Raw genomic sequence first — 56,057 nt, 5'->3', positions numbered from 1 at the left:
CACCAAGGTCTTCTGGCTTAACTTGATGATTTATTGGTTGAAAACTGAATGCTTCTTGTTACCAATGCAACCTTTAATCTAAAAAGAGTTTTATCAACAATTTTTAAAAATGCTAACTTTATTAACAAGCTGAGCTGCTGGGGCGCCTGTGACTCAGGAGGTAGAGCAGGTCATCTACTAATTGAAAGGTTGGTGGTTTCTCCTGGCTGCTCCAGTCTGCATGCTGAAGTATCTTTGGGCAAGATGCTGATACTTCTACACGACATCATCTCAGCCTGGCTATGTGCTAAAATCTCAGTTTCTGCAAGAAATTACATAATTATGGATAACTGATGTAAATATGCCCTGGGATAGCAACTGGTTTTGTTTTGTTTTGTTTTGTTTTGTTTTGTTTTGTTTTGTTTTGTTTTGTTTTGTTTTGTTAATCTTGATTATTCCATACATTATTTGTAACATTAAGTGCAGAAAGATGTAAAGCTTTATTGACATTTCAAAAGACAGCCACTCCTGGACATTTCTGAAGAACTCAACTTGTCACCTTTCACTACAAATGCAGGTTCATCAGGAAAACAGATTAAGGTAGCTTGAGTCACTGAATAGATGATTAGCTATGACAGAACTAGAAATACTGGAGTGTTACTGTTTAGCGCTAATACACTATTCAAACTGTAGGATATGCAATCAGCAGGATTAGGACTGCAAGTCCAGTCCGAATGACCACAAGGTCTCTAAGGAATCCAAGAAAGTAAGGTTTACACCTACAAGGGAAGAAATGTAAGGAAACCTGCAGCTTTAGCGCTTGAAGAAGTAAAAGTTGTTTTACAAAGAAGCAATGGACGCTAACACACTCATCACAGGTAAGGAAAAAAACAGTGATCTCTGAAGCATGTAGACAATACATTCCTGACATGCCATATTAATGAACGAATGAATGAATCACCATTCCTGATAATGTTCTATTTTTGCTTCTTTTAAGTAGACATCCTTACACAATGGTCCTTAATGCAAGTTTTTCAAACACCTCGTTATCACGAACTGTGCCGATTGATTCCTGAGTTTCTGCTAATTCGGGGATAAGTACAGAAAACTAGACGTCATTTTAGAGTAATGCGTGGTTATAAACGGATCCCTGTTTAAAAAAGTTTAGTCTGGATTTAAATGAGTTCGTTTTTCCATATATATAGATTAACAAATTGATTTTTTTAAAGCCTGCATGCTTCAGTGATCGGTGAAGGCCTGATTCTTCATTCAGAACCAGAAGTGCCGTGAAAACTGTTGAAGCTGAATTAGAGAAGGCACGGCCCCACCTTACCCAAATGCATAACTAAAGAGAAAAGCCATTATTATTATTCACACTGTGGTCAAAGTCTACAAACTCTTGAGTCCGGCTGACGCTGGCAGGTGGGTTGGGATCAGACCAAGTTCATCCATCTTTCTCAGTGATGAAGTAGTGAACACCTGCGTCCCACACCAGGACGGGGTTAACAGAGCAGGCAACGGGGGAGGTGTTAGAGGAGGTGCGGCAGCCGCCTCTCCAGTATTCAGTAGTTAAATACAGAGGGGGAGTGAACTGGAGAGCGCAGTCCGTCTGGATTTAATGTAGAAGCGGTAGAAGCATCACTTCGATCGGGAAATTACAAACGTTCTCTTTCATTTTTCAGCGCAGCCGTGTGCGGGAGCGAGGACGAAACTTGAACCATGTGCGGTAAGACTTATCTTCGTAAATTTGCCGTTTTCAGAAAGATGTTGGAAAGGTTGCGGCAATTACGCACGGGAGTTGCTTTGATGAACAGTGGCCAGTAAAACTACCGATGATTTAAATGCAAGTTACAAAGCAAGATACTGGCAGACGTGTCATTTTGTCAAAGTTTTATGTAGTCACTTTGAACTTTGTGTAGTTTGAGCTCTGTTTTCGACTCTGTGTGGATTCCTGAAAAGTTTCAGACTCTGCTACGTGTCAGTGTTTTTACTCACGGGTGTGAGGGACAGGACAGAGTAGTTAGACCAGTCATCCAACTGTCAAAAGATCGGTCTGTTTCATTCACAGCGACCCGCTTTGCGTCCCGGGAAGGTTGAGGTGATAGTGCGTCTCACTTTTTTTCTTTTTTTATTACTCTTAAAGAAGAGCGTTTACAGTCTGAAGTAAATGTTTAACAGTTCTCCGGCCTCACCCCGAGCCTGCAAGGAAGAGGCCGATATTGCAGGAGTTTTACTTTACCCTCTCTACCTGGCTGCTATAACACTGCGTGCAATGTTTGTCCGTCAATGGCCAGCTGTGTGCCTGCGGGAGCAGAGCTGCCCGGAACATTCCTGCAAACACACACACGCCGTCGTGTTTCCACCACTTCAGAGGACATATGCTCTAAACCTTACCTTACAACAAGTCCTTATACTACATTTTACTTACAGACTCGTTGTCGCAAAAATAATAATCCTCGGATGATTATTCTTCCTGCACTTGCTCATACCAAGTAGAGGAGCATAAGTTTGGTGAAGGTCATAGTGAATCTTTATTGCAGCTTTATCTTCTTTATTAATGACCTATTAATGAAACACACCAAGTAATGTTTTCTATCCACCATGTGTTTCTTGATGCTGTTTGCAAGAAGTATTCCTAATAAACTGTCTAAACTAAATGAACTTTGACAGCAGTTTCAACTCTGACTGCAGCATTGAGCCTCTCAGAGGATTCAGGTTCTGTTTCTGTTTCTCTAAAAGGGATCTTTGCCTACCTGAATTACCGAGTGCCTCGCACCAGAAAGGAGATATTTGAGACGCTGGTGAAGGGACTGCAGAGACTGGAGTACAGAGGGTACGATTCAGCAGGTAAGACACTCAACTTCACAGTTACCACACACTCCCGCACCCACACACGTATACACACGCACCACAGATGCTTTTAGTTCTCCCTGGCCGCACCTGTATGTCATGCTCCTGCAAATGAAATCAAGGAAACGTTTCACAGAATTCAATACATAAACACTAAATAAATATATCATGATTTGCTCTTGAACCTTTGTTTGTAATATTTGCAGGCACGCAGTGAATACTGTGATCTCTATAAAGGCACAGTCTTATCCACTGAACTGCTTCCAGCACATGTAGGCTAACTTAGAAATGAAATACTCTCAATTATAGAAGAACCAGTGTAGCATTCGATACCTATAACTCTTAGCAAAGTGAGATAGGTGACGTGTCAGCACAGCTTTCCTTCTAAAAGCATATTTGATATTTCTAGCTGGTAGTGGTGTCATTCATTTTTCTATCATTCCTATACCAGGTAAATACAGCGCCAGTATGGCTGATACCAGTACCGATCCTCTCAACCTCTAAAGGCAGCTGTAGGAGAGAGCAGTGCATCATGGTTTTAAAGATAGATCATCATCAATTTGCAAATTCTGAACACATTTTAATAACCACTGTGGTTTTAACTTTCCACAATAATGAGTTAACACAACAGAAACACATCTCTGAACACTCTGGGTCAACTTCTGTGTTAAAAATACTTTATTAACAAAGCTCACTGGACCACATTCTGAATTTAGAAGATAGAAACAAAGTATGGACCCTCCAACACTAATATCTTTCCGATATTACCTTTATAGCCCCAGAGGAAACCTATTTAGACAATAACAACTTAAGCCTCAGGTTCCACAGGATAATAGTATCTGACACGACTTCACCTACTTACAGGCTGCACAAAGATGAGGAAAAGTGGTATTTGTGCAGTTTACCACTGGATTCTTTTAAACTGTCTTAAAGCACTTTGAATGCTCTGGGAGAGCAGAAAGTACTATAAAAGAATCAGTCCATTTAGCATTTACCAAGATCAAACTGGCCTCTGAGACACAGCCCTTATCTGCTAAGTAAGCCTCATACTTAGCAGAAAGATCCTCTTCCACATCTTCCAACCTACTTGCTTGTGCTTTACTTGAAGGTCCTATTAGTTGTTTTGAAGATTGATATGACTGCAGATTTTTTTGGACTCTTTGAATGACACAGCAAGTTTAATCACTTTTGTAAGGTCCTAGAATACAACATTCGCCTGCATATGAGGAGTCTTGGTATAATTTCTGATTCGACTCTGAAATTACTACTGCACTAATCTCCTACAGACTTTATTACTACAGCTCACCGCCCCCAACTTATTGCCCAGTCAACACTTATAGCTGCTTGTGGAAGGGCGAGCTCTGAGTATGTGGACTAGCTCTCCTATCGCAATCAAATGTTCTTCTATAAGCACACAGATGCATATTATATTTTACTTAATAACATCATGAAATGTTTTCATTTACATAAGCATGAAGCCTTTAAGTACAAAAAGTATTGCGCCTGCAGTGACAGTGATGAAGATTAACTTTTCCTAACTTCTAAAAACCAAAATGAAAGTATCACCATTTACTCAGACACTGCTTAAATAAAATCTTTTGCCTTTTAAGCGTTCAAATTTATTTCAACCTTCCAAATTCCTAAGAAAGATTTTCCAAGTTTGGCATCGGGAACGATCCACTCTTTCCGGTGTCTCGATACATGCTCAATCACCCAGATAAAGAAATCCCAGAAAGTTGATTCTGTTCATCTGAAAATGCTACATCCAGATGAACAGAATCAACTTTCTGAGACTCTTTTCAGTGATTTCCATCAAAACAATTTCCCCCTCACCTGGCATATCATAGCAGCCTTCACAGGAATACCACCAGTTTCCAAAGGTGTGTTTTTCTTTCTGCCTTTCTGCCCCAACACTTTACTACACTTTGATTGAGCTCCTCCTCCACCTCCTGCTACACATCAAACCACTAAGTCAACAGGGAATTTCGTCATTAAATTTTATTGTCGTCTGTAAGCATGATCAGAAGCCGCAGTACCTTCATTAAAGAGAAACATGGCATGTTTGGGATAGTTGGGCTGGAAAACAATATGATCCTTTGATAGTGACATCTAACTCAGAGCCTTTCTATAGTATCCCAAACAAAAAACACACCCATACAAACACATGCTCATATTTGTTCATCCTGTTTGAGCAGGATGAAGCAACAGAATGAGAAGGTCATTGTAAAACACACACACACACACAAAATCAGAAATAGTACCTCCTATAATAACGTATTGTATCTCAAGCCGCTTTGATTGTCCTAACTTATCTTGCTGCAACTCATGTTCAAACTCTTTCATGTCTTTTTGTGGTGAGCATTATTGTTATAGTGAGCACCTCTCACCTAAACACAGCATTACTTTACTGTTTGCTGCCTTTTTGTTTGAAAAAATGAGTTAACACCTCACCTCCACCCTCTCTCCCTGTCACCAGGTATTGCTGTGGATGGCCCTAGCAAGACAACAAGTGACCAAAACAATAACAGCATCTGTTTAATCAAGAAGACAGGGAAGGTCAAGGCTCTGGACGAGGAGCTTTACAGTGGGTTTCTTGTTGTTTTTTTTTTCTGTGTCTGTTCACTTCGTTCTGATTAGCTCAAAAACCTCCTCACCATCCTCTTTAAAAGTACAAAACAATTGAAGGAATTCTGAAAAAACTTTGGCATTTGTCAAGCTTAAAAATCATCTGAATTCTTTTCATGTCAGTAACAGGGCTGGTTTTGTGTTTTTGCTTGTCCAGAGAAAGACTCGCTGAACCTTGATGAAGAACTATGCACACACTTTGGCATCGCTCACACCCGATGGGCCACCCACGGAGAGCCGAGCGCTCTCAACAGCCATCCTCAGCGCTCTGATAAGGATAATGGTAAGATATACTCACAAAGTATACATTTATGGGATCCTCATAGAGTGAAAAACAAATCCATAATAACTGCATGTTAATAATTAGCATCATGCTCCTCTTTGGGGCTGGTTTTTACTTTTACATGATCTTTTCAGACCAAATTAGCTAAATAGAATAAAGAGCAAGAAGGTCTACACAGATGCATGAATAAAATAATGTTGCAGAGCAAGGATATCAGACATAAGGAAGATATAGACTCCAATCTGGACTGCTGGAAGGCTTTGGAAAATGTGAAGGAGTAAACTTTTAACTGTATTTTCATAACTTTTGCATCTTTTCCTACCAATAAAGAGCTCCCTAATGCCATTCACACAACACAAAATAATTAAGTTCCTGTTTTTCACTACCTACTATGGAGAAAATAATCCGGTGATTTAACTAAAACTGTGTGTTTTACAAATACAGGCCAGTCTGGGCAATGATCAACTTTTTCTCTAATTTTACATCTCTATAATTAAAAAAAATGAGATTACTGTCTTTTTTATGTTAAAGTATGTCGGGGATTAAATGTTTCAACATGTGATGTTTAAACATCACATTTTGGGATGTCTAGACCAAAAAAACAAATTTTTCTCTACAAGGGCTTGATATCCACTTACGAGGACAGTATACTGCCACTGTTCTATCACAATTTAAAACGAATGTCCTCATATGTTGATCTCATTTTTCTCAGAAACCAAAATTAGGTAAAAAAAAAAAAAAAAAAAAAAAGGTAATTCTTTGTTTTTACATTCATCAGGTCCCAATCAACCCAAATAGCAAAGAAAAATTAAAAATGCATGCCATGAAAGAGTTCGGATCTTAGGAGGTTAAATATCTTTGACTCGGTCGGCCTGCTCTAAAGCAAAGTGGGCTGTACATATGTAAAATGAGTTTGGCATCTCTGTTGTAGAGGGTTAACGAGAGATTTTCACATGGAAGAAGTTGGGTTCACGTCCAGGGTGACGTCAGAACTCTGCGCTGGCTCACTTTTTTCTCCTTTCCATGTGAAGCACATGCAAATACCCCCTTTGCTTATTTTGTCAGAGTTGCTTAGAACAATGAGTTGAGGGCTATCTGTTTTCAAATTCCCTCAGAATTCTTCCAACTACTGCTTTAACATCCATGCCCAACAAATTAAATAAATGGTTTAAAATGAAAAACATATTACATTTTGATTCCCTGAAAAAAACATTGACTCCATAGTTCTCGTGCTTTAAATCATTTCACTCTAAGCTTAATACTAAAGCATTAAAAAGAAAGCATTAAAATAGCATGCTGCCTACCTTTTTAGTGCACAGGCACACACGCCTTCTATTCATGAACTGAAACCAAAACGTTTGTCCTAAGTGTGCCACGTTTATAGGTGTGTCAGTTAAGTACCTTGGCTTTAGAACATGCTCATCAGAATTAAAGTGCGACAGAAAATTACAAAACTCACTCAAAATTAGCTTGGAAAATATAGCAGTCTTATTATGTTGTTATCATTATGATAATGTATGTTTTTGCACTTGTTCGTACTCTTTTAAATTGTCTTTCTCTACCTTGTATTGATAGTAGTGTTGAGTAGCTGTTAAATCCAGTGCTTTGTGTAAATTATCATTCTTTGAATAACAGGAGCCTGCTAAACTTGCCTAAGCGCACACTTAACATTGTCGTCATCAAGCCTTAAAGGTGCGGCGGGTACATAGGTTCTATAATCTTTTCACTCTTGTTGTCTTTCTCAGAGTTTGTCGTCATCCATAACGGCATCATTACCAACTACAAAGAGCTGAAGAAGTACCTGGTACGTCATCATCTCATTAGAAAAAGTCCTCTTGACGTAAACGCACTTCCTATGCTAAAGGCCTTATTGTCATTGCCATTTGTTCCATTGATTATGACACTGTTATTGTGGATGTAGATGGGTTTGGTAGTCAGTTTGTCACATCGCTTAAGCAAATAAAAGAAAAAAAAAATATATATATATATCTATATATATATATATATATATATATATATATATATATATATATATATATATATATATATATATATATATATATATATATGTATGTATTAAGATACTAGATGTTGCAAATCTGATTGGATTTTTCTTCTAATTTATGTCTACATAAAGAAAATATGGACTTCAGTCTTAAGTCAAAACTTTAATCTGTTCCACATTAATTCTGTTGAGGTTTCTGAGCTACTGAGCATGCGTGTGTTGCTGGAAGATTCATTAAATGCTTTTAATACAGAAACAGTTCAGTGGATGAAAAGCAAGTCAGGATGAGAGATCAACAGTGTGGATTAAATTATTATATTAATATTATCTTCTCCTTTTTTTGCCTTCCTCAGATCAACAAAGGTTACGAGTTTGAGTCAGAGACAGACACAGAGGTGATCCCGAAGCTGCTCAAATATGTTTATGACAACAGAGAGAATGACAGCATCACTTTCTCCAAGCTAGTAGAGAGGGTGATTAAACAGTTGGTGAGTTGCTCTCATAGCAGCAATGCACAATGACCTACTTCATGGCTTCACAGATGCACTCTTTTGCTTTCTTCTCCAGTTTTTGCTTCAGTTTAAGCAGTGGAAAAGTTTTACAGCCAGTTTGCTGGTAACCATGAAGGCTAAAAGACTGTCACTGAATGTCATAAAGTGTATCCGTGACAGTCATACACTCATTTACTTATTTTACTTGGTGTGAAACTGCTTAAATTTCCTGTCCATTAAAAAACACGCTCCATTACAAACACACATGCTATGGCAACCGCCTGAACAGCATCATCAGTGACATCATTAGTCACAGAAAAAAGGGAAAAAAGAAAATGGTTTAGATGAAAAAAAGCGTCAGTTTTTAATCATGTGAGTAACGCTTTAATAATGTCACAATCTCAGAGTAGAAGAACAGAGGAAGTTTAGGCGGCCATTCTGAGTAATGGGAACCAGACAGTTGAGATACCCACTAAAAAAATCCCGGATCATGACACCATCCCTTCGCCCTCTACTGAATGCTTGCTTACCCACTATCCACCCACCCATCCTTCAACCCCCACCCCGTATTTCACCACCACAGCCACACACTCAGGCAGTTTGGCTTCAATAACCACCACAGGCAGCCTTGAAGTCAGTCCTTTCGAAACACAGCTGATCTTGTACAATAGGGGTCTTATTTCTTTTAACCCCCCCCCAGTTTCCACACACACACGCACACCCACCACCTTGCACCTTAACATCCCCCCTCCAACACACAAACAAACACACATGTGCACACACATGTTTAAAACCCCACAGGGCCAGGAGAAACATTTGTTTGTGCTCAGTGTCTCTCAAAGGTCCCACACTTTCCTGGAATGGTTAATTGCCTTTACGTTAACTTTTCGAGATGTTTTATTTCAATTTTATTTTGATATAGTTATTATTATCCTTCTTCCTCACCCTTCGTTTCTTCATCATTTATTGGACTGAATTCTTTCATCAAGCTTAACTGAATTCTCTTTTCCCTCTGCTTTTTTTCTGTGTTATAGGAGGGGGCCTTTGCCCTCGTGTTTAAAAGCCGTCATTTCCCCGGAGAGGCCGTGGCAACCAGGTTAGTATGCACGCTCTGACGCACACTCAGTCACACACTGTCTTTCACACATACCGCCCAGGAATATATAAATGAACCAGACTCAACTGGGAGTGACTCATTCCTGTTGTTACCACAATAAAGCAATACAATATGATTTTAGGAGGCTCCTTAGATTTATGTGTTGTGGCTTATCTGAGCTTACATTTACTATGACAGGACTCTGGAACTTCCTTTGTTTATAATAGTGGATATATGCGCTGAGGAAATTCCTGTTCGGCTATATGTGTCAGTACAATCTGCATCTTAGGACCAGAGACTGAATTGAGAGCCTCCCCTCCCTTCTGGGCCCCTGGCCCTAGGCCACCTTCTCTGTAACTTATTAACAATGAGGGGTTCGCGTTTCAGCTCCAGGAAATTTGGCTGGGTCGCATGAAACTCCAGGTTAATTGCTTCTCATCAGTTTATTCATACCTTTCCTGGTTCAGTGACCCTGCCAGAGATCAGGGAAAAGGCAGCGCACTGGAGTAAGTTAAGAAGGAAGAGAGAAATGAGGAGGGCGGCAAAATGAGAAGTGGGCGTAAAATCTCACCGTGTTTTTAAGATGAATTCTTGGCGCTCGCGAATCTCTGCTGTCTCAGCTGTCGTCTGCGTTCTGAAAGCCGATATCAGTATAACCCATGTCATTGGCTGTACTTGATGTATTTTTGTGGTTTACATGTTTAACAATCAGCATTGTCTGCCAAGACAGAGGGAAAAGGGGAATGTTTTCAATTATCTAGTGATGCTAGACACCACCCACCCTTTGCCATCATGGATGACCTTCACAGCGAAACTTTTACTCTCACCACCTCGGCTTTGCTTTCTGGGACTTTGTTCTGCCATTTCCACTCATGTCTTTTATTTAATACAAGTCCCTGTCATACCCTGTTGAAGGTGTAGCATTGCGCCATTTTTCTGCCTCACCGGTCTCTGTAACAGGCACTTTATTGTTGTGCCTTTCAGCCTGGAGAGGAAGTTGTAACACAACTGAATCTAACCAAATCCGAAAGTAGATCCAGCACCATTCCATGCAGATGCTGTTGTGTTAGACATCACACCCCTGATTCTGCTATGCTTGCATGCCATACACACTAGAGTGTGCTTGGTGTGGTTTAGTGTAAACAAGCCAAAGTGTCACAAAGAGTGGTCCTTTAAACATCGTTATCGTGATAAGGCTCTCCGTTGACTTCACTTCTTCCCATCTCTCCCTCCTTTGGCGAAACTACAATATTGTACTGGATGGCCACCACATGTTTCTGTTTGCAATCCTCCATTTTCAAGCCCCACGCCTCTTAAAACAACCATCGGGCTTACGTCAACACAGCCCCAGAGACATGCGAAGCAGAGAGAAAAGATGCAGACAAGAGAAGGAGGAGAAGTAAGGAGAGGCCTTTAGAATACACCTTCTTAACTCACAATGAAGTGGTTTTGTTTTGACACACTGTTTGCACTGCGATCACTAAAGTGCGTGTAAAGGTGTCTCCTGTTTTAAGATTGGTGTCCTCACACCTTCCTCCCCCACCTGTGATACATGTTTACACTTTCTCTGCCTCCTGAGCCAATAAGAGACCTCCACATGGCATCAACGGCCAATACGGATCCAGTGACTTGTTCCAGGAACTGTCAAGCAGTCTTGGAATATATATGCAAATTATGGAGGACTAATGTTGAACATACTGAATTTGCAGTAGTATAAGCAAGAACAAACTAATAGATTTCTTTAATGTTTTGCTTTGTTTAGAAGTATTATAGTAAAGAATGTCAGGCCATCTCCTACAAAGCATCACGAGATTGGATCTGACAATGCATGTGAAACCTAATCCTTCTCCCATCTCACCCTAACCCCCCCCCCCCCCCCCACTCTGTCTCTTCTCCTTCACCTGCTTTATTCTTATCTTGGCAGGAGAGGAAGTCCTATGGTCATCGGTGTGCGAAGTGAGCATGAGCTGCTGACTGAGCACATCCCCGTGCAGTACAACAGTGGTGAGCTCTATTCCTCTTTCAGTGACATATTCACTTACACTGCACCCTAAACCTGCCCGTCTAGAGTCTAACTGTAGATATGAAGATTTACTGCACGATAGAAAAGTGGGACACGATAAAATATTTGGAATGTCAAGATAAACGCTCTGTTAAATTATCCAACATGATATCACTCCTGCTGGTTATCATATGGATATCTGACCCCTATAAGGAAGCAGTTATAGTTTTATTGTTCAAGGAAGTTTCAACTGAATGGGACAGTCCCCTTGAAGCAATTTGCTTTTTTATAACAGAGCTGAGAAGTTTAAAATATAAATATCCCCCCCCCCCCCCCTTTTTTTTTAAGCAACGCTATTTCATCACTGCTTAAGAAGCATCTTAAGAACTGTGTGGTAAAATTCTAACCAATTTAAAGATTGAAAATGTTTTTTCTTCATGTTTCTAGTACCAAGTTTAAACGCTCATTTAAGGATGAAGTGAAAACCCAAACCATTAGCAGCATTTTCTTACTTATGTGTGTTTCTCAGTCCCAAGGTTAGTCAGTCCAGTTTAATTTTGCTAAACCTGGATAAATATTCTGAGATCATACGTTTTTATTGCTTGGCACTGTCATTCTGAGCAAACTCATACTGGAGCAAATATTTGTTAGGCCTTGCTCTTAGCCACTAATAAGATGCACTAGTTAGTATTTATAGCAGCAGGATGGCGTATTTGGGACAGAGTCAAATTAAGGTACAACGCCTATGTTTATGTTTAAAGAAGGTATAGAGATTGGTTCATGTATAGCCTACAGAAACAACCCCACACTCTCAAAATAATTTTCACAGCTACTGTCAAAGTAATACCAGCTTTCCACTTTTTACTGTAAAATAATAATAAAATAAAAGTGTAATAGGGGAACTTTGTGTCAAGTTTTAAAGGCAGTGGTGTTTTGGAAATTGAATGACATCCTGAGAAACATTTAGTTTAACAAAATTCGAGACTTCCCCAGTTTGGGTCCAAACTTTTTGAAACCACCCACCCTGGTGCATTCACTGATTCAAGTGGCGTATTCACATGATAGAGTGTCCACTGTTAAAAAACCCCAGTCCAGTGAGAGCAGCGGGAAGGCTGACCGCTAGTCCCTATGCTCCATGAGTAAGAATAACACCGATGTTTAAACTGAGCGTGAGTTCTGCCAGGCTGTGGAGTGAAGCTCAGCCGGCCATATCAGGTCAGCTAATCCACATCAGATCAGCTGATGTGGATTTTTCCCATTTGCAGTTCTAATATGTGCTGTGCTATTTAATATAGTTTGGGGCTATATACAGTTGCAGCCTCTACAAGCTGCTTTGCAGACGCACCTCCACCCCAACTCCTCAGTTTCATGGTATTCTCACTATTTCTGGCTTCATTAATGTGACTGATGCCTCTGTTCTGTGAGGGGGTCCCGCTGCTGCTGCTGCTGCTGTTCCTGCTCTCCCCACCATGTGCTTTCGACTGCAGCACACGGAAGAGCAGGGAGATCCTGGATACAGAGCTAAATATAAATGACTGTAGTTTGAATAATAATACCATTTTGAATAAAGTGATTGTGATAGAGCTTTTGTCAGGCGTTGTCAAACCACAACAGGGATTTGTTAAAAACCACTGCTGATCTCATTTTGACACTCCCAGTCATTGCTGCTGAATGAGAGATGGAGAAGTGTGCTGAACTGGTATTACTTGCCTGGCTATAGCAAACTGCATTTTGGTGTAGCCAGGCATGAATTTGAATTTAAATTGGCATGATGATTCAGGTGGCTACATTGGTTTATAGTGATTGCTTGGCACAAATTCACACAGCCTTTCACCCACAGAACCTGCAGATAGTGGAGGAAACGAAAAGGAAAATGTAGGGAGGTGTTACAAACTGATTACAGTTTGAATGTCTAAATCTAAAACTTGAAGTATCTTTTTTAAATGTCCAGATATTAAATGTTACAAAGAAATCCTCAGCTGCTACGATCACACCGCCCTGCTGGTGTTCTTTCTTTCTTTCTGTAGACTGTGTCCGCAATATCTTATCTATCTATGGTTGTTAATGAAGGTGTCCAAAGTTCAAGGCAGAGGTACTTCCAGGGCAGGCACTGAAAAGCTTAGTGTGGTGTTTTAAATGACCTCAAAAATGGCATGATAAGTCCTTTTTTGGGTCATTTATTTAAATATACCATTATATATAAGATTTAGTGACTCAAATTTAAATCCCCAGATTAGCTAAAAGGCAAAGATTAATTTATTAACCAGACATATTAAGTACAAAAATCTGCGTTTCACTTTGTCTGTCGTTCACATTGAATGTATAAAGTTTCTCTTTTTTAGTTTCAAGCCTTGTCAGGATTAGAAAAACGTCCCAGCCTTAGCAAGCCCCTCTTCATCTTAGAAAAGTAACAGACAGATATGGGTAAAAAAGTCAGGTATACTTGGAAATTAACAAATTATAGGCTGATTTGTGTGTAGAGGCATGAATGCATACTCTGAGTAGATTCAGAGTATGTGTATAATGTGAGGAGGAGGATGGTTTGCCTCTGCAAATAACCCAGTCTTAGGTACACAATAAGACTTCACAGATGGAAACCACTCTTTCACCCTGCATAAACACTTTGTGTGGGGCTTCAGCAACCCTCAGCAAATTTATGGGGGTTTTGTTTGTTTTTTTTGTTTCTCTGCATACTTTTGAATCTTTTGATTTGCGATAAAAAAAAAATAACAGTATCTTTTCAAGCTGCAAAGCCACTCTACTTCTTGACTTTGCAATGTGCAGGTTTCTAATGCTGAGAATGTAATGTTTGCTGAATAAAAGCGACTTTCAGCTGCTCCCTTTTTCACAAGGGGGTCGTCACAGCAGGTAGCTCCACATGTTTGCTTTGGCAGATTTTTTTTTTTTTAACACCAGATGCCCTTCCTGACACAGCCCCAGAGGGATTTGTGTCTCCTCCCTGTAATCAAACAGGACAACTTTTGTGTATTAGGCAAACGTGCAAACCACAAATGAATAAACAAAGTGAAATACAGTGAAACAGACTGGGTGGGAACTACGTGCAAGAGTTCAGAAAATTAAAATCAAAGGATACAGGAATGAAATCCAAGATATTATTAAGTAAGCCATTCTTTGCACAGAAGCAAACAAAATCCAAGATAGGTCTAGTCGTAAGAGGAACTTGCTTGAAACTTAATAAGTAATAACAACAAGGATAAATGGCTGGGTATGTTGACTACAATTAGTAAAAAGACTAAATGGCAAAAACAGCAGCATGTCACTGAACCTTGATTTTTGACTTCTGACCTGCAGCTCAACACAAGGAGGAAGTCCATGAGAAGAACAGTCGCAACCGAGCTGACAGCTCTAGTGCCATCAACTCTGTGGGGGATGGCAGGGCTGTGGAGTTCTATTTTGCTTCTGACGCTAGGTGAGGCCTCTTCTATGTAACTCAAAACGCAAAAGCATAATATTACTCATTTATATTACTCATTCATTTCTTTTCCCCAAATGACCTTTTCTGTCTACCCACAGTGCCATCATTGAGCACACCAACAAGGTGTTGTACATGGAGGATGATGACATAGCAGTAGTGACCGGAGGCAAACTCTCCATCCACAGAATGAACCGGCAGGCCGGTGAAGACCCAGTCAGAGCTATCATGACCCTACAGATGGAGCTGCAGCAGATCATGAAAGGTCAGAAACTATTTGAAATTACTTTGTGGCTCTTAGGTAGCTAAGTTCAAATTGCAAATACTGTGCATGCAGTGCAGCAGATTTAAGTCAACCGTTACACATATACGCCCTCTGCTGGCTGAATGAGTGCAAACAAAGCCACAAGACAAACTCCATGCATCCTTATTTCCTGTCTCACTTCTTATTAGGAAAGCATTCAGCATGTCACGGTGTGTCAGAGAATGTGATGGTAATGTATGCTCCTGTTGTCCTTTGCAGGAAACTTTGATGCCTTCATGCAGAAGGAGATCTTTGAGCAGCCGGAGTCTGTAGTCAACACGATGAGGGGCCGCATTTGTTTTGACACCAAAAAAGGTGATAAGTGAACTGATAGCCAGTCCTATCTAGCATGTCCCACCACTCTCTAATATAACTGGGAATTTTAAAGAAAATGACTCTCAGATATAAAAACATGTATGTTATGATCGCTACAGCAAAAAACTTGTTTTTATGAGCTTTATTTACCTCCTAAAATGCACTATTTAATAACTGCAGGCGGTAAACGCATGATGACTGGGCACTAAAGTGTATGACAGACATTAGTTGTGATGCAGTGAGTGATCAGTAGGTCTAACTGTTTCACCTTCTGTTCTCTCAGTTGTTCTCGGAGGGCTGAAGGACCACCTGAAAGAAATAAAGCGTTGCAGACGGCTAATCATGATCGGCTGTGGCACGAGTTTCCACGCTGCGGTGGCTGTGAGTACAGCAGTTGCATCACTATTTTAGCTTGAATATGCTTGATGATGGCATTTTGCACCAAAGAAGGCAATCACTAGTGACAGATGAGTTCAAAGAATGAAATTATTGTATGGATAGAGTGTAGCAGTGTTAATTAATCTTCTGTTTTTACTCACTTGCTCTACAGACCAGACAGATCCTCGAGGAGCTGACGGAATTGCCTGTCATGGTGGAGCTGGCCAGCGACTTCCTGGACCGTATCACACCTGTTTTCAGAGATGATGTTTGCTTCTTTATCAGCCAGTCAGGTGATAATGTTGCACAATAGCACTTTTTTATCTTCACTTTCCTGAAAGTGGCTTTAGAAAGCTTTATTTACACTGTAATTTCCTGTGTGACACCTATCCACGTTCAATGCCTTTTTCATTTTTTCCTGAAATAGAAACATTGTTGTGGTTTAATTGCACATTATGAACATATGTTTTCATTCTCTGTGCTCCTTAGGAGAGACAGCAGACACTTTGATGGCACTGCGCTACTGCAAAGACCGGGGAGCTCTGACAGTTGGTGTAACGAACACTGTTGGCAGCTCTATCTGCAGAGAAACCGACTGTGGAGTCCACATAAATGCTGGGCCTGAGATAGGAGTGGCTAGCACAAAGGTATGGCTGGTTTATGGTCTATACTTGTCTCGACTGGTTTTACCCCCAACCGGTTGCGGCAGATGGCTGCTCCTCCCTGAGTCCGATTCTAAATTGGTGGGTTCTTCCTCATTGTTCAGCACACGGGGGCTTATAAAGTGTTTCTGTGTGTGTGTGTCTTATCCAGGCTTACACCAGTCAGTTTGTCTCACTCATTATGTTTGGCTTGATGATGAGTGAGGACAGACTGTCCCTACAGAAGAGAAGAGAGGAGATCATCAACAGTCTCAAGATGCTACCTGGTCAGTAACAACAAATCTTACAAAAAGGCCTCTGTCGATTCAAAATAAGTATTTAGATGTGGAGATACAAGCTAAACAACATTAATGCATCGTTCACTCATCATTCTTTTACTCTCTTAGAACTGATAAAGAAGGTGTTGTCCCTGGACGAGAAGATCAAGGCCATTGCCAATGAACTGTATCAGCAAAGGTCTCTTTTGGTTATGGGCCGAGGTTTCAACTATGCCACCTGCCTGGAGGGGGCACTGGTGAGTTACAAAAAAAGCCATAATATTAGTCGTAAAATGAGTACAGTGGAATTAGGAATCAGGACATGTTATATAATCCTTACAGGGAAATTGTTTTGTAACAGATCCTGAAATAAAAGCTATACTAAATAATGATTAACAAAATTATAAACAATCAAATGGCAACACTAAAAGAAGTTATGTAACTAGATGGCCATAGGAGTGATGTTCAGTGGAGCATTTAGTCATTATTAGTCTCTGGCTGAATGTGCACCTCTGGCTAACCACAACGCTGTGTAGAGGGAAGGGAACATTGTCTATGATGCAGAGGAGTTTTGACAACAGCTTCCTCTCTGCTACTACATGTAGACGGTCCAATTCCACCCACAAGACTCAGCCGAGTTTGAACAAGTTTACTGAGGTTTTTCGTATCATGCACCGTCAAGCCTTTTGCTCTAATTTATCACAACACAGAAAAAACGTCTGATCATCAAAGGCTCAGGAAACGTCATCAACACTGTGACATTTACGATGAAGGAATAGAGCCTCTGCATGAAAAAGAGCCCATTCTGGCACTTCCTGTAGAGAGCCAGTCTAGTGTTCTTGTCCAAGTAACCCACCAGTACTGTAATTGCTCAGGTCCCTAATAAAAGCCCTCTTTGACTCAGAAACCAGGCAGGATGTCGTCCACAGGATTGGGGCGACTGGAGCTCTGCATTATGCCATTAGGGTGATGTCACTGTGCATCCTTTACTTGCATGTACCCTCCTCATTTGTTCAGTGAGATGGTCAGTGGTAGTGAAGGTGTCATTGCCGAGCGACTGCTTATAAAAGTAGTCAGTAGGTGACTGCGTCCAGGATCTGTTGAAGAAATCATTCAGCACTGGCTCTGTTAATGTCCCCATCTACATTTCGGCTTCCGGCCTTGTAGCCATGGATAGTCCACATGCCTTTCTGGCTCTGCAGTTTCTGTGCCATCGTCTGCCGTGTTTCCTTGTCTATGATTCACTGAATGTTTTTAGATGTTTTTAATCTCCTTTCTGTCACCTGACATGAACACCCTAACATCTTATTTGCCACTCTCAGATTTCTTTCATTGCCGAGGCGATGTTGCATCTGCATGTTCTTCTGATTTCTAGGATATTTGTTGTTGAGCTGATAGCTGTGTGGGCTTGCTTCAGTATCATCAGTTGGTCCCCGATACAAAGAGTGCAAGCATGTAGCTGATGGGCAACAGTATTGTCCTTGAAAAGAGCACATACGCAGAACAGAAGATGTCTAACTATCATATAATCCAAACAAGTTTAAGGAAAGAATATAATTAAGTTGAAACCGCATGAGAAAAAGCTGCTCACACAGCTTTCATACCATGCAAGGAATGTAGGCTGTGCTGTAGTTTGTCTTCATTCTTACTATTAATCTTCATACTAAACAAGTTTTACTATTCTTATTCTGATGCAGAAAATTAAGGAGATCACTTACATGCACTCGGAGGGCATCCTAGCTGGGGAGCTGAAGCACGGTCCTCTTGCACTCGTTGACAAACACATGCCAGTCATCATGATCATCATGAGGGACGCCTGCTACACAAAATGCCAGAATGCTCTGCAGCAAGTCACCGCCAGATCGGTAGGTCTTTGACAAAACACATCTTACACATCCACCCAAAGCACACACTCAAAGTAGGACAAACAGACACAAATACTAAATTTTGAAAGTCCCAAGTACAACAGAAATGAGTGGACAGACAGACTGATGTTAATATTCTTGCCCTCTCGATGTCTGTCTTCATCAGGGTCGGCCCATCATCATCTGTTGCCAGGATGACACTGAGTTGACTAAGAATGCCTACCAGACCATCGAACTGCCGCAAACTGTGGACTGCCTGCAGGGTATCCTCAGCGTCATCCCTTTGCAGCTTATGTCATTTCACTTGGCTGTCCTCCGAGGATATGATGTAAGTATTCAATGCAGCCGTTGGTTTGATTATTGACAAGAGTCCTAGGAATAAAGAAATCATCATGACCAAATCCTCATATTTAGATATATAATAGATATCCATAAAGACTAATAATGGACATTGTTTTAGCAAAACACAAGCACGTGCACAGTCACTGCGATGTCTGTAATACCTCAGTAATCACATATTGATGTTAATATGAGATTTATAGCAATATTGATTTTGTTCAAATTCACCCAATGCTAAGAGCAGCTAATTATGAATGTAATGTGTGCTTCTGTTGTTTGGTTTTCAAATGCTTGCAGTGGAATCTATTTGCATGTGGATTTGATGTTTTCACACATTCATCTCAATTCCACACTAACACACTAAGATACTTCATTTGCTTGTCTGATTTAAAACTGATTTAAAATGATTACAAAACTTAAATCTAATGCTACAGTCATGGCACTCGAACATGTGCAGAATTTGGCCTTGTCTGGCTTTAATGGAGAAGGTATTCCTTGAAAAAGACAGTAATGGCAGCCAGCATGTGTTCTTCTAAGCTTGTATATACGCTTTAGGGATAGTGGTGCCCATTAATACCAATGCTTTGTCCATGTCTCTGGTTCTGTTTGTGTCTATTTATCTTTTCTTTCCTTGTGAATGTTTTACTTTACTAAGAAGGCAGCTCATGTTCCCTACTCACCACAGTGCAAACAGACTTTATCTGTCAGAATTGTGAACTCTTTATTTACAGTGCATGATCACAACATGTATAACATTTATAGCCAAATCGTTATTATGGCACATCTTTACCAGGATGCAATTGTTTTACCATGTACACTAATATAATGAGTTGGGAAGTGTGTTATTAAAAAAAAGTTATACAGTGCTGCTAAATTCATTGATCATGTGTAATTCTTTATAACAAACTTTCTTTTGTTTTGTTTTGTTTTTTTTAAAGGTTGACTTTCCCAGAAACCTGGCCAAGTCTGTGACAGTGGAATAATTACAGTTCACAAAGCCCTGGAGAGGAGAGACAGCTCTTTAGGAGATTAACAGTGCAATAGTGCAATCAAACATTAAGTGTGTGTGTGTGTGTGTGTGTGTGTGTGTGTGTGTGTGTGTGTGTGTGTGTGTGTGTGTGTGTGTGTGTGTGTGTGTGTGTGTGTGTGTGTGTGTGTGTAATGAAGTGGGGGGAGGAGAGAGGGCTATTGTCTATTGTACAATGAACTTGTAAAAGAAAAAAAAAAGCCAAATGTGAAATCAGACCAATACACTGCTGAAGAATGGCCTTGGTATCACTTGATGAGGCCTTGCAGAACAATCTATGAAAACGACATTCACACAGCTGCTGTGCCTTTTTCTAATCACGAGATGAGCCAAAACCGTGTAAGAAGTTTAGCATTGAAATGGTATACTGAAGTGTTTACAGTTGTGCAATACGGGGACCAAATGTGCATTATGAATGTACACAATCATGAGGTGATTGATTCAGAATTTCTATTTTATGAGTTTCTTATGTCCAATGGGGGCTGCATACCTCTAGGCTGCAATATCGTGAAAAGTCATAAAATCACTGTGCCTGGTGGGCCAGTAACCCATAACTTTGTTTTTTTGTTTTTTTTTTAATTTCATCTTAATATAAAATATGTCATCTTTCTGTTCTGTTTCACAGAATTCCAATTTCTAATGTGATTTCATGGCAGAACATAGACCCTTCCCCCCCCCGTCCCGCCCCCCTTCCTCCAAAAAAAACCCTTCCTTACTTATAGGGTTGAGCATTTCGATTATTTAAAGAGCACTAATGCAGCAAAAACAAATAATATATCATAACTTTTAATAATGATTGTTTTCTTTTGCTTTTTTGTTTGTGTGTTGTTTTTTGTTTCAGGCATTTGCATGGGTTTATAATAATTCTAATAATAATATTCTGTATTTGACTGATTTTTTTTTATTATTATTATGGGGAAGACTGATAAAATTGGATTTGTATCTTTAACTATGATTGTGTTTTATACTGTATCGTTTATAGACAAATGGGAACTGCCAATCAATAAATTGAAAATACATTCTGTTCAAAAGGTTTACCTGTCTGTTCATTCCCCCACCACATCCCCATTCACTTTCTAATATTTATGGCTAGTTATTGATTTTGTCTTGCGTGTCTTTATTTGTGCCCTCATAGGATTATTAGTATTATTTTGTTTTATTGTAATTTTTCAAAACACATACATTATTACATTAACCAATCACACGAAGAAGAAAAAGTTTTCCAAGTTTTGGCGAAGAAAAAAAAACTTTGCGCCCACGTAAACTCTGCGTGATGACGTCATGCCTGTGCTGGGTCTCTGCTTGTTGTGGCGTTCCCTTCCTCCGCACCCGTCCGTCCGTGCTGCCGCTGGAGTTAGCTAGGAACTAAAGGAAGGACTGTCAGTCGTGACAGCCGGGCCGACCGTCCTTTTCAACTTTTCCAAGCCCAGGTTGTGCCTGAGGAGCTCGGGGAGTGTTTTATCTATATATTCGATGCATGGGAGTGCCCTGGGAGAGGCGAAGGGAGAAGGTAGGTCTCGCCGCAGCAGCTGCCGCCTGCTGCCCGTTCTCTGGTCCGCCGGAGCTTACAGTTCAGCCTGACTACCGCATTGCTGCCCACAGAATTGAAAAACAATGGTAGTGTAGGCCCTGCTAACTTCGTACCTTTACTGAGGTTTTGGGAAGTCAGATGTCGTTAATGCTGGTGTAACTTTAGCTGTGTAAACCGATGGTTTCTGACTGTGTTAAAGCACCGAGTGCCAACAGTGCTGCGGCCACGGTGTGTCATACCCGGGTGACTTCATACCTCACTGTGTGTGTGTGTGTGTGTATGTGTGTCTGTTGTAGAGCAGGCGTGCGGCGCTATGAAATGCTAAAAATTCACGTCGTCTAGCTGTCAGTGCGCATAGCCTACCCACAGAGCCTCGAAAACACACATGTAGTCCAAATTAATGACATTTGTGTAGGCCTGCTCACAAACCTTAACCACAGTCACCACAAGCGCAGGTGCAGATGCAATGAAAACTGGGGGGATTTTTTTTTTTCTTCACAGCCCAAGCTAGGTTTTTCTGGCATGTCATTGGCAAGGCGAGCCCGTCAGTGATTCAGCCACTTTGTGCGCACTGAACTTTTTAGTGGGATCACATGGATGTTGAGAGTGTTTGCTGTGTTTTAATTTGCATCCTTCTTCTTCCCCGGGACACTGCTCTCAAAGACTAATTTGGTGTGTCTAGTTCAGCAGCAGTAGACTCCCGTGTAGTTTTACCCATCCCTGCTGTGTTTTGTAACTCTGCTACATCAAGATGAGATGCTGAGGCTTCAGGCCATGCTAATCTGATCTCATAGCCAGCTCACTGACTCCCCATCTTAACTCCCAAGTCTAGGCCACGTCAGACCCCCAAGCCTGGACTAGACTGAACTGAACAGTCACTGCCACGAGCTTTGGTTGAGGTCCGTGATCCTTGAGTGAAGGTCACTTCACTCATCAACTCTTTGATCATCATACCATTGCATAAATATGGATTAGTGTAATAAGTATCATCAGGTAAGAGAAAAGAGTACGTAACCCCCATCTTTTCATTCAGATTCCAGATAAGTGTATTCTTTACAGTTTAAGTGCACAAAACTGTAACACTGTTTGCACTAAGAAAACATCCAGCTAAACTGGATATTCTATACTATTCTGATTCTGATAAACTATTGCTGCATAGAAAACAGAGTTTAAAAAATTAAATTAATAAGGCTTCCAGGCCTGAAAAGTGAAACCAACTGAGAAGTACCTTAAGCCTTCTTTTTTTTTTTCTTTTTTTTTCAAATGGCTACGTGGGCTGGTGTTTTCCGCTGTTGACCAATAGTACACAGGAGGGTTTGTATAATAGGTAATATTCCCCAACTGGTTGATTATTTTCTGCCTTGATTTATGGGAGTAAATATATATAACTGTGTGTAAGTGAGAATGTATGAACAATGGCCACAAGGGCCCCGATACCAGTGTTTTCCGGTTCTGCAGAAGTTTACGGGAAAACAGACCTCAGGCCTGACCTCTGTGAACACTTTCCTGATGACATAATGAGCTCAGTCGCTCATATCTTCGATACAACATAAACTCCATTTAGTAAATTTGGGGTATTCTAATTTTCAGAAAGGAGGATCACACACGGTGTGCTTATTGAGCCTGCGGTGTCACTGTCAGACTCACCCCTCGCTTGTCACATCGCTTTTCAAAACACCAACCAGATATGACACGGCGAAAACACTCGACTCGAGGCTTTCACTCTTACTACGAGTAACCCTTGAAGCTCTTTTCTGAACTGAGCGGATTCTGTCATATTTCAGGCCTGCTTATAGAACAAAATGACTGGGTTTGCATCATTAGTGAGGTCATCGGGTTTATTGATATATACTGAGGTATCGAAACTCACCATTAAGGGTACGGGTGAGGTCGTTAAATGTCGTCTTTATGTGGAAAAGAGTTAAAACAGGACTACACAAACCAGTGGATGATGTCATAGTAGCTACGTCTACCTTTAATTCAGTCTGAGGGGAAAAAATGGAGACACTGTTGATGACAGTGTTCCCTGTAAGCTTTTAGATTAATAGGCAGTTTTGTGGTTAACATGGTTTAATCATCCTTTTTAAAATAATTATCAACCTAAAGTAGTGTTTTGTTTGTTTGTTTTCCCTGTAGTGATTGATAAAGTGTTTTAGCAGTTTATCTGCATTCACAGGATCAGCTGCATCAGTGTTGCCCTTAACCTTGGCTAGTAATGATTAATGGTATCATTCATAAGCAGTTTGTTCTGGGATATCTCTTCCTTTTAGTGTACCCACAGTTGCTGAGGAATCTCTGGGGAACTTTTTTCCACACGATCGATTTCCCTTTTGATTTTAAATAAATTCCTCAGAGCCTGCTGCCCAGAACTGTGGCAGGTGTCTGCCTATGTTTCTGTTTGGCTTTCTGAGCGGTATGTAGCTTTAATCAAACAGTTGTTCCCTGTCAGTGTTTGTGCTGAATCAACTTTAGAATGACCCAGTATTGTGACTAACCTGGCACCAGGTGACTGATGAAGCTACAGTGGTTTTGGTTATGAATAATGGTCTCCTCAGAGCATCCTTTAACTCGATGTGTGTGTTGCAAAAGCTGCACACCAGATCTTATATGAAAAAATATAAATATCTCAAAATGCTGCTGTTGTCAGTGAGGCTAAAATAGTCTTTTCTGTATTTTTTAGCAGAAGGTGTTTGTGTCCTGTGGCCTAAGATCTGTGCTGTTGAGACGTGGAGTACAGCTTTGGCATTAGCATGCTGTTTTGCCTTTACCTACATTTTACATGATTATGTAAACAGAAAAGCTCAGCTTGCGTGTCAGTCACAGCAGTCATGAAAATATATATCTGTCAGAACCATCATTGGAGATATCTGTGAGGAGGCCGTAGGAACGAGGCAATTAAGGGGGATGTTAGTAGCACAATAGGAAAAGGACAAAGCCAAAGAAGTTGTGAAAAACAAAAAGAATGAAGGAAGTAAAGGTCTTTGGAGTTTTTCCTTTGGGTGTAGTCAGAGAGCCAGCTGGATTTATGTTTGAAAGAGAGGAGACAGGCAGAGGAAGAAAGTAACTGAGGATTCATTTTTCATCTGACTAATGGCAAGGTTGCAGATCCGTACCTCCTACACGTGAAGGCTTTTTCCCAGTGTTTGTTCATGGGCAAAAAACCCCAGCCTACAAACAGGCAAATAAGTCATAACAAACCACAGTAGGAAATAAACAATCATATACAATGGCAAGCAGAGACGTGGACCGGTGCCATCAGTAAATGTCGCCTTATTTGTCGATAACAATGTTTGGCTGATATAGCTATATACCAGTGCATACCAACCAGTAATATTATTTACACATCACTTTCTTTCTTCATCTCAAAATGGAAGTTAAAACTGCGAAGCGAACAATGAAAATCCACACACACACATGCACTGGAGATTATTTAGGGCACGTTTGAAAAGTGTCCTCTAGTTTGAGAGTAAGAAACAATTACCAGCGTCTGTTATGCTTTACAGGGCATGGAAAAGGCCCAGCTGAGGCATGTATAGGTTTTGAAGGAACTTAGTTTGATCTCCAGACAATAATCTTTTACTGATGTCCTAGCTCATTTCAACAATGTGGCACTTACTGAGTGTGATGCAGCACAGTGGTATGTGACTCCTTCTTCCAGCTAATTTTGAAATGTATTCCTTGTATAAAACTCAGAATAAGCATCACCTTCAGGTAAATTTATAATTGAAATAATTTGCACACTAATTCTTGATTATTGGAGAATGAACTACAATCATTAGATTTTCTTTTGATTAATTTTTAAATAAATGTTTCCGTCTCCAGTTGAACATTTAAACTTTGATACCTGACAGCAGTTCTCTTTCTAATTCCTTATGTAGCTCTTTGCTTATTGCAGTGACTTTAGCTTTACAGGTTTTTTTTCTGGTCCATTCGATCATAAACATCCTTTATTTTTCTCGTCAGCATTTTGTGTCTGTGACCACGAAATCCAGTGATTGCTTGTCTCGCTGTTCCCCGTCAAAGGCAGGAAAAAATGGGTCTCCTTTAAACTGGTGACTGTTTTCTGAAGGAATGACAAACAGCCGTGACTGCTTGGTGTTGCGTAGCTACACGATTATGTGTTCTCGCCCACAGATGTATGCACATACGCACAGAAACTATTGCCAAGAATAATACCCCTCCACTTCCTGTCTGTGGAAACAGTGCTAACACTTTCATATTTTGTTGTAAACACTCAAACACATCGTGTAATTTATTAACATGTATGTGCTCATCCAGTGCTGATAGCTGAACGCACACTTGTAGTGAAGCTGGATGCAGTTCAAGAAATAATGAAGAAGCTCAAGCTAAATGCTGCCCGTGTGAGTGTGCGTGGTATGTTCGTGTTTACCGAGGGAACTGTAAGCTGTTAGCCTTCTCTCTCCTCTGTTTTAACAAGCACACCAAACATTAAAGGCTCAGCCTTTAGCTCCAGCCTTATGCTGCTGTTATCATAAAAAATATTGGAGAAACGTAAGGTTATCAGTTAATCAATGAAAGGATTTAAAGTTCCATGCAAGTCAAGTCAAAGTTTATCTTGGATTAGATATTTTTTGGCCCTAACAGACGAGTTCATCTTTAGTTTTAGAAAAAAGTAACCCTTTTGGGAAGGGTTGTTCAAGGTTTTTACCTCAATAAAATGCTACATTCAACTGAGCCTGTCTCTCATCTGTTAAGCTGTGCTGTGTGCTCCTCTCCAGCCCTTTTCACACACTTTGAAACGGAGAGCAGAGGAGAGCGTACATGAGATTAGAACATGGTGATATTCATCTGTTTTGTTTTCCTTTGTCCTGCAGACAGCGCTGGTGGTCCTGACTGTTCAGCAGGATGAGTGAGGCGGAGGGGCAGTTCTACAGTGTTCAGGTGGTGGACTCCACCTTCACTGTACTCAAGCGCTACCAGCAGCTGCGGCCCATTGGCTCTGGTGCCCAAGGCATTGTTTGGTAAGACACAGAAGTTTTTTTTCAGTCTTTGATTGATTAAATGGGCACAGGTTAAAACTTTAGACTGCTTTGGGAAATCTACATTCTAACTTGCGTAGTAACCAAAAACTCCTTTTTTCCCTACACCATAAACATACCATTCAAGTTGACACGTAGTTACATTTCTCGGGAGGTGCAGGTTACGTAGAATATTGTGGCGTAGGATTAAAATGGGGTTTCGGTTACGGTGTAGATCTGACACTGAAGTATAATTCACATGTTAGTGATTGTTGCTGAATCGGTTGAGCCCCTTTGGGGTCAGGTGTTAGATAAGCTGGCTCATTATCAAGTGTCACAGCTTGCAGCGACTCTTAAATAGAGACACAATTAATGTGATCAGTAGTGTCAGCTGTGTTTTTGCTTCCATCGTGAGTGTAAATGTTGCTGGAAAAAGTACTGTTATGTCAATATCATTGTTCCAAGCTGAAAATCTCACATTTGTTGGAGCTATTGATTAGAAATATTGGCACCCTTGACTTAATTCATTATTGGCTACATGATTATATCAAACGGAGCTTGAATTTAATTTTAGATACATTTCCCTGAATGTCAGACTTGCAGAGTACTGTGCAAAAGTCCTGAGCCAGATTTTCTGGTCGTTTTCCAAGTGTTCTTGAGCAATCTTTCTCCAGGCTTTCTGAAGGTCTTCAAAGGTTTTCTTTGGAGATTGGCTGCTTTTAGAGGCCAGTCCATGTACCTGAAGATTTTTGTTTTGTTTTGTTTTTTTGTTTGTTAAACCACCACCGAGTCATTCAAACATAAACATTTACCTAACTTATGGGATGATCCAGTGTTGATCCCTTAAGTTAGGTGTACAAAACAGACATATTAGCAAAGAACCAATGCAATTTAATGTCTTTGGGCACGTGTTACACAGAAACACAATTTATTCAGATTTCCTTAGTTGAGTGAGTGGAAAATGACATCCAAAGAACAGCTTTGAATCTACTTAAAGAAGCCTGGTGAACTATTCCTGAAGACTACGCGAAGAAAGCCGAGCTCAGGCTGTGTAGACGTTTAAAGATGTTCATATCAAATGTTAACTTTCAGACTTGTTGGAATTATATAAAGTCTCCCTTTCCCTCATATACTGTATTTAAATGTTTTTTTGCACGTTTCAGTAAATCACTGCCCCCATCCGGTTCGGGTTCAGGTTGCTTTATGGGTACAGACCCATGGGTAGATTTGGTCTGCAGTCGTGAGTCATCCATCCTCACACGCACCCCGCACCTGTTTTATGTTGTATTCTATTAATTTGCATTGTTGTGCTATACTTTTATTTCTTGTTTTATTATAAAGCACTTTGTGATTTCTGTCTGTGAAAAGTGCTATATAAATACATTTTACTGAGAGTTAAACTGCTGTGGTTTAGGTGACCTTTTGAAGCTAAATAATTTCCATTTTTCTCAATAATATGGTTTTTATTGCCCTGATAATGTTTCAGAGCCCCTTAAACTTGAGATCTCTCCTTGGCAAGATTAACCACCTTGAATATTCTCTGAAGTCTCTGCGAGCTAACCCTAACCCAAGGCCGTAATGTGTACTACTGTTAAGACTTTACAAAAATCAGCACGTAGTGTATTTAAATGAATATCACTACCCCTAAGGGCTCCTATCAGGGTTTTAGACTGAAGTCATCTTTGAAGAGCTAATTACTTTCCTCTGTGCAGCCCCGATCATGTTTAAAGTAGGGTCGTAAGAAATCATATTTTTATTTTTACTATTTTTAAAACATGAATGAAACTGAATGTCTATCTAGGAATTTTTTAATAAACTATTTTCTCTGGGATGCATTTAGTTTCTTCTTTGATAACATTTGTCTCTGTCTTTTTTCTCTTTAATGAAATTTGTTGCAGCTCTGCTCTAGATACGGTCCTCGGTATACCAGTGGCAGTGAAAAAGCTGTGTCGGCCCTTTCAGAACCAGACCCATGCTAAGCGCGCCTACAGGGAGCTGGTGCTGCTCAAATGTGTCAACCACAAAAATGTAAATCTTCTTTTTCTACCTGCAATAAAATATGTTGAACATTTGATAAAGCTTAAACCGAGGTGTGGCAGAAAAATGAAAAAGTTTATAATTTCCATCTTCTCGTGTGTTGGACAATATTTCTAATATTAAGAGGCAGCCAGAACATATGTAATATAAATTTAAGTTAAAGTCATCTCCTTGCACTAAATATAACATTTCTGGTTTGGGGTAACAGAAGCCCTGCTGTGCCTTTAGTTGGGCCTCTCCAGTAGGTGGGAGAGCGACAGAGTAGAGTAACGGCTTGTCTCTCTGCTTGCAGATCATCCGTCTGATCAATGTATTCACGCCTCAGAAGTCCCTGGAGGAATTTCAGGATCTGTGAGTGGCACTCAAGTGTTTTTTGGCTGCTTTGGTTTTCTCTCAGATGCAAAGATTTAAGCTGAAGTATTTTGCGTCTTTTTTCATTTAACAAACATCCTCTTATTTACTTTCCAACGTTCTCTAATCCTCTGCGTTGCTTTCATTCGCTTTTTGGTTTCTATTTTTCACGCTTTGCTTTTGTCACATTTCCTTTATCTGCTTTCTTACTTTGTCTTCTTTCTGATTGTTTATTTAATTCCTGTTATTTTGTTTCTTTTCTTTGCACTTGTAGCTCTCGCACAGTAGCACTCAAACACAGCTTTCACTTGTTCCTCTCCTCTCAGGTATCTGGTGATGGAGCTAATGGATGCCAGCCTATGCCAGGTGATCCATATGGACCTAGACCACGAGAGGATGTCCTACCTGCTATACCAGATCCTTTGTGGAATCAGGCACCTGCACTCTGCTGGCATAATCCACAGGGTAAGTGCAAGCAGTAAATGTGCTGCTGGCTAAAAGAGTCAGTCTGAAAACACAGTAACTTAATACTTAAATAGCGCTTAAAAGTGTAACGTTTCCCATGTTGTGCCTGTAACCTGACAGCTCTTTAATATTTATTAATACATGAAAAAAATTGCATTTATTTAAACTTTTGCTTGTTTTGTGTATTTTAGCATTAGCCAATGAGTATATCTTTGATTCTGAAATAACATTATTCATTGTGTATTTAGACAGTTCTTCCAAAGTTAACTTTATAAAGTGGTTAAAATGATTGTATTACGTTTCCATCTGCTTGTTCTATATTAAACAAATAGGTCAACTTTAAGATTATTGTGCCTGTTTTCCTAAAGATTTATAGATTTTTTTCCCCCCCTTCAGGATCTGAAGCCCAGTAACATTGTGGTTAAGTCAGATTGCACACTAAAGATCTTAGATTTTGGCTTAGCTAGGACAGCCTGCACTAATTTCATGATGACCCCGTACGTGGTGACCAGATATTACCGTGCCCCGGAGGTCATTCTCGGCATGAAGTACAAGGAAAATGGTGAGTACAAACCAACACCAGCCTTAAAAACATAACTTTTAAACACTACTTGGTCAACATGTAACTCTGCTCTCTTTCAGAATAATTATTTTCTAATAATCTGTTTAACATGACTTTATGTAGCGTGTCCGAAAATCATTTAACACATCAGGACTTATCAATACAAGCTGCTCCCTGGAGCTCTTCATGTTCTTGAAAAGCCAGGTTTTTTAAACTTTATGATTAATTGATGTTGTTCATTATTGTGTTTTTTCTTTTTGGTCAAATGCTCCCAAAAAAACCCAAACAACAACACTCACTGACCACTTTATTAGATGCACCTTGCTGGTACTTGGTTGGTCTCCCTTCTACCTTCAGAACTGGGAAAATCCCAGCAGATCAGCAGCCCCAAAACCACGCCACCTTAAATTGCCTTTCTTCTAGGGCTGGGTATCGTCACTGATTTCTAGGATGGATTCGATCCACGATTTGATTTGATTCGATTCGATTTGAATCGGGGAAATTTTGCCTCAGACAGTCAGAAATATTATAATTCTGATCACTTATCAGTACATATCTAAATTTTTATATCTATAAAAAGAAAGCTGACACTTGTGAGACTTTATCAAAGGTGTGAGCATCACAGCAGATTCGTTTGTGTCAAAGTAACTGAGGATAAAACACAGAAAAACATGAAGGCGGTTTTCCTGGTCTGGGTTTTTATAGCAGATTACCTTAAAAGTATTGTGCAGTAGATCAAAAACGAAGTGAAGCAGAGCAAAGTTACTGAGGTTTGATTAGAGACACAGCTAAGCATTTTGCATACTTTTAAAAAGTTTACATTTGTTCAGTATTGAACAGCAGAAATGAGGCTTTCTTGTCGGAAGTAAGTAAGTAAAAAGAAAAAAGAAAAAGAAAACAGCGACCGACACCGTAGACTGGTGGGTAATAACTAGGGGTGGGTTTTGATTTTCGATTTAGCGAGAGAGAGAGCTCTACATGAAGTGTGATTTTATCGTGGTGGAAGCAAAACAGCAAAAGTAAGAGGAAATTTGTGACGATGTTTATGTGAAGCGAAATGTGAAGCGTAGTTTGGATCGTCTTTGGCTGCTGGTTCAGTCAATATTGTTTGGAGAGAGATAAAACCTGCAGCTTCAGAATCGAGCGCAAAAAGGACGTAAACACAAAGCGCGGACCCGCCGACGCTTCAAAATCAGTGAGCTGTCGGCTTTCAGCCCCGACGGCGTGTCCGTGCCGTTGGGTGAGAAAGGCGACATCTCACTGATTCGGATGCGTTGGGTCCGCGTTTTGTGTTTACGTCTTTGTGCAGAATCCATGTACCTGCTCTCATTTACTATTTTAGCTGTTTGGTGGTTGTAGAAATTTTGTGAGGTTTAACCTGAGATTCTGGCATTTCGGGCAAAATAAATTTATATTTAAAAATCAATTCAGGATGAATCAATATCACGTTATCCAAGCCAGAATCGATTTTAATCGATAATCAAAACCCAGCCCTACTTTCTTCCCTATTCTGAATCTCACTATGATCTACAGCAGGTCATCTTGAGCATGTCTGCGTGACTAAATTGAGTTTCTGTCGTGTGACTGGCTGATTGGGTATCTGCATTAGTGAGCAGTTGAACAGGTGTGCCTAATAAAGTGAAAGGTGAGTGTATATTAGCAATGGTTCTCATGTACAAAGTGGAAACATTAATGGTGATTTTGACTCGTCATAGTAAGTTTGACTCTTGATATATTAACATGATGTTAACAAATATGTTTACTATACCACCACTCCGCTGCAGTGGACCTGTGGTCAGTTGGCTGCATAATGGCTGAAATGATTTCTCACAAAGTCCTCTTTCCTGGAAAGGACTGTATCCTTTCTTGTTCGTCTCACACAACAGTTGGTTGCTCTGTCTGGAGCCAGGAGACACTGAGATATTTTTGTTTATTAAAGGCAAGAATTGTTTATTTAGTTGTATAAAACACATCTGGAGGGGGGAAATCAAAGCAATAGTTAAGTTAATATTCTGAGAAATGTATACTTTGTGTAGAGCCATGTAGTTGTCAGTATAGCCATTGCAGTCAGAGATAGAAACCTGACCCATGATATTATTTATCTACTAAACAGACAGGTTATCTCAATCTTTTCTGACCTGGGTTAATTACAGGGTGGAGCATGAAATATGACTCATCATATTGGGGTAGGTTTGCAAAATGAAAGTGGTCCTTGAACTGCTCTTCAAAGAATGTAGCTAATCTGTGAGACCAATCATAAATAGGAGTGAAACCTGCCAAGAGTTTACATTTATGTAATGGCTGAGTGGACTTGGAGTAGATTCTCTGGAGATATTTTCAGAGAGAGAACTTTTCATTTTTAGTGAAGCTGAATTTCAGGGAAAAAGAGGAGTTAATGGGTATTTGCCCCAGACGACCACTGACAAGCAAGCAGTCGACTTGGAGAGTGAGAGAGAGAAACGAAATACAGCCTGTCCTGCTAAGTGCGTACAATTACACACATGAAAAATGAGGGAGAGAGCAACAGCTGTGCAAACTGATAAGCCAGGCTGTGGAGAAAGGCGTGGAAAGCTGAGACTGACTCCGGAGCGAGAGAAAGAAAAGCCTGAAGATGGCTATGATGAAAGCCTCAGGCCGCGACTTTGCTGGCAGATGCACCAAAACCGATGAGAGCTCGTGTTTCGCATTTTAAATGTTTCTCATTCAAATTTGAATCCATAGAGCATGATGTTCATCATCCTGTGTGTCACTTTATGTTACTATACATTCAGTGTGGATTGTATTATGTAGTTGGTGTTATCTGGTCACTTTTAATTTAATATCTCTTCTGTGTGTTTGTGTGCATCTGTGCGTGCTTGTGTGTTTTCTGTTCCCAGTGGACATCTGGTCAGTGGGGTGTATCATGGGAGAGATGGTAAAGGGCAGCGTCATCTTCCAGGGCACTGATCGTATCCTTCACAGCTCTCATCGTCTCTGTGCCAGTTGTTGTCCCTCCTCCTGCATCGTCATTCACTCTCTATCAAATATTTCTAGTCTTGTGGGTCTCCCGGCACGCTCGCACCTTCTCAGCTGTTGAATTTACGATTTACAAAACACTCGGGCTGAGTTTAAACATGACGTTTTGTGTTTTCTCTGCAGAGTTTAAGTCATTATACACGGAATAGAAATATTTATTTTACAGATCACAACCCACTGATAATTTAGAGAAGTTTTTACTCCTAATACATCCATTATAGGTCAGGCTCTAATTCCCGTTTCTCTTCAATAAATATTAATCTCTGTTGTTACATATGTAAGCTGCCTCTTAGCTCCCAGCTTCCCCTTTGCATTCACACCCGAGTAGCTGAGAATGGATGCTGGGCACAAGTGTGAGTCGATGATAGATTGCTTCCCATCCTTTGAAGTAATTGCCTTGTGCAGAAGTAAGTCAGCAGACCATGCACATCTGTATTTTTAGCCATGCTAAAATGGTTCTTCAGATTGTAATACTGCTCTGTTCACTTAACAGAGTCGCTAAATTAACCTAAACTGAAATTGGCCAATATCCACCTGATGGATTGGGACAGATACCCATTGTTTCCAGATTAGGGACTTTTTATATGTTGCCATGATGTGGTTACATCTGTAGCTTTTCAGTATGAATCATTGCTTTTGTAGTTATTTGACAGTAAAATGACTCAGCGTCTATTTGATGCATTTACATTTCTTTAGAGCTCAAATTCCTGTTAATCTGAGTGTGAATGGTAATAACTGGTCATCCTGTAAGGTCAAAATTTTCATCTCTCCTATGCTTTGGTGAATTAAGGCTTACCTTTGCTAGTTTCTACACTGAACATTGCAGATTTTTATGGCTTTCATACAAAATTATTTAGTGTACATGTCAGATCTATTCTGTACCTTTTTCATCTGTTCTTTTCACTTGCTTACATGTGCACAAGCCCATCAGTTTACTGGATATTTCCATAACAAGTGTGTTTTCTAGACATCGACCAGTGGAATAAGGTGATTGAAATTCTGGGCACACCCAGTCTAGAGTTTATGAACCGACTGATGGAGACTGTGAGGAACTACGTGATGAACAAGCCACAGTATCCTGGCGTCAGCTTTGCCGAGCTTTTCCCAGACTGGGCCTTCCCTTCTGAGTCAGAACATGACAAATTGAAGAGTAAGAATTTTTGATACTCTCTTTATGTAGAGTGTTATTTTTAGTATCCAGTGATAGTCCTGTACTGCATAGATTTAGTAAAACTCAGGAATTCATCTGCGGTGTAATGGTGTCGTTTAAGTGTTCACATCATTAAATAAAACGGAACAAATCTTGACATTGATAGACATGTTGCCCAAACACCATCAGAGACAATATTCAATTGTCAAAAAGAATACTTAAATTTAATGATGTCGTAAGCCTGTTTCCATAGTAATCCTGCCCTTCCTGTGTTGTCATAACAGCAAGTCAAGCACGGGACTTGCTTTCCAAAATGCTGGTCATTGATCCCGAGTGCCGCATATCTGTAGAAGAAGCTCTTAATCACCCCTACATTCACGTGTGGTACGACCCGGCAGAGGCCGACGCGGTGAGCAAGCTGTTCCCCTCAATTTGTGGTAAACTTTATCAGTGCTGCGGCTGTGTGTGACCTTCCTCTGACATGGGTATTTCCTTTTGTTTCACAGCCTCCTCCGCAGATTTCTGACAAGCAGTTGGAAGAGAGAGAGCACACTATTGAGCAGTGGAAAGGTGGGGTACACTGACCTCTAGAGAAGCAAACCAGCAGTGCACCATACCGGGCAACTGCTGTTCTACTGTTGCTGTAATCTGCTTTTGTGTCGAACGTGCAGGCATGAGTGTGGTCACCACTGAAAGCCATTAACCTGTTCTGTTTCTCCACAGAACTTATTTATGAAGAGGTGATTGACTGGGAGGAGAGGAACAAGAATGGTCTAATGAAAGAAGATTGCTCAGGTACAAAGTTTTCCTGTATCAGCCTAAAATTGTTAGCATAAGCCCAAAGCTGCAGCCTCACTGGACTTGTCACTGTTTGAAAAACGCTTCACACTGACAGCTTCACCAAAACAAACACTCACTTTGATGTTCACAAGGCACAAAAGGATCCTAGAACAGTGTGTACATGTATGTGTATTTTTTTTTTTTTTTTAGTTGTTCACACACACAGATGTCAGTATGCAGCAGTGGAAACAGTAGTTGTCCCTAAATATTGTTTTTCAGTACAATACTCTTAAACAACTGCAGTATCTTAATGCCGTACTGTAGCTAAGGATTCTGCTGGCATTCTCATGGGCCACAAGACAGGTATCCTTAAATGTGCCATTGTGGACACATGCACTCTGTTAGGTATGCCATTTTATTAGGTGTACGTTGTCGGGCTGCCTTTTTGTCTTCAGAACTGTCCTTAATCGTTCGTTGCATAAATTCAACAAGATGCTGGAAACATTTCTCAGGAATTGTGGTTCATGTTGCTTTGATAGCGTCACACGGTTCCTGCAGATTTGTCGGCTGCACGTCCATGATGTGAGTCTCCCATTCCACCACATCCCGAAGATGCTCTCCTGGATTGCGATCTGGCCCATTTGTGTAGACAGTTTGAATGCAGTGAACTGGCTGTCATGTTCAAGAAAGCAGCTCGAGATTGTTAGCAGAAGAAGCTAGTATAAGAGGGATACACTGGAGATGGTCAGCAAGAGTCCTCAGGTAGTCTGTGATGTTTAAATAATGCTTAATTGGTACTAAGGTGCCCAACGTGTGCCAAGAATATACAGTGGCTTGCAAAAGTATTCGGCCCCCTTGAACTTTTCCACATTTTGTGACATTACAGCCACAAACATGAATCAATTTTATTGGAATTCCATGTGAAAGACCAATACAAAGTGGTGTACATGTGAGAAGTGGAACGAAAATCATACATGATTCCAAACATTTTTTACAAATAAATAACTGAAAAGTAGGGTGTGCGTAATTATTCAGCCCCCTGAGTCAATACTTTGTAGAACCACCTTTTGCTGCAATTACAGCTGCCAGTCTTTTAGGGTATGTCTCTACCAGCTTTGCACATCTAGAGACTGAAATCCTTGCCCATTCTTCTTTGCAAAACAGCTCCAGCTCAGTCAGATTAGATGGACAGCGTTTGTGAACAGCAGTTTTCAGATCTTGCCACAGATTCTGGATTGGATTTAGATCTGGACTTTGACTGGGCCATTCTAACACATGGATATGTTTTGTTTTAAACCATTCCATTGTTGCCCTGGCTTTATGTTTAGGGTCGTTGTCCTGCTGGAAGGTGAACCTCCGCCCCAGTCTCAAGTCTTTTGCAGACTCCAAGAGGTTTTCTTCCAAGATTGCCCTGTATTTGGCTCCATCCATCTTCCCATCAACTCTGACCAGCTTCCCTGTCCCTGCTGAAGAGAAGCACCCCCAGAGCATGATGCTGCCACCACCATATTTGACAGTGGGGATGGTGTGTTCAGAGTGATGTGCAGTGTTAGTTTTCCGCCACACATAGCGTTTTGCATTTTGGCCAAAAAGTTCCATTTTGGTCTCATCTGACCAGAGCACCTTCTTCCACATGTTTGCTGTGTCCCCCACATGGCTTGTGGCAAACTGCAAACGGGACTTCTTATGGTTTTCTGTTAACAATGGCTTTCTTCTTGCCACTCTTCCATAAAGGCCAACTTTGTGCAGTGCACGACTAATAGTTGTCCTATGGACAGATTCCCCCACCTGAGCTGTAGATCTCTGCAGCTCGTCCAGAGTCACCATGGGCCTCTTGGCTGCATTTCTGATCAGCGCTCTCCTTGTTCGGCCTGTGAGTTTAGGTGGACGGCCTTGTCTTGGTAGGTTTGCAGTTGTGCCATACTCCTTCCATTTCTGAATGATCGCTTGAACAGTGCTCCGTGGGATGTTCAAGGCTTGGGAAATCTTTTTGTAGCCTAAGCCTGCTTTAAATTTCTCCATAACTTTATCCCTGACCTGTCTGGTGTGTTCTTTGGACTTCATGGTGTCGTTGTTCCCAATATTCTCTTAGACAACCTCTGAGGCCATCACAGGGCAGTTGTGGAGCTGTTTTGCAAGAATGGGCAAGAAGAATGGGCAAGAATTTCAGTCTCTAGATGTGCAAAGCTGGTAGAGACATACCCTAAAAGACTGACAGCTGTAATTGCAGCAAAAGGTGGTTCTACAAAGTATTGACTCAGGGGGCTGAATAATTACGCACACCCTACTTTTCAGTTATTTATTTGTAAAAAATGTTTGGAATCATGTATGATTTTCGTTCCACTTCTCACGTGTACACCACTTTGTATTAGTCTTTCACGTGGAATTCCAATAAAATTGATTCATGTTTGTGGCTGTAATGTGACAAAATGTGGAAAAGTTCAAGGGGGCCGAATACTTTTGCAAGCCACTGTATGCTCCAGACTATTACATCACCAGTAGTAGCTTGAACTGTTGATGCAAGGCAGGATGAAGCCATGCTTTCATGTTGTCGACGACAAATTCTGACCCTACCATCTAAATGTCACTGCAGAAATCGAGACGCATCAGATTAGACATTTTTCAAACCTGTGGTGAGCCCATGTTAATTGTAGCCTCAGTTGCTGCTTGCTGGATATTTCCTATTTTTCAAACCATTCTCTGTAAACCTTGGAGATGGTTGTGTAGGTCAGTAGTTTCTGAAACACTCAGACTACTCTGGCACCAATGACAATGCCACATTCAAAGTTACTTAAATCATTTTTCTTTCCCATTTTGATTCTCCATTTGAACTTCAGCAGGTTGTCTTGAGCATGTCTGCATGCCTAAATGCATTATCAGTTTAACAGGTATACCTAATAGAGCTGCTGTGAGTGGATGTTCCAGTAACAATGTACTAGGAAGCGTAAATGTTGTTGCCATATGCAGCTAAATTTCTGGTTCTGTCTGTTGTTTTTGTGTGTAATGTGTCAGATGTGGTGTCAGGTTCGGCCTCCCAGTCCTCTTCAGCCAACGATATCTCGTCCATGTCCACAGAGCAAACCTTGGCCTCAGACACAGACAGCAGCAGCATCGACACACTGACAGGACCTCTGGACGAGAATCACTGAACACAGACATTTTCCACACATCTCTCTCTCCGTCTGCCTGCCTGCCATCTCCAGTTTTCGCTTTCCAAACATCAGTAGCCCTTTTCAGACATGGAATATGTAACATTGGTGAAGTCAGCAATCTGTTAAAGTGACAGCACAGTCTTTCAGACATCGGTCAGTTTTACATCAGTGTTTTTCATGGATTCAAACCAACAAACATGACATGCCTGAATATTGTCAGCATTGCGTTTAGTTAAGTGTAAACGCACTCTTGAGCGCGTTGTTCTCAAACAGGGGCACTCTGTGTATGTGTGTGTGTGTGTGTGTGTGTGTGCGCGCGCTGCTGAGAAAAGCCTTCCCACACAGGCTCCAAAACAAATCTCTCTCTTCATGAGTGGGAATAATGAAAATGAGGAATGTTTTAATCTTATTGCAAACCAAGTTTATGAGCTAAAATGTTAATATGCACATATTTTATTGTTTAGGGCGTTCTCTTGTGAGCTGAGCAACTCACAAAGACGCGTTCGCGGCACACCTTTTGGTGTGCGTTACCGTTAATGTCCTGCATGCTCTTAGTCTTGTGCCGTGCTGGAAGTGTTACGTAACTGTTACGAGGTCTGACCCAGGAGATTTGCCATCACAAGTTTGAATACATGAAGCAGACATGTTCAGACACCGTCAGGAGAGGGTACATGTCTGAAAGGGGCTTAACAGCCATCATCATCCTTTCTTTTCTTTGTTTTTTAACTCCACATACACTTGTTCTGTCTCTTTATCTCTTTAGTTTTTCTCTTTAGCCTCAATGGACAGGTTTATTTTTCTAATTTGTTACCCGCTCTGTCATTGGAACTGCTGCCTGCAGGTAAAAGATACCTGTGCTCTCTATTTTCTCCATTATTTTACTTGATCACCTGCCTATATGCAGTGTATGCATCCATATTGATTTGCCAGTAGTAGGTGGGGGAGTTGTTTGTTTTTGTATGCCTGTATTTTAAAAGTTTTATTTTTTTAGCGAGTCGAGACCAGAGGTCATCGTCATGAAATCGGGGCAGGCAAGCATCACACTGCGACCTGCTCTAGTGCATGTTACGCCACAAAGAACAAAAGCTTACCATAAACTGATGGCATCAATCATGATCAAACACTGATCAAAAGTTTCATCAAAAGTATTGCAGATCTCTACAGCGGTGCGTTCTGCACAGTGTTTTTGTTTTTAATTGAATAATTAATTAATTGGCTTGAGTGATGTTGGTTTTAAGCTTTTCCCCCTGACACCGAGGGGAAGCTGTGATTGCAGTGTTACTGTTTATTTCCCGATACAATGTACTGTATGTAAAGATGTCACTCATAGTGGCTGTAGACCCTTTCATTACAAATAGATAGGATGTGCTTGTTTGGTTAAGAAATTCAACATGTCTGTGGAGCTACATATATCTATATCTATATATATTGCAATCACCCTTATTTGACTTACGGTACTGACTATCAGTGTGTACATCAAAAAAAAATCGTAATCCTGTACATCCGGAAGAGGCAAAACAAGATACTTGTATTTATTTTTGTGTGTTCTTGCAGAGTGTTGCACACAACCACAGTGACGCCCGTGGGAATTAAGCCTCTTGTCAAAACATTTCATTGACAAACGTGTGGGCTGCTCCCTTTTTCTTTTTGTGTCTTTTTTTTCTCTCTCTCCTTTTTTTTTTTTTTTTTAAACCATTCCATTAGTGCTGGAAAAGTTACACAATGAATCATGAAATCAGACGACACGTTTTAACCTGCATGAAGGCTTCACACCTGTAAGAAATTGTAGTTCTTGCTATACAAAGAAATGCATTCAAGTGCATTCTTTCGTTCACAGTACGTTTCCGTTCTTAGTTCAGAAAGCTTTTAGAGTTAGGGAGCTGTTGTAGTTTTTCGAGGTTTTGTTTTTTGTTGTTGTTTTTTTGGCCTTAAATGTGTGTTGTATGTTTTATGAGAACATGCTGTGCAGTACTCGTCCTTATTTTTCTCCTTTGAATAATCTGACCCAGCTGTTCAGGTTTTTTAAAAGTTCCCAGAGAGAAAGCAGACATGCTGTGGTTTAAGCGTGGGTGAGACTGTGGAGTCCTGATTTCAACTGAAGATTGAAAGTCAAAGATAAACATTGAAAATGGACTGTGCAGATACTGCGCCCCCCTCCCCCCCTTTTCTTCTTTTTTTTTTAATTTTTTTTTTTTTACTTTTTTTCATAACTGATTGCACATGTGATGGACATGCAGAAAGAAGACACTACGGAGTCACCGAGAACTTATGCACTATGTTGTACACAACCATGACCTTATTCTTTCAGTCATGCCTTAAATGACCTGAGGAGTGGCCATCCAACTCTCCAAATCTTAGCAGATAAGGACTGAGCATCACGTTGCTCAGGTTATCTCATGTGTTTACTATGTTTTTAAAAGAAAATACTCCATTGTATACACTGTACATCTCGGTTTGTTCCTCCTTTTATTTCCAGAGATGTCCTCTGTGATTGCAATGACCACAATATTACCTTTTGGCCAACATCTTTTGCCCATGCTCAGCTAATAAAGTGGACATCAGTGATTATTTTTCTTTCTTTGATGCTGTTTTGTGCAATTCTCAGATTCTTCATGAGGAAATGACTGTACATTGCTTTATTAGTGACATAGTGATAAAAGACCCTCGTTAGAGTGTAATGACCAGCTCATCTTGTGCATTTATTTCCTACTCTTTGCACACACTGCTCGTATCATAACCTTTCTCAAAAGCTCTTCACAATGTGTTCTGTTTTCTTTTCCTCGTTGTTGAGCTCTCCAAAGATGTCGAAAAACTGCTCCATCTCCCTCTGCATTGTGGTATTGTGTGCTTCCGCGGCAGCCCGTGCCCGTTCAGATTCCACGATCTTCGCCTGCACAACCTGGTACCAGTGCCGCTGCTGTGCGAGGTTTGTTTTCAGACGAACTACCTCCATCTGTAGCTCTTCATTTCTCTGCTCCAGACTGATGACGTGAGGAGGAAAAGAGAGACAATATTAAAGTTAAAAAGGATAAGAATAGGGTGAAGGATAAATAAATTAAAAATAAATTCTTAAAAATGACAGGATGGATTACTGGATTGTTCCTTATATCAACAGCATCATTACAGTCCTGTGAAAAAGTACACAAATTTTAATATCCAAGGTAACCTCGGTGAATATAAAATACAGTTAAATTATTTCCTTTAAGGGGAAAAACACTATCCAAACCTACTTGACCTCATATGAAAAGTAACACTGCCAGCTTATTAAATCATGAATTAACTGTGATTAACCACACTTTCTGGGAAGCCCAATTCAGTTTCACAAGGCACCTCCAGGCTTCATTGTTACCATATGTATTAAACTAAGCAGTCACTTAAATAGAATCTGACAAACTGAAGTAGGCTAACTTGTTTCAAACAGTAACACATTTATTTTATTTTATTTTTAAAAAGCCCAGCAAGAAAGAATTACAAAGCTGTTTTTGTGGCTTTGGGACTAGTGAACAACAGAGAGAGCCTTTATCCACAAATGGAGAAAACATGGAACAGTGATGGCTGACCTACCAAAGTTACTCCAAGAGGGCCTCAGCGACTTATATAGAAAGTGACCGGAGAACCCAGAACAACATCTGAAGAACGGCAGGCATCACCTGCCTCCGTTAAAGTCAGAGTTCATGATTCAACAATAAGAAAGAAACTGGGTAAAAATGGCCTCCATTGTAGAGTTCCAAGGAGAAACCCACTGCTGATCAGAAAGAAAACAAAGGCTTGTTTCACATTTGAAAAAAAACCCATCTTGATGATCCCTGAGACTTTTGGGAAAATATTCTGTGGACTGATGAGGCAAAGTTAAACTTTCTGGAAGGTTTGCATCCTGTTACATCTGGCAAAAAAAATGACAGCATTTCATAAAAGGAGCATCATATCGACAGTCATACACGGTGGTGGTAGTGTCATGGTCTGGGGCTGTTTTGCTGCTTCAGCATCTGGATGAAGTAATTATTGAAAATCCTGAAGGAGAATGTCCGGCCATCCGTTCACACTTGGGTTATGCAGCATGATGATGAGCCAAAATGAATGAAGGTAGTGGAGTGGCCTAGTCAAAGTCCAGTTCTAAATCCAACTCGGATGCTTTGGCATGGCTTCAAACAGACTGTTCGTGCCTGAAAACCCTCCAGTGTGGCTGAATTAAAACAACTCTACAAAGAGGTGTGGACCAGAGTCCTCCACAGTGAAAGGCTCATTGCCAATTATTCCAAATGCTTAATTACAGTTCTTGCTCCAAAGGGTGGCACAACCAGTTATTAGGTTTAGGGAGCACTTGATCTTTTTTTTTTTTTTTTTTTTTTTTTTTACACAAATTTGGATAGCTTTTCCCCCTTAATTAATGACATTATTATTTTAAAGCTGCTTTTTGTGTTTACCCTGGTTATTTTCATCTAATATTAAAATTTGTCTGATGCTCTGAAACATGCAACTGTGACTAATATGCAAAAAACTAAGAAATCAAGAAGGGGGTAAATCACAGCACTGTCTCGTTGGAAAGTCTGAACAGATAGTTCAAAAGCTTCATGTGCAGAGTTAAATCTGTCTTTTGTGACTTTTCGTACCGTCCTTATTGAGCTAAAAGGATTGTCATCTCCACTACTACCAATGCATTACCTTACTCTGAGTGTTGGTCTATCTATATCAGTAATAAATGGGGTATGTGTTGTGTCTAGGTCAGCAGCATGGCCCCTTAAATTAGCTCTCTTTCCACTGTCATGAGCTGGTCTATATGTCATGCACAAGGGCTGTGCTTCTGTTTTTTTGCTGGCTTATACTTACTAGATGGCAACAAAAAAGCAGGTTTCTTCTTATTTTGCCAGTATTTTGCCACAAACATAGATGCACATCCATTTCCGCTCCAGACTAAAAAACCCAAATCCCAACTTTGGTTATCCAAAATGCAGTTTTGTGTGTATACAAGCAGCATTTCCATCATAGCACATCATGAGGAGATCCGTGGGAAACTATGACAAAATTGAATCAGCTCTCGCTGATCTGTGAACTAAACAGGATGTAGGGTGAAGCTTGGAGTCAACTGAGGGACCACACCAGCACAGCTGAGTGGACACACGTACACACTTTCTTTGCCTGGGAACAGTGTGTTACCCTTCACTGAAAATACACCACAGGCTGGAAAATTCTTAAAGTCATTGAGCTGTAAGTGTATGCTAATATTAAAGCCAAAAGCATCACCACGTTACCTTTTAAGACACTTCATATTGTCTCACATGCTGTAATGAATCTTTGTTGGGGATTTATAAATAGAAAATGTAGGATAAAGAAAAACAAGTTGAAGTTACCTGATTATCCGTGCTTCATATTCCTCTCTCTGCTTCATTATCTGGTGCTGCAGGCTGGTGAGGAGGCTGCGTAAAGCACTGGCAGAGGGGTCTGCCAGGGGTAATGGAGGGGGCACTCTGGGAGACCACGATGTCTGTTTTGGCTGTTTGACATCAGCCAGAGGCCACAGCGGTGGGTCGTGACACTTGGTTTGACGCATCTGAGCGGAATTTTGTGTAAGATGTTGAGGAAGCGACATAGGGAGGTGGTGATGCTGCATCAGGTCCCCTTCTGTTAATCTACAGGATCCTGAGTCCAGCTCTGGCTCCTGTTCATGCTCCTCGTCTTGGTCTGGTTTCTGGTCCTGGTTGCTAGAACATCTTTTACTGAGCATCTTTTCAGTCACACAGTCATCCTCCATCAATCCCTGGATTTGTTTGGATGCTACAGCTTTGTGCATCTGCTCCTGCAAGTGTTCCTGGAGGCTTGTTTCTGTGTCAAAGTCCTGGAGGCTGTTGGATGTTTCAGCATCAGGGAGATTATCATACAGAGACAGAGCGCTCCGGTGCTCCTCACTCTGTGATGGGCTTGGGCTTTGGTTCACATGAACTCCCCAGCTACACCCCTGTTCTCCTCCTCTGTCTCCTCCTCTTGCTGTGTTTATGCCTCTGCTTAGCTCTGCTTCCCAGGCCTGTCTTCCCAGGCCCTCTTTACAGTTGCAGTAGCTGTGAGCTGGCCAAATGCCAGGCCCTCTTCCCCCACCGACCACTGTCTGAACCTCAGCCACAGCTGGGGCCAGACCAGGCAGTGGGCTCTGGGGGCCTGGGAGTCTGGTTACAGCAGGGCACACAACTCCACTCTCCATTTCCTTCTCCCTGGCTCTCTCTCGCTGGCCAAAAGGTGGGCAGTTGTCGTACGGGGGATCCGTGGAGCAGGAGCTGGCTGTGGTGGGGGTATCAGTAGGAAGGCAGTGCAGCTCCATGATCCAAGCAGGCACATGGGGGTGCTGAGAGAGTTAGATAACTGCCCTCCCCTTTTAAGTCTGCTGTAACTTGGGATTAAAGGCTTGTATTGTGGATTTGTGAAGCGTGGTATGGAGCCTCCTCTGTGCCAAGTGCTGATGTGTCGCAGGGAGAGGAAGGTGCAGGAGCCCTACTCCCCTTTGGCTGGCTCTCTTTGACCGAGTAGCCAGTGTGGTCTGTGTGCATGTGTGTTCATATGTGTGTGTGTGTCTTTAAGCAGGACTGACATCAGCTGTTACTTTAGCACAGCTTCTGGGGGAGGGAAGAGGGTGTAATATAGTCCGGACCATTCCTGAAGACTGTCACAGATAACTGGGACCACAGAAATAGGTGATGGCTGTGGGCACAAAGTGTGGAACACTCTATGAAAGCTGTAATCGCCACACAATCTTTGTGCATTTAAAAAATATATAAACCACGAGGTTGAAATTTACTGGAATTACTTTTAATGCACTCATTCTGCATCACTACAAGTCCTAACTAGGTGCTTGTACTGCAAGCAAAAGTTCACAGCATGAACTCCAGAGGAGTTCATTAGTGAATAAAAAACCACAAGGTGGCGCTACAGACAAGCTTTTTAACAGAGTGTTTTTCTGTCAGTGGGTGGCGTACCCTTGAGATCACACAGGATACTATTTAGTAAGCTCTTAGATGCATGTGATTTAATTAGCTCCTCAAATAAACTGTTATTGTTATTCAGTTTCTTTTGTTGCCTCTCATGCACCTTCATTCACCTGAATATTACAAAAGTGGTCAAACGTTTAGTGTATAGCTGAATAGTCCTGATAATTTGGGGCTCTTAATGATTTCTTTGAATTGCTCTTATCTAGAGGGTAACAATTGTACAGTATACATCTTTGCTGACTTAAAAAAAAAAAAAAGAATAGAGTACATAAATTTGACTTTATTTTGGATTTTCACACCAGGCCAAATTATACACGCAGGCTCAAATGTATCCATACAATGTCCTGACTAATATTTGGTTAAGCATGCCTTATCAAGTTGCACCTCGACCAGACACTTTTGTTAGCCACTAACAAGCTTCTGGCTGGAGATTTGAGCACTTTTCTTGGCAAAAGTTCATTTAAGTTGTTTGGTCAGAGGGTTCCTTTGTAAGTGTGCATGCACCATTTAGCGTGCTACCTGCTGTAACCTATAATTTCCTATAATTTCCTTCGGGATTAATAAAGTATTTCTGAATCTGATCTGATTTGGTTGGTTTCCTGGCATGGCCCTGCCTTTTAAGCATAGTCCACAAATTTTAAGTAGGGTTGAGGTTGGAGCTTTGGGAAGACCATTACAGAAGCATAATTTTAGCCTGCTTTATCCATTCCAAAAATCAGTTTTGATGTGAGTTTGGCATCATTGTCCTGTTGGAACACCCAGTTGTGTCCAAGTTTCAAACCATCTGCCTGTTGAATTGAATTGAAATTGAAGAATTAGGAGGTAGTCCTCCTCTAAGAAGTGTGGAAAGAAAGCGAATCCTGAGTGTAAAATTGTGACCTTTGCCTGTTTCTGTGTGCTTTTTGGGAGCCTTTGTTTTTAGAAGCTAATAAAACCAGATAAGGCATACTGTCTCTGTGGCCCCTCCTCAGGAAACATTCATAGAAGCAGTTTTCTTTACTTTGTCTTTTAGTCACCCTCCTATCAAAGAGTCAGACAACCTGAAGTGACAGTTCTCTGTTTATTTTAACCACTTGTCCCACTGAGGACCGCTTCCTTTCTAGACCTTAAACAATTCCAAAAAATGTGTTTTACAAACTCGTCACAGGAGTGTCTCACAAATCAAGGATGCACTGCAAATTTATTCTCTGCACAGCCACATTAAACACTCAGTTGTCCATCAACATTGACAAAGCTCCACTTTTATCTGCCCTATGTAAATTACCCCACGCCCTTCAAGGCTGTGCAGACAGGCTGGGGTATTTTTTGTTTGTAGTAGTGCATTCCAGTATTTCAAAACGCTTCTCGAAGCAATTTTCTGCTTTACAAAAATCCTCCTTGTCGATCTTGAAGTTAAAGAGGGAATTGCTTTGAGATTTCAAAGCACCTTGAGTGGTCAACAAGACTAGAAAAGCACTGTATAAATGCAGTGCATTTACTATTGACAGATACGGGTAATGTGTTGTTGTAGTTGTGCTCAAGGTAAGACCAGAAAATACCCCACTGAGGCAAAGCAGCAGCAAGAAAACAAGCCAGACATTAACTGTAATCCCTCTCACATCCCTCTGAGGGTTTGCCCTGACCTTCATGCGTCATTGAATATAGGATGGCCAACCTCGCTGTCCCCCTCCTCGCGCTGAACGCCGTGACTTATCACAGCTTGATCTTCACCCTGCAGAGGTTAAGCTTCCTTCAAGTCCCCTTATCACCCCAGCCCACTGCGCTATTTCCATCCTTCTATACTTCCTGTACATCTGCGTAGTTGTTTGTAGCCATGACGACAGAATCCATGGCAACAAAGATCTCCCTGGTATTAAACTAAAGGTAGCTGTATGAGGGGGGAGGAAAGGCGGTGGGGCTGTGAGGGTGTTTTAACAAGTGTCTGGATGGAGAGTAATTGAGAAGGGCCTTGTTAACAAGAGACAAGGTCTTCTGCTTAACAGGCAAAGCTTCTCTGAGCAACACACGCTGATGGCTATAGAGAGGCACATATACAACGCATGATGAAATTCAGTTCGTGACTAAGTGTAAAACCAAGAAAAAGATAAAGGAAAGTGTGACTGTGAGAGTTCTGAAAAGGAGTGGGAGAAATCACACAGCAGCTTCGCGAGGGAAACAGATAAGAAAAAGGCAGGAAGGGTTCGTCTGCAATGAAATGTTGTTTTTGTCTGCATCCAGGTGTGTTTTGGTGAGATTAACATCCCTGCCTTTCCTTTTCTTTCATCTGCAGCCTCTCTCTGTGTGAAGCTTCTCTGCTACCTGAACAGGTTATGAACAGTTTCCTTGCTGTGTATGTAGACAGCCACGTGTGCACTTCAGCAGTCACTCCAGCAGCTCTCGCCAAGCCTCTCAAACCTCAGTGCCACATCAAGTATAGTGCCAAAATATGTTGCCTTAGGTTGGGGATGTTTTCGATTGGGTTTTGCGTACGTGTGTGTGTGTGTGTGTGTGTTCCTGTCTAGCTATCTTTGTGAGGACCGAAATCTGCATTCTACTATACTTGTGAGAACCAGCAGTCACTTGTGAGGACACACAACCCGGTCCTCACATTTTTGAAGGCATTAAAAGGCATTTTTGAGGCTCAAAATGTGGTTTTAGTGTCAGGGTTACAATTAGGTTATGGTTAGGTTTAGGGTCAGGGTTAGGGTTAGGCATTCATTTTTAATGGTTAAGGTTAGGGTAAGGGGCTAGGGAAACCATTATGTCAATGAGGGTCCTCACTAAGATAGCTGAACGGGGTTGTGTGTGTGTGTGTGTGTGTGTGTGTGTGTGTGTGTGTGTGTGTGTGTGTGTGTGTGTGTGTGTGTGTGTGTGTGTGTGTGTGTGTGTGTGTGTGTGTGTGTGTTTCAGGAATAGTCATAATTGATGAATAGATTACATTAGCTCAGAAAAAATGGGCCTCATTCACACATTTAGAGATTGCCAGCAGGAAGCTGCCATACAAGATATTGATCTGAATAGATGAGTTTAGGATTTATGTGGCAAAACTAAAAGTATATGCAGCTTCCTTTCCAGTAAAGTCAAATATTTCTCTCAGTATTATTCAGCACATTTTCCACATTTGCATATTAAACTGTATACAGCTCGGTCCATACTGTGTTGTACAAAGACACAGTGCTCATAGCTTTACCTCTGTACACCTACAGAGTGGATTTAAATCAAACCATCAAAATGCGATTGATGTGCAGACATTCATCTTTAATTCAAGGGCTTTTATAAACATTTTACATTCATGCTCTGATTGAGAAGGTGTCTGCAGCCTGTCCAGTAAGTGGTGCAGAGGGTGAACAGGATTATCCATGATGGATAACAGTTTGTCCAGTGACCTCCTCTCCACCACAGCTCAAAAGGGTCAGTGTCACAGAGCCAGCCTTCAGAATAGTTTTATCAGATCTGTTGGTGTCACTATCTCCAATGCTGCTCCCCCAGCAGACAACAGCAAAGTACAATGACTGATAGAAAATCTCCAAACTTTGCTGTATGGACTGAAAAGGTTTCTGCTTCTTAAGCAAGAAATATACAGCCTCTGTGTTGGTCATTCTGTTCAGTCTGCTGCTGGTCAGGCTGGCTTCTTGCTTTTGAAGTCGATCACCATGTCACCATTCAGAAGCAGAAGATTTCTCGCAGACCACTCCACAAAAACATCCACTAGTGTTCTGTAATCCTCCTCCTGCCCATCACTTATACATCCAGCCACTGCAGAATCCTCAGAATATTATTGTAGGTGATCTGACCCTGAGTTGTACTGACATCCTGAGGTGTACAAGGTAACCAGGAATGGAGACAGTACAACCACCTATAAAGTTTCTGTACTGCACATCACCAAATCAGCCTGAGCTCTGCAAAGTGTGAAGACTCAAACCAGAAATGGTGAATGTTTGTTCAGCTTATATTTTGAAAGACAAGCGTTCTCTGTTTGCAGTTTTTGTTGCACTTTTCACACTTTCACTATTCTGTGAGTGTTTCGTGTTTGCAGACGACCTGGCATCTTCCATGCAAATTACAAGTGGCTGAAACATCTTGCTAGCAATCTAAAGAATCTCAAAGGGGCTTTTGTTGCAGCACTATAACCTCTTGGTAACCAGCTTCACCAAGCAACAGCCAGCAATCACTCACAACTGGTCGGTGAATACACATATTGCACATGATGAAGAGGAAGACTGAGCTGAATGCATAGAAATAATCTGAGGCACAAAGAACATCATGTTAATAGATGTATGAAGAGGAATTAAGGTAATCATCTAACAGCTAAATGGCCACTGTCACCACTAAAAGGGTAGAAATGAATGTCTGGGACACATTTGGCCTTGACTGACAGCAATGACTCAAGGTAAGTCTGGTTGCCTCAAGTCAGCAACAGATCTGCCTCATGCGGGCCATGTATCAGATGTGTTGTAACATATGGACATCCTGCCCATGCACCATATGTTATTTGCAGCAGTCCATGTCAGCTCAGATATATGACTTTTGGACTACATCTAGTCCAGAGAACACATTCTAGTCCCACAATTGAGCCACAGTTACCAAAAGTAGACCCAAAATAAAGCTCTATATATCTACTCTAAAAGACAGACTTGAGTAGATACCTATACTTACAGATAAACTGTGGGTAGATATCTACCCTGACAGAAAGACAAAGGTAGATATCTACCCTGAAAGATAGATCAGGGTAGATATCTACCTTGAAAGACACATGAGAGTAGATATCTAACCAGACAGAAAGACAAAGGTACACTGTAAAAAAAAATCCTAAAAAAACAGTAATATTCCGGCAGCTGGGGGTGCCAAAATAATACCATAAAATAACAGAAAATAACTTTCTCATAAAAATACGGTTATTTTCATTAATGACAATACAGTTTGTTGCCCTAATTTTACATGGGATTTTACCTTTTTCAAGTGCTTTTAAACATTAAATTAGGAACATTTTAATGTGATTAAACAATGAAATTACCTATAAACAAGGTCAATGAATGTGGCAATATGAATAATAATACTTAAATGTACAGAAATATACAGTTAACAGTTGGTTTAAATAATAATAATGAATTGCATTTATATAGCGCTTTTCGAGACCCTCAAAGCGCTTTACAATTCCACTATTCATTCACTCTCACATTCACACACTAGTGGAGGCAAGCTACAGTTGTAGCCACAGCTGCCCTGGGGCAGACTGACAGAAGCGAGGCTGCCATATCGCGCCATCGGCCCCTCTGGCCATCACCAGTAGGCGGTAGGTGAAGTGTCTTGCATATGTCTAAATATCTAAATATGCATATGTACAGACAAATATATTTAAAAAAAACAAGAAAATTATGTTTTATTACATTACAGTGATTTTATGTTATTTTACATTTGAAATGTAAAATCACAGTCTATTTATGTAAATTTAATGATATTATAGAAAAACAGTACAAAACTGTAAAATACACAGTAAAATACTTTTATATTACAATTTTTTTTTTTTACAGTGTAGATATGTACACTGAAAGACAGACCTGAATAGATATCTACCCTGGAAGACAGATCAGGTAGATATATAACCAGAAAGATAGACCGCAGTAGATATTTACCTTGAAAGACAGATCAGAGTAGATATCCACCCTGAAAGTTAGACCAAGTTTTGCCATTTGTTAGATGAGTAGATAAAAGCCAGGTGTGTTGAATCAGTTAACCAGTATGAGAGAATAAAGTACAACACCTGCACACATAAACACATCAGGATGAACAGGGAACTAGAGAGACACAAAAAGAGGGGAAAACCCCAGGAATTTGTTTTTTTTCCTGATTCTACCACACATATTAAGATAACATCAAAATAAAGCAAGATACAATGAGGAACTTTACCCGACATCAAAATGTAGACCGTGTTTGAAGCTATTTCTGGTCCAAATAGTTAGCGTGATCCCATTGGAAGATTTCTACCGTAGTTAATGATTTGCATCATATTCAAATTCTTATCTAATTTTTCTTTCATTGTGCTACATTAGTATCTTGTCACCCATTTACATGCTTTTCAGGATTATTGTTAAACATTCAAATTTGAACAGAATCAGAACTTTTCCGGTCATGCAGCACCCTTGCCCTTTTAAAGTGCCTGTTTCAAGGTTTCACTTACCACCATGGATGATTTGAGAACATTAACAGTTTGACTTCAGGCAACAAGAAGCACGCGCTCACATGTATACACACTCCTGTTCTTTTTCTCAGACAATCCCACACAGATTCATATATTGGAGATGTGCGTCACTGGTATCCATGTGTGGGTAGGTTATGTTGCACACCATGCTAAATAGGATTATATTGCTTTTTTCTGCATGCACTCTCAGCTAAAACCCTCGACACATTTTAACTTTTGACACATTCATGCCTTTGTGCGAGTGTCCAGAGGCTCTATAGTTTCATTATAGCTCATATCATTAACATTTTGATTAGATAGCTCTTATTATCGTCTCTTGAGGCAGCTGTGCAATGTGATTATCTGCAGAATAAAACAGTGACACACTTTTGTTTGCCAGATTTTCTCTCATCACAAAGTATTACACATTTTGACAGACAATTAGCAGACCTGCCAGAGTTACCATGGGAACAACTTCTTTGAGAGTAGACAGGACAGGAGGGAGTGCTCAGGAGTAACATTTCCCAACAACTAGCCTTTCTGGATCACTTCAGCCCTGAGCAGCTGATGCATGTGTTAAATGTATATATGTGACTCCTATTTGCATAGCACAGCTGCCGTCCCAGGGTAGAGTGAAACAGATGTTCACTTTACTCAGGCTGAAAATGAAATAGAGGGGAAGAGCATTTCATTGGAAATCCCTTATGAATTTAGGGTGGAATCAGAGTGTCCTGCCATCAGATTCCCGAGTGAGGGGATGAACAGGACGACTGTGTGCTGTGCAATGAGAGTACTAAACAGAGATGGGAAAGGAAATTAGAAGAAAAAAAGTTAGTTGAAATGAAGGCAGTGAGATACAGAGAAGAGGAGAATCTACAAGGGATGAAAATATTTGCATGAGCAGAAAAAAATGGACAGCACGCAGTTCAGAAGACAAAAAGGAAAAAGAGATTAGATGACTTATTCAGGACTGTCTAGTTCTCTCCTCCGAGGATCTCTGTGAAAAGCAGCATGTTTGAAGTGTCTGCATACGTGATATTCTGTCTGTCAGTGGGACGTGGAGCAGGAGGTGGTAGAACAGACACAAGGACAGATACACAGCATGAGGAGATGTGACTGCAAGGAGGAAGGAACGGAGTGCTTGAAGTAGAGGAAATGTGACAGAAGAGGGCAGAATATTTATGCTCTCTTCTATATGAGGCCTCAGTAGGCACCAGCAAGGTCGGAGCATGAGAACAGGTTATTAAAAGAGCTAAAGCTTATCTCTTGCATTTGATTAGTAGTAAAAAAAAATCTGGGACAGGATAGCAAAATATAAAAAAGAGCAGGATGGGAAAGGACACAACAAAGGAATGTAATACATGAAAAATAAAAAATATATAGAAACAGGCTCTGAGAAGAGAACAGCTGCCTAAACATTGGTGAGATATTAAAGCTGAGAAGTGGCACCTCCAGAGCTACGTGGATCGCTGGCCTTTTCACGCCATTGTGAGGAGAAAGGACAGGTCCGAGCTTCTGGCTGGCTAATGGGCAAACAGAGGCCTGACAGTTTCTCAGTTTAACAGGACAATCTGGACTCAGTGTGTTGGCTCCCAGGCTCCTTTGTGTGTGTGTGTGTGTGTGTGTGTGTGTGTGTGTGTGTGTGTGTGTGTGTTTGCATTTGGAATATATCCAGCTTTCACCGAACCCCCGGAAAACTCGGCTCATTGGCTAACCTAGCTGTTGCCATGGGAGACAGCCGATTGGGTCTGGGAGAGTAAACAGTAGGACGATGAGAATAGCCAAAGCGAGGGTCAAAGGTCATCAGGGTGGATACATATGAGCAGTGCAGCTACATGCAGAGGAATCACATATATCACAGTGTAAATACTGTAATGAATTCATAGATGTCTTTTATGAGAACATTAATCTCAGGATGTGTGTGTGTGTGTGTGTGTGTGTGTGTGTGTGTGTGTGTGTGTGTGTGTGTGTGTGTGTGTGTGTGTGTGTGTGTGTGTGTTTATGCGTGATATTGCTGAGGTAGCACTGCATGTGTATGCTGTTCATGTTGGCAGGCTTTCATGCAGCATGTGTAAAGATACTGCTCTATTGGTCCCTTTCTATTTGAAAGATTAGTGACCGTTACAGCTCATGTTTATTTATACGGCTGATACATACAGAGATAGCAGGTGAGGGCTGGTAATCTGCACACAAACAGCCATGGGCATTTATTAGCTCACAGTTAGTGTGGCTTCATAAAGGCACAGAAGGAGACTGTCTTTTCTCTTAGTGAGCGCTGTGCTTTAACATATTAAAGGGATTTTGAAAAAAACACAAAAACCAAAAAACAATCACAGTAAGTGAGTTATGACTCAATTTGTACTGATCATGTGTGGCATGTTTGTGTACTGTAGGTGTGTTTCTTTTGCCAGAGCTGCTCCCATCCCCCTCTGAGAACAGTGGAGGAAGGCCATTTCTGTGCTGTTTAAACTGTAAACACATAGGAACTATGCCTAACTTCCTCCATCATAGCAGACATACAGGGCCAATTTAATTTAGAGTACTGAGCAAAGGTCTTGCTTCCAAGGAGCCTGACTTTCTTGTAAATTCTTAAAGTACTCTTGAGTAATAATTTTCCATGATTTCTGAACATCTTTCAAAGTTGGTTCGGAGCTGAATTTCAGCCAATGATGTTGAGGATATTGTCAAAATTGACTGAATAATAAACTGAGAAAATTACCAACAGATACTTTCAATACGATCTGGTTAGCATTTGACTGGGAATGGCTTCATTTTTTAGCATGACAATGATCCCAAACACACTGTCAGTACAATGGATTGGTCTCCCCACAGCCTGGCCCAGATGATCCTGTCACAGAGTTCAGGCTGTGTTGAAGAATAAAGGTGGTTGTACCAAGTATCCACTTTCAAGCTTATTAGAATTGTACAAACTTGTGTGTGTGTTTACCATATTTCCAGTTATGCTTGCACGCTTCAGCAGAAACATGTCAACAGACTTTCGTGCAGTACTGCACTATCAAAGGGAAATTCCAGTGAAATATAACTTGTGTTCCTCATTTGATTATTGCTCTGCTTCTTGCCAGTCTCCACAGTTTTCTGTTATAATAAAGCATAAAAAGCTTATTTCCTAATTTCATAGATGACTGCAAGTGAATGGTATAAACTCGGCCATAGAGCTTTAGCTCTCATTATATCCTTATTTTGGTAAACCTGTTTGGTAGACCATCATGAACCCACAGTTCATGATGATATTTTAGCAATACGGCCGTGTATTTTGGTCTGAACTGCGTAGCTACATTCCTGTATCTCATTATCTCATTACATGATATGAAACTGGAATTTCCTCCCAATTTTAAGATGAGGAAATCTCAAAATAAAAAAATTAAAAAGTTAATGGGTGATTCTGAATTAAAGAACATAACGCTCACATAACACTGTTGCTTTTGTGTCTGAACAGTAGCGCTCACGCACAGTGTTTACCTGCTGCTGTGTTTGGAATTATACTTCATATGCACACCATCTATCTACACAGTGCATGTCATAATCACACACCTCTCATTCTATACTGAACAAAAAGCTTCTGTGTCCTCTCCTGCTTTAACTTCCTCATCCTCGATGGAACAACTGCCGCGTGCTGGCACGAATTTACATTAAATGCTGCAGAAAACAGATTTCTTCATTCACATGATGTTATGGATATTACAGATCAGTTAAGACTTTCTATAATGTGACAACTTGAGTGTTAATGATACTGAACTTTTGCAACAGGTAGCAGATCTTCCTTATCCCCATTGCCTTGCTTATCAACAGCTTCCCTATTATATGTTAGCTAGACATGCAGTTTTCATTGTTATCTCCAAAGCTTGCTTGTTTTCCAAATCTACACATTTTCTACTATGCACTATATGATTTCTAGATAAGCTGACTGGGTAAGCTGTGGCACTAGACTGGATAGCACATATGAGGTCGGTTGAGAGTAACACCAAGATGCGCTGGAGGCATATGCTCTGTCTCACTCCGCTGTCTCCCTCAGTGGGAGGGCCGACGATCGCATACCCAAATGTCTACTTCTGCGTGTGAGTCTGCACACCTACTGCTTTCCAGCCCTGCAGGCACAGACATTTGCTATCTATAGAAACAATCTTTCCTCTTTAATTCAAGCTCAGCAGAGAGTTGTGCTCCAAATATCAATGATAAAGGATTCACGGAGCAATCATTCGCTTCATCCTATGGATAGTTATACAAAGCTTTGTGAAGGATATGGGAGTGTTTTATTATGCACAATAGGAAGCTCAATACTCCATCTGTCACACCTAATTCCCAAAGCATTATGAGTCCTCCCACGAGCAAACATCCATGTATAAATAGGAAGACTCTTATCTCCTAGAAAAGATGTGATTATGAGTGAGGTGGGAGACCATAAAGCGGAGATTTAATAGGCGGAGGCTGTTCTTTTAATGTACCTGCTGCTGCAAAGACCCACATCCATCAGATACTCTTTAAATTCTCTCACACAATGACAGGAAATAGGCTCATTCAAGCTTACGGAGGAGCCACATAAAATCAAATTACTGAATATAATACTCTCCTTTCCATTTTTGTCTCTCTCATTCCTCTCTCCTCCCAAATTCTGCGCTCTCTTATCCACAAAGCCGGCTTTTTTGTGAAGATTTTGAGTTGTGCTTCCCATCGGGAAACGTGTCAGGCAAAACAAGTCATACATTTTTTTGTTTGTGTCACAGAAAAAAAGTCAGAAGTCATTTTTGAAGACAAAAATGAAGAGAAGTGACAAAAAAGGAAGGATTTTTTTTCTGAATCTACTTTTGGAATGAAACCATTCAGTTAAATTGCATAACAGCATGAGGAATGATGAGCCATACCATTAACAAATCAGCAGTGGCAGCAATTTACATTAATATTCGTGCTGGCTTTATCATTACTTAGAGTGTAATGCTTTTTCTCTCTTTTCCTCCTTCTGTCTTGCCCATTTTCA

The 56,057-nt window shown here is 40.7% G+C and overlaps 3 protein-coding genes across 4 annotated transcripts; 2 read left to right on the top strand and 1 right to left on the bottom strand.

The window, feature by feature from the left end:
- The first annotated feature begins 1,593 nt into the window (after nt 1–1,593).
- On the top strand, nt 1,594–20,002 carry gfpt2 (glutamine-fructose-6-phosphate transaminase 2). Its single transcript, XM_063484681.1, has 19 exons — nt 1,594–1,705; nt 2,719–2,826; nt 5,306–5,413; nt 5,612–5,737; nt 7,483–7,541; nt 8,096–8,230; nt 9,268–9,329; nt 11,254–11,333; nt 14,644–14,761; nt 14,866–15,029; nt 15,288–15,383; nt 15,667–15,764; nt 15,934–16,054; nt 16,251–16,408; nt 16,575–16,689; nt 16,810–16,937; nt 18,378–18,545; nt 18,712–18,873; nt 19,823–20,002. The coding sequence occupies exons 1-19, from the start codon at nt 1,699–1,701 to the stop codon at nt 19,865–19,867; spliced, it is 2,058 nt and encodes a 685-aa protein (XP_063340751.1). The 5' UTR covers nt 1,594–1,698; the 3' UTR covers nt 19,868–20,002.
- Nucleotides 20,003–21,217: 1,215 nt separating this feature from the next.
- On the top strand, nt 21,218–40,440 carry mapk9 (mitogen-activated protein kinase 9). 2 transcript variants are annotated; one of them, XM_063492361.1, is made up of 12 exons: nt 21,218–21,421; nt 26,278–26,424; nt 28,320–28,449; nt 28,751–28,809; nt 29,136–29,274; nt 29,671–29,836; nt 32,713–32,784; nt 33,819–34,001; nt 34,286–34,410; nt 34,508–34,571; nt 34,725–34,796; nt 37,794–40,440. In XM_063492361.1, exons 2-12 carry the CDS (start codon nt 26,309–26,311, stop codon nt 37,928–37,930), a joined length of 1,263 nt encoding a protein of 420 aa, XP_063348431.1. In that variant the 5' UTR covers nt 21,218–21,421; nt 26,278–26,308; the 3' UTR covers nt 37,931–40,440. The 2 variants fall into 2 exon arrangements, with proteins under 2 accessions (XP_063348431.1, XP_063348441.1); XM_063492371.1 differs by lacking the exon at nt 32,713–32,784 and adding an exon at nt 31,621–31,692.
- A 114-nt stretch (nt 40,441–40,554) lies between these two features.
- Nucleotides 40,555–44,247, bottom strand: LOC134640524 (uncharacterized). Its single transcript, XM_063492385.1, has 2 exons — nt 43,282–44,247; nt 40,555–40,914 (listed from the first exon to the last, which is right to left on the bottom strand). The coding sequence occupies exons 1-2, from the start codon at nt 44,241–44,243 to the stop codon at nt 40,677–40,679; spliced, it is 1,200 nt and encodes a 399-aa protein (XP_063348455.1). The 5' UTR covers nt 44,244–44,247; the 3' UTR covers nt 40,555–40,676.
- Between the last annotated feature and the right edge of the window lie 11,810 nt (nt 44,248–56,057).

The sequence above is a fragment of the Pelmatolapia mariae genome, linkage group LG2 (assembly GCF_036321145.2).
Source record: "Pelmatolapia mariae isolate MD_Pm_ZW linkage group LG2, Pm_UMD_F_2, whole genome shotgun sequence".
Taxonomy (NCBI): Eukaryota; Metazoa; Chordata; class Actinopteri; order Cichliformes; family Cichlidae; genus Pelmatolapia; species Pelmatolapia mariae.
Note: the sequence above shows the minus strand (reverse complement) of the source record. Positions and strands in the feature narration are given on the sequence as shown.

What these genes read in the sequence shown, in the direction of transcription:
- gfpt2 (XM_063484681.1), top strand. An exon ending in GCGCTCTGATAAGGATAATG is followed by an intron (nt 5,738 to 7,482) that starts GTAAGATATACT and finishes TGTCTTTCTCAG; the next exon opens with AGTTTGTCGTCATCCATAAC. An exon ending in AGAGGGTGATTAAACAGTTG is followed by an intron (nt 8,231 to 9,267) that starts GTGAGTTGCTCT and finishes TCTGTGTTATAG; the next exon opens with GAGGGGGCCTTTGCCCTCGT.
- mapk9 (XM_063492361.1), top strand. Translation starts at nt 26,309, where the DNA reads ATGAGTGAGGCGGAGGGGCAGTTCTACAGTGTTCAGGTGGTGGACTCC. An exon ending in CTGGAGGAATTTCAGGATCT is followed by an intron (nt 28,810 to 29,135) that starts GTGAGTGGCACT and finishes CTCTCCTCTCAG; the next exon opens with GTATCTGGTGATGGAGCTAA. An exon ending in AATGAAAGAAGATTGCTCAG is followed by an intron (nt 34,797 to 37,793) that starts GTACAAAGTTTT and finishes GTAATGTGTCAG; the next exon opens with ATGTGGTGTCAGGTTCGGCC.
- LOC134640524 (XM_063492385.1), bottom strand. Translation starts at nt 44,243, where the DNA reads ATGGAGCTGCACTGCCTTCCTACTGATACCCCCACCACAGCCAGCTCC. An exon ending in TATGAAGCACGGATAATCAG is followed by an intron (nt 40,915 to 43,281) that starts GTAACTTCAACT and finishes TCACGTCATCAG; the next exon opens with TCTGGAGCAGAGAAATGAAG.